The sequence below is a fragment of the Paramisgurnus dabryanus genome, chromosome 9 (genome assembly GCF_030506205.2).
Source record: "Paramisgurnus dabryanus chromosome 9, PD_genome_1.1, whole genome shotgun sequence".
Lineage (NCBI taxonomy): Eukaryota > Metazoa > Chordata > Actinopteri > Cypriniformes > Cobitidae > Paramisgurnus > Paramisgurnus dabryanus.
The window spans coordinates 18,414,651-18,475,598 of NC_133345.1; the positions used below are offsets into that span (position 1 = coordinate 18,414,651).

At 38.2% G+C, this 60,948-nt stretch overlaps 1 protein-coding gene across 3 annotated transcripts; it reads left to right on the top strand.

The window, feature by feature from the left end:
• The first annotated feature begins 18,683 nt into the window (after window positions 1-18,683).
• Window positions 18,684-58,164, top strand: LOC135746397 (sodium- and chloride-dependent GABA transporter 2-like). Of its 3 annotated transcripts, XM_073815725.1 has the most exons (16): window positions 18,684-19,064; window positions 29,957-30,009; window positions 31,578-31,845; window positions 31,941-32,075; window positions 34,384-34,524; window positions 34,607-34,694; window positions 34,809-34,941; window positions 35,360-35,494; window positions 47,157-47,260; window positions 47,429-47,553; window positions 51,438-51,550; window positions 51,866-52,003; window positions 55,180-55,282; window positions 55,444-55,544; window positions 55,651-55,821; window positions 55,920-58,164. In XM_073815725.1, the coding sequence occupies exons 3-16, from the start codon at window positions 31,707-31,709 to the stop codon at window positions 56,049-56,051; spliced, it is 1,758 nt and encodes a 585-aa protein (XP_073671826.1). In that variant the 5' UTR covers window positions 18,684-19,064; window positions 29,957-30,009; window positions 31,578-31,706; the 3' UTR covers window positions 56,052-58,164. The 3 variants fall into 3 exon arrangements, 2 of the variants coding, with proteins under 2 accessions (XP_073671826.1, XP_065121136.1); XM_065265064.2 differs by lacking the exon at window positions 29,957-30,009; XR_012337322.1 differs by lacking the exons at window positions 18,684-19,064; window positions 55,444-55,544; window positions 55,651-55,821; window positions 55,920-58,164 and adding an exon at window positions 52,222-52,421 and having other exon boundaries at window positions 29,867-30,009; window positions 55,180-55,280.
• The last annotated feature ends 2,784 nt before the right edge of the window (window positions 58,165-60,948 follow it).

Here is a 60,948-nt window from a genome sequence, read left to right on the forward strand (position 1 = left end):
TGTTCAACTTCTGCCGCGAGCAACGGCAGTGACGCGGCGCCAACGGATCCACAATTCAGTTCGCCAACACTTGACGTCACCCATTAAAAGTGAATGGGAAGCGTCAACGCTTACGCCCCGTGTGAATGCGACGTTAATGTTTTAGTGTGTGTGCTTTAAATTCAAACAGTTCTAGCATAAAGACAAAAATGAATCACAGTAAAGAACAGAATATGAACAAATAGGCAACCAATCAGCGCGATGCAGACAAATGAATTAAATCTGTTGAGCAAGCAAACACCCAGTCCAGATTTGAATTTCATGACGATCGGTTGATCTTCCGGAAGATGGGTGTGTGGTGCATTCTGGGAAATTGAGTCTTTTTCCATTGGTGTTGTTACTGCTGTAGATGTAAACTGACTACGATTTCCAAGATGCTCTACGTCATGAACACACGTTTGAATATTGTTTGTTGTCATCATTTTGGATTCTCTGCTCGCAATTTATATACTTTTCCCGCGTTTTATGCTATTCTTTGTTCTTTATACTTGATCATTAATAAAAATATAACTATTTTATAAAGTTTATAACTTTGACAAAACATGTTTAGTTGACAAACATGTTGGCAGTATTTGAATGATGCTCAGATTTTCTTAAAGGGGCTGTACGTAGTTTATAGCGGCCTCTAGCGGTGATGTTTCAGATTGAAACCTATTGCAACCTACCACACATCATGCTGGAAACTCAGGTAAACTCCCACTGCAACGTTAAATTGACTGCATTTAGCCTATGTTATGTGGTGTTACGTAGGTACATTTACGGTAAGATAACGAAAACGGTTAGTGAACTACACTGAACAATTTCAGTATAACAGTAAAGCCCGGTATACACTGTGCTATTTTAAATAGTCCTTTAGGATTGTTGCTTGCCACACTGTGCGATCAATATCGTAGTTAAGTCCATTTCACACTGTATAATCTCAGTTTCCATCAATGTCAACACCTTCCACAATTTACAACTATTTTTTTTTTTATATTTCGAAGAAACCTGACACATTTTCAAAATGACATGACAAACCTGAAAGAACATAATTTAGAGATTCTGCACATGCATTTAAAATCAAAGTATTATGCTTCTATTAATAAAATTAACATTTAATAAGCATCTGTTGCGGTAATGATACATAGGTTTCGGAAATGAGGTTAATTATTTCGGTAATGAGAATACGTATACTAGCCTGAGATTTTGTTAAAAACTAATTTTAAAGTAGAAAGTCTGATAATATTTACAGCATCATGCGTTCAAGTTCAAAACTGTTTTATTATGTAGTCTTTGAAAAAAATATTAAAGAAAAAACATTAGAACAGGAAGGCTTATATTAATATTCCTTTATGTCATATTTAAGTCCCCATTTATGCATTTAACATACTGAAATAAGATGGTCTTGATGACATATGCTGCCTACAAATGCGAGCTCTGAAGGCTGCAGCCATCGGATTGAGAAATGGCCAGCTAATGTCAGCTGGATATCACAAAACATTTGTGTAAATTAGATGAAAAATATTTCCTTGCTGGATATGATGACCTTTTACCATTCTGTATCTGTTTCGATTAGAGAGAGAGAGAGAGAGAGAGAGAGAGAGAGGCTGTATCCGAAACTTTAGACAGCTGACTTGTTCCCTAGCTGCCTTATGAGACAATGACTTTGGCTGCATAATGGCAGCTCCGAGAAATGCTTTAGGACAGACTTCATAGGCAGCAAAATTGAATTCAGGTTGAAATGTAAGCAGCCCTCTCTGTGTTCCGGGATGTCGCAAATCTGCTTGTGGTGCGGAGGTCTGATCGACCCACCCAATTCACACGAGCTCTGCCGGCAAAGAGCCGCTGGTGGTCGTCCTCCCCTCGCTCAACCGGTTCAGTTTGTCGCCGAGAGCCTGTGTCCTGAACCAGGAGCCACCAGGTCTGTTTCCTTTGGGTTTCCGGCGGAGGAAGATGAGATGTCTCTGACAGCGTTGGATGGAGACTGGGACCAGGCTCCACATGGTGCATCAGACACACAGCCATCCTTCTACAAGGAACTGGTGCGCATTCTCTTCAAAGCCGTGCAGGACTTGGAGATTGAGTGGAGCACCCCACAAGAACCCCAGAGAAGCAAGCTTGACTTTTGTTTTCTTCACTCAGGCCGCCCCGCTGATGCTTGGAGGAAAGTCACCAAAGCGTGGGCTACCCCTCCCCCCATTTTTTTTCTTAGGTAGGCTACCTGTGTATTCCCCCCATCAAGGACGCTGTGGCTGCTCACCTCTGCCCCTTGTCCACTTCCTTGGATGGTGTGGCACAGCTTTGAGGGTAGTGAAGCCTCATGACAGCACACCAGTCCGAAAAAGCATACCCGCGCCGAGAGAGGCTCTGTCTGCATTGCACACTATGGCGGTCCTACAGATCTTTTAGGCGCAGGTGCTTAAGGCTCTAGATGAGGGCAGCACGGATCTAAATACCTTCAGGGATCTGAGAATGGCTACGGATTTCACGCTAAGGGCCAAGAAGACCACTCATGGTGGTCATGCACAGTCACGCCTGTTTCTCCATCCGGCCTGTTTGGTGACACGGTGGGCACAATCACGGAGCATTTCTCGGAAGCGGTGAAGAGCTCTAAGGCTATGAACCACTTCCTACCTCACCACCCTGTGTCTCATGGACCAGAACCGGTGGTGCATCACAAGAGTCCATGGCACAAATCCTCCAGTATATGATGCAAGAAACTGGGTCCTGGGGGACTGCCGTCCGGAACGAAGCCGCTCAAAAACAGAGCATTTTTCTCCTCAGTTGGTTTTGTGTTGCTCGCCCCAGGGCCCGTCCTCACATAAGCGTCTACAACACGCCCCGCCACTCTCGAACACGACCCACATGCTGCGAAGACAGCAGAGGCGGAAAGGGTTAACGCACAGTCCTAATGAATTGCGCAGCAACCCGCTTTCTGTCACAGCGCCGGGCGCTTTTAGGCCATCCTCTCTGGTGTCTGTGACTCAAGCACTGCGCAGAAAGGAGGTGCCGCCTTTAGTCTCCCTTTGTCCCTCGCCCCCAGGCAGCAATCTGACGCTGCAGACAGCGCGCATTGTACGGTCGCAGGTAGCTGAGATGCTGGCACGCATGGGATCCAACTTTGTGGATCTTGTGATCCAACTGATGTTGCAGCGCCTAGATGCGTGGCGTGCCATCGCTAGGTTGTTTTTGATACCTGAAAGTGGAAAGAAAGCATAACATTAAATTAGCATGTCTCACAACATGGGAGAAAAAAATTACACATCAGATGTACACATCATCATATAGTATAGTCTTGTTGCGTTGTGTGTGTGTCATGTACATTTCCTAACACTGTAGTGTGTTTTTTGCTCACATCTCCAAACCTAACCTCTCTCTCTCCTTCCTTCTGTGCTCCTCGAGCCATTCTGGGTTGCTGTTAAGTTTCTCCCTGAACTTTGTCAACCTGGCCTTTGCTAAAGCTTTTTTCTCACTTGCTGACTGTCTACAATGAAGCATCATAAAGCAAAATATCAAGTTAATACATTTTAAATTTATATTAAATTCATTAGAGATATTTAAATGTAATAAACAATATGCTTAAATTCTCATTTCCGAAACAGAAGTTATCTTTACCGCAACTGCTATTAAATGGTTGCGGTATATGAGAATGGTGTTGCGGAGGATGAGGTACTCCAGTATGTTTTGCTAAAAATAGAGAAGCCACATAGGCTTTGCTCATTTTTTATTCAGTGCATATAATTAGACTTTAATAAAGAACATTTTCATGAAAAATTGTAAATCAAACAATTTTCGAAATGCAGAAAACTACCTGTTTCGGTAATGATAATCAAAATGTCGTGTAAGCATTCTGACCAGAGAATATTTCAAATTTAACTGGAAAGATATAAAGAGATGATCTTACCTGGTAGCCATCTTGAAGTAACTGGTCCATGTGCTTGGTCACTCAAAATCAAACTTTATTAAAATTCTGTATGTGTGCTTAAACTGTTCTCAAAAAGTGTTGCGGAGGATGAGAACATCAGGCATGGACACATCAATTTCCTAATTTTTCTTCATTATTATTATACATGAATATTCAGTAAATTATTTTTCTGTCATCTAAAGTAGTCTAGCAAAACATACATTTATTTTTTTCTAAATATTTTTGTTTTAATATGTTTAAATTACAGCATAACGCATGTTCAAACACAGCCGGACGCATTGCGGTAATAAGAATTTCAGCAGAAAATGAGATAAAATTGACAAATTATAAATTCTTATGTTGAAATCACACATTGTGCAAGGTAGAACACAGTATTGTGTTAATTCTGAGGCTTTTTATTATTACTATATTACACATTTTATATCTAAAATCATTAGTGCCGTGGTGTTTCAATGGTTTCGTGAGAATCACCCATCTAAAAAACTAAAGCACATAATCGAAATATATTTTACATGCTTTGTAGTAATGTTAGCGTACCTGTCCAATAGGATGAAAGCCAACTCCGGATCCGTTTTTATACCCAAAACAAAGCGGAGATTTCTCCATAATTCAAATGCCCTGCCATAGAGCCCTGCAAGCCCGTCGGGGCCCGACAGGCTAAGCCCATTTGGGCCGGGCTCGGGCCGTTTTTTTTTTTTTACAGACCGGGTTCGGGCTTATTTTAGCGTCTCTCCTCATTGTGTGTGTGTGTTTGCGTGTGTAGCAGAGACAGCGCGCATCTGAGGCTATGTTTACACTAATGCGGTTGTCCTTTAAAACGTTACTTTTGCTACGTTTATGCCTTTCATTTACACACCACCGCTTTCATCCCTCATAAACGGATTCGTTCGCAAAAGCTGCAGACCCTGTTTTAGTTTGAGAACTCAGACGTTGCGCTGCAGTGTAAATGAACGTAGATGGCGTCTTATGTAAATGAACAGCTCATGTTAATGTGACAGCGCATCATTTTCAAAGTAAAAATAATTTTTATTCAGGTAAATGGAGGTTTGCAACGGAGGTTTTGCCAAAAATAGTAAACATCTACCAACCAGCTATTTTAAACGCTACATCAGATTGTTTTATGTATCCTTATAGAGAATGTCTGTTTTATATTTATGTTTGAGTATTTGGGTTTGAATATTGTTGTAATGTTGTTTATGTTTTGTTTAAATTTAGTTAGCTTAATACGAAAGAGAGACCGTCATTTTAAACGCCATATAGAGCGTAAAGGTCAATTTGAAGGTAGAATTGTAATGGGTCAGACATTATTTCCGAGTTTAATTTAAGTTTTTCTTGCTACTTTAAAATAAATTTCGTTTCATATAATTTGTCTCTTAATTTTAATTGATGTTTTGTTGATAAGTTTTGTGACTATAAATTAATGAAACAAAAAATCAACGTCATATTAATATTTAATGCTCGTTTAGCCGATTGCGCTTTTTGCCATTTCTGTGTTAGCGGAGGACGTGCACGGACCTCGCACACTTTTAAAAATTAACGTCATACTAATTTTTATTTATTAATTGCACACTGAACAGCGACAGGTAAGGGAAGGGAAGTTATTTAGTGCTTTCTGAAGAATACAGTCAATTCGTACAAAAATTTTCAAATGGACTATAAGATCATAAATATGAACTGTGAACAATGAGCTATTATAACTCCCTACATTAAAGCAATAAGCATTTCTGTATGCTAAAGCTATATTTCACCTCTTATTATGTTTGAGAACGCGTCCGAGAGAGAGAGAGCGCGCATCAAAGAGCGCGCGCGTCAGAGAGAGAGAGCTTAAAAGTAATTGATATTGGTCTCGGGTCAGGTCGGGTTCGGGCTGAAAAAATTGCAGGCATTGTCGGGCTGGGGTCGGGTAGGGCTTGAACACGTCGGGTCAGGGCCGGGTTAGGGCTGATATTGCACTTCCTGCTTCGCTACTGTTCGGACGCTTTTACTTGCGCTCTGTGCTTTGCGCTTTTGCTTTTTCGCTTTTATCTTTTGATTCAACTACCAGCAGTTCAGCACAGTGCTCAAACTAAACAATTGGGCACTCACACTAAAACTACAAATTCCTGGAACTATATTGATATTTGGAACATTCAACAACTTGGGGATTTTGTCAAAGCGGTCTAGCAGTCTGCTATTGCCGGCAGCTGACAATCCTAAAACAGGACAACACAGCTGCCCACACTCAAACAGAAGAAAAGAAGAAAGAATGCCTTCTTCTGGATATAAATCCACCTGCTGCTCAAATTGCCACAGACTTTTACAAAAGATTGCAGTTCTCGAAACAAAGTTACTTGTGGCGCTGCCGACCCTGCCAGAACATACAGCGGAGCTTCATCGTGGTCCTTCTCAACATAAAGCTGGTGAGTCCTGTGAACCTAATGCTTTTAAACAGGTCATAGTGAGCTCAGAGAAACCTAAAGAAATTGAGGACACAAACCGATGGCATAAACAGGGTGCGAGACCCAAAAGTGCTCAAGACATTAGACTGTCACGAGTGTCACAAATTGCTGCATTAGCATCATCTACCCCAGATATGGGTACAACTCGAGTAGCCAATATTGGTATTCTACCACCCCCTGTACGGCTTGAAAATAGATTTGAAGCACTAATGAGTTTGGGTGAAGAATCCCCAAATGTTAATGGACACAGATCACGTCAGCCTGTAGCTTACAGAGCTAACAGACGCTCAACATCATATAGGCAGCGGCGCTCCACTCAGACAGCAGCCGAGCCAAACACGCTGATAGTGGGTGACAATATTATCAGAAACTTTGAAAGCAAGGCTACCCGTACATACTGTTTTCCTCGGGCAACGGTTTCTGATGTTAACAAGGAACTTTGCAACATTCTGATGAAACATAAGTCTGTCAGTCGGATTGTCATACATGTGGGAAAGAATGATATTCGAAAAGAGCAGTCTGAGCTCCTTAAGGGGGATTTCAATGAACTTTTTGAAACACTTACAAGACTGAAAGTTCAATTTTTCATCAGTGGACCTCTTCCAGCCCGAGGAACAAATATGTTTTCTCGTCTACTAAGCTTAAATTCATGGCTGCAAAAAACCTGCACCATGAGAGGACTGAATTACATTGACAATTTCAATATCTTCTGGAGTCAAAGGCAACTTTTTAACACAGATGGTATCCACCCAAACAAACTAGGTGCTAGGTTGCTTAAAGACAATATCTTTTTCTCCATGCATCATCCATCAGCTGAGTGTGCCAGTCCACTTCTGAACAGCGGAAATGACCACAGGATTTTACACCAGCATCTGGATGGACATTCAGATGACAAGGATAAAACTCAGCAGTCACAACTACTGTTCACAGACACAGCTCAGGCTGAGCCCTGCCCACAGACCTCGTTACAGCTGGATTGTGAATCAACACCCAAGGACGTTTCTGTTGATAATGACCAGAGGAATGATAACACTCCCTCCCAGCCTTCAGGAACACCAGAATCACAGCTGATGTCGTCACACTCTCTCTCCCTCTCTCCAACATCACCACTTCTGGGCTTTTCAGAGAAAATGGAAAAACTGGTATCTGCTGGAACAAAGCTCTCCCACTCTATTGCTGCGAGTCCCCAAATATCAACCAAGAAACGGCGGGCTCCTCAACCACCAAAGCCTTCGGGCCCAGCCCGCCCTCCCCCTCCATCTCAGAGAGCACTCCGACCTCTGCCTCAACGTCAGGGATCACACCAGCCCTCATCTGCGAACAGCACTGGTAACTGATGTGTGTTGGGTTCCCGCTACGTCAGCAGTAACAATCAAAAATATTTTAAGAACAAGCGGGCGCCCGATGTCCCTTTAGCTTTCCCTATCTCTGTCCTGACATGTGATAGAAAGACGAAGGCCCTCTCCAACCGCACAGCAATTCAATCTAATCTACTTCCTATTTTTCGTCATTCTGGGATTGATACAGTGCCAAAACCAGTTACTGTTAAGTTAGCACTTCTGAACATCCGTTCACTAAAGAACAAATCCTTTTTAGTTAATGATCTTATCACCACTAACAACCTGGACTTTATGTTTCTAAATGAAACTTGGTTAGATGACAGCTGCAGTGCTACAGTCCTCAATGAATCAGCCCCACCCAACTTTACTTTTATAAGTGTATGTAGAGCTGTTAGAAGAGGTGGAGGAATAGCTGCTTTATTCAAAGATGCCTTTCAATGCAAGCAAGTGTTACTTGGTGATTACCAGTCTTTTGAATATTTGTGTATTGCTCTAAAAGGTACACCACGCATTCTGTTTACAATTATTTATAGACCTCCCAAATACACCTCAGCATTTGTTGATGAATTCACAGAACTTTTATCAACAATTTCCTCTGAATTTGATTATTTTGTTATTGCTGGAGATTTCAATATTCATATAGACATTTCAGAAAACAATACTGCGATTGAACTGTTAAATGTTTTAAACACTTTTGATCTGACCCAGCACGTGCAAGGTCCTACACACAATCGGGGACACACTCTTGATCTGCTCATTAGCAAGGGTCTAAACATTTCATCCACTGTAATCAAGGATGAAGCGCTATCTGACCATTTCTGTGTTTACTTTGATTTATTGATCTGTCCTGCCACTGATGCTAGATCTGTCTATATCAAAAAAAGGTTCATAAATGAGAACACCAGTGAGGTATTTATGAATGCTATGTCAATGTTGCCAAACATATCGGCAGACTCTGTTGATGTTCTCCTTGAAAACTTTAACATAAAAGTTAAAGATGCTATTGATGATATAGCTCCAGTTAAGGTCAGGGTGATCACTGGCAGACGTAGAGCACCCTGGAGAAACACAACAGCAGTACTGCACATGAAAAGAACTTGCAGAAAAGCTGAACGTATGTGGCGGAAAACAAAACTTGAAGTACATTATAGCATCTATAAGGACAGTCTTCGTGCTTTCAATGTAGAACTAGGCACAGCTAGACAGACCTTCTTCTCCAATATTATAAATAACAACATAAACCACACTCGCACTCTTTTTGCTACTGTAGAGAGACTAACAAACCCCCCAAATCAAGTTCCTAGTGAAATGCTCTCTGACAACAAATGCAATGAGTTTGCTAAGTTTTTCTCTGAGAAGATCAGTAATATCAGAATGGCAATCAATACGACCTCAAATTGTACTGTGGTCAGTCAGATATCATTGCAACAACCTCAGAAATTAGCCATTCTCTCAGAATTTGACATAATTGATATAAAAACCTTGGAAGAAACAGTACAACATCTTAAAGCATCAACTTGCAGCCTTGACACTCTCCCCACATCTTTTCTCAAAAAGGTACTTAACTGTTTAGAAACTGACCTCTTAAAAATAGTAAATACCTCTCTGATCACAGGCACTTTTCCAGAGTCATTAAAAATAGCAGTTGTTAAGCCTCTCCTAAAAAAGAGTAACCTAGACAAAACCATACTTAGCAACTACAGACCTATCTCAAATCTTCCGTTTATAAGCAAGATCGTTGAAAAGGTTGTTTTCAATCAGCTGAACAAATTCTTAAACTCAAATGGCTATCTGGACAACTTTCAATCTGGTTTCCGTCAGCATCACAGCACAGAGACAGTGCTCATAAAGATAATAAATGATATTCGCTTAAACTCTGATTCAGGTAAAATATCAGTGCTGGTGTTACTAGATCTTAGTGCTGCCTTTGACACAATAGATCACATCATACTCTTACATAGACTGGAAAACTGGGTAGGGCTCTCTGGGATGGTTCTCAAATGGTTTAAAACATACCTACAAGGAAGAGGTTACTATGTGAACATAGGTAACCATAAATCTGAGTGGACATCCATGACATGTGGAGTCCCACAGGGTTCAATTCTTGCACCGCTTCTGTTTAATTTGTATATGCTCCCACTTGGTCAAATAATGAAAAAGAACCAAATTGCTTACCACAGCTATGCAGATGACACCCAGATATACTTAGCCCTGTCACCTAATGACTACAGCCCCATTGACTCTCTATGTAAATGCATTGATGAAATTAACTGTTGGATGCGTCAAAACTTCCTCCAGTTAAACAAAGACAAAACCGAAGTCATTGTATTTGGAAATAAAGATGAAACTCTCAAAGTTAACACATACCTTGACTCTAGGGGTCTAAAGACACAAAATAAAGTCAGAAATCTTGGTGTAATTTTAGAGTCTGACCTTAATTTCATTAGTCACGTGAAAGCGATAAGCAAATCAGCTTACTACCATCTCAGAAATATTGCCAGAATTAGATGTTTTGTCTCAAGACAGGACTTAGAGAAACTTGTTCATGCTTTCATCACCAGCAGGGTGGATTACTGCAATGGACTCCTTACTGGGATCCCCAAAAAGACCATTAGACAACTGCAGCTCATACAGAACGCTGCTGCCAGAATTCTGACCAGAACCAAAAAATCTGAGCACATCACTCCAGTCCTCAGGTCCTTACACTGGCTTCCTGTTACATTTAGAATAGACTTTAAAGTATTGTTACTCATTTATAAATCACTTCATGGCTTAGGACCCAAATACATGACAGATATGCTAACTGAATATAAACCTAACAGATTACTCAGATCATTAGGATCCGGTCAGTTAGAAATACCAAGGGTTCACTCAAAACAAGGTGCGTCAGCATTTAGCTTTTATGCCACCTCTAGCTGGAATCAACTTCCAGAAGAGATCAGATGTGCTTCAACAGTAAACACTTTTAAATCTAGATTAAAAACACATCTGTTTAACTCTGCATTTACTGAATGAGCACTGTGCTGCTTCACACTGACTGCACCTTTAACTCAAGTCACTTTTACTCCTGTTTTATTCTTTTTAACATTTTAAACTGTTTTATTAAAATCACATTTATTTTCTTTAATTGTTATTTTAAATTCTCATGTATCTTTGTCTTTATTGTGATCTTATCGTGTAAATCTTATTTTTACTTTTTCTTTTTCTTTTTTATATATTGTTTTCTCATTTCTGTGTAAAGCACTTTGAATGACCTCTGTGTATGAAATGTGCTATACAAATAAACTTGCCTTGCCTTGCCTTGCCTTATGAGCTTCAGCAGATAATATTTTTCCTTCACAATGGCCCTCATTTATCATTCTTGCGTAGAAACGGGCGTATATGTTGGCGTAAGATTATGCTTACACTCCTCTCACCGCCTGATTTATGAAACTGTGCGTACCATTGATATTCAGGTGTACGCAATATCTGCCCTTCATAAATGCCGCGGCCGAAAACGAGCGTCATTAGAATAACAAGCCCATATAAATTCAAGTCTCCGCCTCCCCCACGCCCTCATTTTACGCCATTGACACACGAAAGACGGCAAAGAAGAGAATCCGGGGAAGTGAAAAGAAACAAAATTGTTTTATTTGGCAGTTTAAAGAGTGGGATTAAAGACACATTAATAATTGGATGACAATTTGTAATATTCTTATTATTATTTTTATTATTAATTGATATTTAGAAGAATAATTATTTATTATTATTATTATTTACTGTTGCCTACATCTAAATTCTATGTCTGCTTAATGGTTCAGTTAATTTTTTTTTAATAATATTTTAAAATGATGTAGTAACTTTTGTAGTGTGTTGTTCTGTATTTACATACAGTTGTTTGTTAGCTGTATCTTAGATCCAGTTTGATACGGAGCTCCGGATATAATTCAAATTAACAATTTGTTTCCACGACATCCACATGTTTTAGCTAAGCTAATTCATAATTTGAAGTAATAATAATTGTAATAGTAATTACGAAATATTCTAAATATTATAATAATTAATTCCAAGGAACAAACTGTTGAATATTGGGAACAAATTCTAAATTTATGGCCATACTTTAGACTAAATAAGAAAAAGAAGTGTCCATAGCATAAAAAATTATTCGTGGCCATAATTTTGTCCGCATGTCATCATGATCGGATTTACGGCTCCATTCAACACAAGCATTTTACCTTACCTCATCTGTATTTATTTATCATCGAATGGAACCATGTTTTCGTAGCACATCCTTGTGCTTTCTTGCAATGTGCCGCTTCAGATTCCAGGAAGAATATTTGCTAACTCTTTACAGTCTCTCCGCAGTCCCTTTCAATTTTTTCTTCCTGCTCAATCTTAACTTTGATTTTTACTTTACATTTATGTATAAGGCTTGAATTCCATTACTTATTGCTAGACGTTTTTACAGATTCTCGAACTAGCAAATTATCAAAGGGCGTTCTGGGTTCAACGAGCGGTGCTGAGGGAGCGGAATTTTCGGAAAGGCGCTTTGATGGTAATATTACCGCACCGCTCAACGCTCCGCTCCCACTAAGCTCCGTTCACATGCTCGCTCTGAAACATCAGGTAAAGCGCACAGGCTCTCAACTGAAGGAATACATATGCATACAAATCAAATGCTTTGGTAAAGTCTCACAAATTAAACATTGAACATTGTTGCATAAAAATAAACACTGAAGTTTATAATTACTATGTTTTTTACAGTGGGTCATAATATATCATATATTTTAGTTTGTCAGTACGTTTTGTGGTGTTAGGAAGTTTTTGCGCATTTCTGCACTAACTCAAAATGTGCGTACACCACCTCCTGAGCTGGCGTAGGATTTGAGCGTGCCGTACGCCAACGTCCATATTGATAAATCTCAAAGTCACCGTGGTTTTGGGTGTACGCAAGGTGTACGCTGGAAATTTGGTGTACGCACTTTTGATAAATGAGGGCCAATATGTAGAGTTTGTGTTGAAGTCCGTGTTGTGCTGGGAGCAGGTCGTTTCTTAATGTTATCAGACATGTTGCAGTGTCGTTGCTGTTGAGTGCAAAGTCAGTAGACAAGGCAAGAGGCATCAGGAATTGTCTCTGGGTTTAGTGGATTTACTGCTTTTGAACTACTATATCTATTATCTCGGTAACACTTAATAAGGGTCCATGAATCATGATGAACATATACCTAAATTAATTCTAACTTAAATATAAACAAATGCTGAGTTAAGACATGTACTTGACATAAAGTAATGAAGAGTCATCATTAACTACAACATGAACTCATAAAATGGATAAATTAATGGATTAACTAACAATGAAAAACATGTAATGTTGTAGTTAATGATGACTCTTTATTAGTTTATGATTAGGATATGCCTTAACTCAGCATTAGTTCATGTTAAAGTAAAAATACATGTATGTCTTATTTCATTGTGATATATGGACCTTTATTATAAAGTCCCCATTATCTCTTTTGTATAAATGGATTGATTGAAACATCATAATATGTTATCTCCTCAGATAGACTAGAACAGTGGTGCCCAAACATCCTACCAAGGGCCGAAAATCAAACCTGACTGAGGGCCGTGGGCCGTGTTGCTTTATAATTTTCTAATATTTAAGAAAAATAAATAAGCAAACATTACTCTGTTTATGCATAACTAATGCAGTTTTATTTTCAAAGGCAGCTGTTGTAAAAAAAAAAGAAATAATTCTGCCAATTCATTTTAAATATCCTTTTGTCTGTGTGCCACTGCCGCGACTTCTTCATTATTGAGTTTCGTGATGCATGCTATAAACCTTCAAGTATGGGTGTACATTTAAAAAGAATCACTTTAATCCCTTGCATTTCATTTCAATTGACATTTTTTGTAATGTACAGATAATAGATATAGTAGTGCTGCAAATTAGCTTCAGCTACAAGCACTATGGTACATGCATTTGAGGACTGTATCTTCAGTTTGTCTATGTCTATTGTATCTGTCCCTATACAAATAAACTTAAATAAATAAAAACAAGCCTGTGGGCCGGGCCCTAGTTTGGGCACCTCCTGACTAAGTACATAGCTGACAGGTATCTGCAGTCTGTACGACCCAACATGTTTTGCATTCACATGTGAAAGACTGTCTTTTAGATTATGGACCTGTCTATTGATTTTTTTGTTTGTTTCTATTTTAAAAGATTTAATGAAATGTTAGGGTAGAATCATAATAACAATAGAAACCGTGAACTTCAAATCATGAGACATCGGCAAAAACAAGCCACATTTAACAAAACAAGCAGCTTAACATTTTACTGACTTATGAATATTGTATTGAATTTATTAACATCCTATAGCTAGCAAAAATGTGTTACATGATGTTTTTGAAACAAAATGTCTCATTTGAACTGCTTCTTTTAAACGATGTATGCAGCATTGAGAGATACTTGCACAACATACTGACCTAGGGCAGTCGGAGACATGTTTTCAAAGTGTTGGAAATCTATATTCTCAAATAACATTTGTCGAATTCCTCTTGACTACATTAAACATGAAAAGTCAGAGACATCATTTTCAAACATTAAAATGGTAATTGTGTCCATTTAATTTCATTTATTTTGAATGATGCTAAGTTTCTTAAATAGACTAATTAAATTATATTAATAATAAACATATTTAGCAAACACAGTTTTTATGGAGTCTACAACAATTATGTGCTGCCTTGAAGAGACAGTTAATTCAACCCCCCCCAGCTGAAAACAAAGCACCTCTACCTGTGGGTCATTAACATAAAAAAGCCCTCCACACCTCACACCCACCCCTCCTCACGACCAGCAGTAAGGATTCCTGGAAACTTCCACCAGTTCCTATATACATCCACATACGTAAGGTTTCTGGATGTTTCACAAGTTTACTTTGGTGTATTACCTTTTCAAGCACTCTGCCTCATTTATCTGGCAAACCTAAAGTTTAGCGGGGATTTCCCATCCCGTATTTGTCCGTATACAGCTCTTTTCATGCAGTGAAACATTTACAGTACTGCCATAGACCCTCTAGTGGTCAGTGAACAGTTGTTGGTGAACCCCAGTATATTTTGTTGTTACTGTGATAACTGCATTGTGTGTAATCCTTGAAAGGGCTCCGAAAACACTGTACGTGTCTTAATAAAAACATAATTAAATAGCAACATAACATTTAGCTACTTGTTTCCATTATGCTGCCTGCCGGTTTAAAGCCAGCAAAACTTGACGGCGGTATCTCCTCTGCCTTGCTGCTCTTTTACTTTTGAAGTATTTGCGTAGAGTAAGGACACCACAACATATTAATAAGGAAATCATGTTTTAAAACAACCAAAGTCAAACAGTTTTACACATGTTGCAGTCGACCAGGCATGGGCAACTTCGGTCCTGGAGTGCCAGTGTCCTGCAGAGTTTAGCTCCAACTTGCTAAACTCCTAGCAACACCTAAAAATTTCTAGTATGCCTAGTCAGACCTTAATTGGCTGCTTCAGGTGTGCTGAGGCAAGTTGGAGCTAAACTCTGCAGGACACTGGCCCTCCAGGATCGAAGTTGCCCATCCCTGCAGTAGACAGTTAAAAGGTAACTTGTGGTGACATAGGGACTAATGACATGTACACATAATTTGCCTAATGAACTTGACACAATGCAGACTTGAAAAAAAAAACTTTATTTAATCACAATTCAACGGTAACTATAAACACAATCTGGTTAAAGATGCAATTTTTATAATCTGCGCCGCTAGAGGGCGCCAGATCAAATCAATAACAATGACGTAGATTAATGATGCTCTGAAGCAGCGTAGACTGATGGGATTTGTTGTCTTTAACTCAACCGCTGATGGCCATCAATCAGACGGGAACGAGAATCATGTTACACATGAGGAAAAGTAATCAAGTTTGATAAATGTTGTGTTTGATTACATCATTTTTTTATTTATAAAAGGTATCATGTAATGTTCAAAACGCAATTGTTAGTCATAGATGTTACAGTATTAGTCCAATACGATGGTTTGTTAACACAGCACAGAATTAAGTGTTCAGATGAAACAAACTTACCATAAAAAAGCGAGTGACCCGACAGATGCTATTACTTCCGCATTTGTCCACGACACTGTTGTCATGTGGTTTTTACGTCAGTAAAGGCAGTAACAAAGGGTAACGTAGATATTAACGTCATTTACAGGCGTCAAACTTCCGTCAATATTACTGCGCCCAAGGTCGAAGTTAAAGATAATAATGCAACTATGGTTGCATTTTGTCTTTGACAAAATTCATCATACTTTCTCTTCAGCTGGCTTTTTAGTTGATAAGGTCCACTGTCTGTCTTGGTTTTCTCTGCAGGTGCCGAATGTCCAGTTCTTTCTATTCCATGTCACAAACGTATCCATTGTTAACTTTTATACCCACTACCGCCTATACCGCCTACACATTAAAGTTTCTGTTCCCCTTCAATTAACATTCCGACGTTAATTTATTGTTGTAGGCTATAGCTCAGTGTGACATTTTCTTCACAGTCTGATGTTGTTTTAAGTTAGGCTTATTTTTAAATGTGTCGTTTTGAGTGATTAGTCAATAAATAAATGAATTAATAGAGATCACAAAAATTACCAAATTTCCTCCAGTTTATCACGCCCCACTTGTAATGTTCCTATTCCCCACCAGTGGGGCCCGCCCCACACTTTGAGAAACGCTGGTTTAGGACAACATTTTTCTCATAATTTACAAGTAGTTGAAAACATTATAGATATTGTTAGTAATCAGCTGGACAAAATATATAACACCGGACTAGTGGTTTTTGTATATTTTACTGCAAATATCTTACAAATTGTACCTTTAATGTATTTATTTAATATTGGGCTTAAAAAATATATAAAAAAGTATTTTATATTGTACGTTATGCAGCATTATCTTATCAATCTGTCCTGTCTGTCACCAGACATCATTAGTGCCCCAATGTAAAGTGAGCTAGGATCCTTGCCAGTGCCCAAACCTGTCTCAGGATCCTGACAGATTCTTGTTTAGTAAGTATAATTGGTTCAGTATGGCAGTGTTCTGACATTACCATCTTTCATGTGGGAAATTCCTGGTTCTCAGTATTGGTTATATTGGACCCTGTATTTCCTGTGTCTTGTCACTTTTACCACGCTCCCTTGTCTGTCTTTATGGTTTATGTGCCCCTCATTAGTTTCTCCCTATTTAATGAACTTGTGTTTGTTGTTCTGTGCTTGTTCGTTTTGTATTTTGCCTATGAGTATCTAGTCCAGTGTTAAGGGTCAAGTCAAGTTTATTGTCTTGTTTATAGTCTAGTCCTGTTAGTTTCTTGTTTGCCTTGTATATGTTTTCCCCCTAGGTGGGCTCTTGTTTTTTCCTTTTTGTTTAATAAAGTTGTTCATCTGAATCAGACTTGGGTTCATCTGCCAAACCCGACAACCTTCGTACATTATATACTAATCCGCGCAGCCACCGCTGCAGCCCCTGCCGTCCGCGCAGCCACCGCTGCAACCCCTGCCGTCCGCGCAGCCACCGCTGCAGCCCCTGTTTCGGCTCCTGTCTCGTCTCCGCTGCTGGACGCAGCGCCCCCTGTCTCGGCTCCTGTCTCGTCTCCGCTGCCGGCCGCAGCGCCCCCTGTCTCACCGGCTCCTTCTGTTGCTTCCTCCCCTGCACTGTCATCCTGTTCATCTGCCTGGTCCCCTGCCACTGTCTCCATGTCCTCCCTGAACTCTCTCCCCTACCAAGTGAGTCCTGGCTCGCCCACGTCTGCTCCCTTGTCTACCCCTACCATGCCCTGGAACCCTGCCTTGCCTACTTTTGTTCCCCTTACCAAGTCTACATCCCCCACCAAGCCTGTTGCCTCCAAGCTCTCCACCAAGCCTGCCCGGACTCCTCGTCCCAAGCCCTCAACTACCCCTGAACCCAAGACTCCTCCCCCACCTAGTCCCACCCAGCCTGGACCACCTCCTTTTGTGAACTCTGTTTTGCCTCTGCCCCCCCTCCCTAGTTTGTTGTTTTTATTATGTCACTCCAACCCCTTTGTATTGTATTCTTGTCTACAAATTATGTTATTTGTCATGTTTTCTTGGTGTCTTTCTATCTGTCAGTCTGTCTTGTCCCGTGTCTGGTAGCTGCTCCTTAAGGGGGGGGGTTCTGTCATGGTTCTGCCTTGTCCTTTGTTTAATCTAGTCTTGTGGCAGAATCATGAAAGACCCATGTTTTGTGTGGGTTCATGTGGTCTCAGTATTGATTTACTAGACCACGTGTTCCCTGTGTCTTGTCTCTTTTACCCCGCTCCGTTGTCATCCTCCTCTTTATTGTTTAACCCATGTCACCTGTTGTCCTCATCAGTTCTCCCCTATTTAAGGTCCTTGTGTTTGTTGTCCTGTGCTTGTGCTTGTTCCAAAATCCTGTGAGTACGTTGTTTCAGAAGTCTTGTCTAGTAGAATTTAGTGTATTTTGTCAAGTTCATTGTTAGGTGTAACCCTGTTTAGTGTTTTAGTGTAGTTTAGGTCTTGTCCTGTTTAGTGTTCTCTCCCTCTGTATTAAGCATCCTGTTTATGTTGTTTTGCCCCCCAGTGGGTTTTATTTTCTGTTTTGTGTTATAATAAAAGTCTTGTTGAGATACATCTGTCTGCACTTGGGTTCCTCCTCATACACATAACATATATGGCTGCAGGGAAGGTTGGTGCCTTCACACACATGTCTTCACACACTTGCTGTTTTGCAGGCATACCAAGCCAACCTGCTGCGGGAAATCGATGAGAGCAGGAAGGTTGGGCCTGATCATTTAAAAAAAAAATTTAATGACCTTTTTGTTAGGAATAATAACCAGAGTCGTAGTCTCAATGCAAGTAATTTATTTGTATGAGTCACTCTTGAGTCATAGACGGGTTATCAAAGTCAATATTGTCTCAAGCCGCCGGTAAACCACACACAGCCACACAGTGTAATCCTCCTCGCAGACACAGGAACCTCAGGAAACAAACTGGCATACGCTTAAAGGCAAAGCATCCAGTAATCCAACTGTAGAAGACAGACACAAACGGGAACAACCTAACAGAAACCCGAACACAGGATTAGGACCCCGAAACAGAGACAGTAAGCCAAACGGGCAGGCTGAACCTACGGCGAGAGCAGAGAGGAGAGGTTAAACAATGTCGTGAGCAGAAACACTAGGACGGGCAGTGAGACAGTGATCTAACAACGAGCGTGTGACGGAAGACTAAACAGAAAGGTATAAATAGATAAGGAGGAAACTGGACACGGCTGGAAACTAATCAGAGAAACGAGAGGGAGGGGCAAGTGCACACGTGAAGATCCTTCACCACAGAGGTAAACACAAACGAACACATACACACACAAACAATCACCCATAGGGGTATTGCACAAAAGCAAGATAAGGGATTAAGCTGGGATTTTCCAGTTATCCTGCGGCCCGTTTCAGAAAGGTGGTTAACACTCTGGGGTCGGCTGCGGCGCGGGCGCCACAAACTCTTTATTTTTCGATCACTCCCCAAAGAGACTTAGATAACTCTGCTGATTTTTGACATACAGATATGATTTATACATCATTTAAAACGTTAAATTGTCTAGTTTTTTTCTGTCCACTCCCAATAAAAACAGCATGTTGTGCTTTTCGCAAAATTAAGAAAATAAACATGATGCGCGTTTTGTTCTCTCTCCCTCAGTGAAGTCCTTTCAGAAACACGTCAGAAAAATTAACTGTAACTTAACGAATATTTGTCTTATAAACAAAAGATAAATGTCTACATAATGCTTGGAATGTCTGCTTTTGGAAGATGTAAGTGAAATCGAAAACAAATATTGTAATTCGTTGTTAACTGTATTAGAAGAGAGAGATGTAGGCTACCGTCTTTCTTCTGTTGCTTCATTATCTATAATGAGCCACGCCCCGCTCCATTGAAGAGAAGAGCAGAGATCATCCATATTCATTAGTCAACCCCACAGTCAATGGACATTCCGTCTCTGCAGCCATTCACTGCTGTGTTGAGTTTTAATCCGAGTGCTGGAAACATGACATATACTTGTTTACTCGTGACTGTAACTAAAGTTATCTCCAGACGCGAGTGTGACTCGATCGACGTCCAAACGCACACACAATGCCTCATATTTGAAGCGCTTTGTGGTATCATTATAAAAGATGCGATTGCACACATCACTACTCGCGCCTAAATCTCCAGACAGACGCGAGTGTGTGTGCTTCGTCAGTGTGACGGGATCGATGTCCGACATATAAATCCTTATTTACTTGCGGATGTGTGTCAGTATCTCCAGACGCGAGTGTTTTCTTTGTCTTCCGTAAAACAGCTGAGGCAACGGGAACGCACATACACAAACACGCGAGTCAGGAAACTCGACGCGCTTTTTGGTATTCTTATAAAATACGCGATTGAACAGTACAATCCTTATTTAGTTGCGTCTAAGCGCATATCTCCGCACAGCAAGTTTATTAAACACAGGATCACTCGCATGTGCACACATTCACTGCTTTCATGATCAACACGTGAGGTAATGGCGGCGGCTGTAAACAAACATGGATAAGTTTATATATATATCATGTGTGTGTGTGTGTGTGTGTGTGTGTGTGTTTACATTATATTGAAAAGTAAACCTTATCATGGTTTTACTACAGAGAAAGTTACATTCCTGTTGAACATCCCCACAAGGCTCATTATGTGGCTCATTATTCAACTCTTTTGTCTCTCAGCTGTCAATCACTGATTATTCAGGAGCTTTCCCGCCTCCACGCATACAGCCTTTCCCAAGCAAAAGTGTCTTAGAAATTGTAAATCAATGTATTGCTTTATGTGATTGAGTAGGCCATATGATTTTCACATCATTTTGAAGAATAAACTCTAGACTACTAGATCCTATTTTGAAAAGTCTTTGGAAAACATGTTTAGAATGAGTTTTGTGGTGTTATATCAGTGACTTAAAAATTTTGCTTTTTCAAAAACCACGCATAAACATTTTTCTCTCAAAAATACAAACATGTACATACATGTTGATTATATGATATTGTAGCCCAGTTTTTGATGATCACAGTGTTATGAGACTTTTGCCATTAATATGTTTTCAAGCAACTGAAAAAAGCACAAATGTCAGTGCATGTCAAAACTTCCCCAGGGCCCTAAAAACCCCTTAGACCCCAGAGGGTTAAGTGCAAACTCTGAGTTTGTTAACTCTGAAATATGGGAAACTCTGAGTTTTCCGTTTCAAAATGAGAGGTAGGTTAAACCTAAGACAGCGGGGTAAGTCAAGCCTGTTTCAGAAGGAGAGGTAACTTATACTCAAGAGTCTGTTTCCAGAGTAACTTACTCTCGGAACCTAACCTGGTCGAGAGCAGTTTATGGCAGTCTCCTCCCCATTTTTAAAGGAGTAGCGGTGTTTAATCTTGTTAGTTGCTTTAGTACATTCATTCATTGCGCACAGTCTTTAAGTTATAATCAAATTGCCAGTGCAAATAATTTTACCTTAGTGCTTTATATATTTTATAAATTACACTTACATTTAAACAAAAAAAAAATTTAAACAGTATATTGAGATGACTCAAGCCAATTTGGTATACTGTACTTAGGTGCAGAGACGTCTAAGTGACTAAAATTTTAAGTGCTTTTATAGAGGATCCTGTAGTAGATGATGATACTGCATTCATTTGTAGGAATTTACATTTATGTTGCAAGAGTATTTTGAGACCCCGAGTGTTTTTTTGTCATTTCCACTTGCATTTATGTGAGCTGAATTATTATAATTTTTTTGCAGTCATTTTAGAAATATAATTATCCTTACGTCACTAATATCAGTCTTTGTGGCCGTGCTCTTACATCTAAACAGTTGCCTTGACATTTCTTATGAATTCACTCATCATTATCTCTGGTCTAGTGGGTAGTCTGTGTGCAGTGGTTAGCAGGGTTTAAATTGGGCCGGGGCCGTCCGGGGCTAAGCCCCGGCACATAGGCTGAAGGTCTCGCTCTGCTCTTGCCAGTGTACCAGCTGCGCTTGTGCGCGTGAACTCGCTGCGCTGGTGCGTGTGCACTGACGTGAAGGGAATAATGCGTTTCCATTCATTATAGGGCATTCTCACCAACCCAAGTTTAACGATTTGCGCGAGCAGATTACATAAAAAGTCAATGCAAAGACGCAACCAGGCGCGTCCTCGCACAGGGCGATGCAAATGACGCGAATTGGGCGACTTGACGAGAGAGAGAGCGTGCGCGAGAGAGAGAGAGATACAGTAGAGAGGTAAGAATGGTGCCCAGGTCGAGAAAACCTAATAGAAGACTAGAAATGTGTAAGGGATTAAAGTATTTGTCACTCATTTAATTACAGTATATTAACTGGATAACACTGGATATAACTCATTGTATAAGCATAGTTTAATAAAATAATGTATTTTGATTACACAAATCAAACCTAACTATATGATTGTTTTAGCTGCTGACCAGGGCTGGACTGGTAATCTGGCATTCCAAACCAAATAAATCTTAATAACTACCATTTATTTAGTAAATAAGGCATTTATAAGTAATACATTATTGTTAATGATGGCTGGCTGGAGAAAAAAAGCACCTTATATTCAGGTGTGCAGAATTATTAGCCACATTTTCTTTTGCATTTAAAATGGGCCAAAAAAACAAACTGGAAATTCATTATTTAATGTCCATAAGAAAGATGACATGTATGGAAATTGCTAAATTGAGGTGTGACCATTATACAAGAAATCCTGATTCGTGCAGCAAGGGCATAATATAGGATGAAAGGAAAAGTTATATACAAAATTAATGTTGGTTATTAAAATTACTGTGTTTTGGAATTGGTAAAAGGTTTAAAAAAAAAGTGATCAAAATATTCTGCACACACTGAAATGGGACTCGTGGCTCTGCCGCAGAGCTATGTTTCAACCGTTTCAATTGAAACGCGCCCCGCCCTAAAGGAGGGCCCCAGCCCGGCGCAAGAATGTTTGAACGTGGGGCTATGATTCCTGCACGGGGGAGCTCACATTGTCAGTGCCTGTGGATGTTAAGCAATCACATATCTTTCATTTTAAATCAATTAATTTCTGCTCTTTATTTTCTCTCGGACGTTCATTCGCGCTTTAGCCTGTAGAAATCGGATTATTAATATGAAATGAATGTATTTTATAAAAAAATATAGAACTGCATTAATATTTATTATATGTCATTTAAATTATTTTTAAAAGTAATTTCTTTCATTTTTATAAATCAATGTAGAATCGTTTACAGCAGCATCACAGTGCTTCATAAAAACTCTAAGAAAACGTGCACATGTGGATAATTCTAGAGGTTTAATTATTCTTTAGCATCGGGATCACTAGACGAGAGCTTAATAGCCTTATTTTTGTGAAAACCGACATTTCTTAAATGTGTTACCTGTCGTAGTTAGCCCGTGCGCATTCATTCCGACAAATTTTCCGTCACAAATGGAGAGAATATCAATTTGAAGTACTCATCGCTATATGCCCTATTTATTCCCTTCAAATATCAGAGCTGTGCAGAGAGTTGCGCAATTGTGTCTCATTGCGTGACTGTGACCGCTAAAATACACTTGGAGAATAGAGCAATGAAAGCAACGTCATTTTCATTTTATCTGGAGTGAAAGTTTAAGTGGCTCCCTTCCCGAAGTGCCCTTCAAGGGCGCAAAAACGCAGTTTTGAATTCGACCATGCTCTCACTCATCAGGCTTGTCTGTGCAAGTGCGATTCCAGGTTTTTAATAATACATTATTTTAGGGACTGATTTCAATGTTTTTTTTTTTTTAAATAATATTATTGGATTTTATACTAACCTTAATGCAGTATTTAATTGTATTTAAAATATGTGTATAACATCTGTGTGCATTTACTGACTGCCTTTAATATATTTTGTGCATGACGGCATTTTCCTCTAACGCAACATCCACACAATGTTCCATTAAATGAACATAATGACCAAGAACTTTAGATAAATGAGGGGTGATTTTTTTTACAGTGGCTTGGAAATCGTCTATTTTTGTTTTGCTCCCGCATAACAATGTAAACTGTTTTTATAATAGCCTATTGAACATAGATGCCATCAGCTCTCGTTCAGATTTTTATTGAGCACGAGGTGACAAAATCGCTGGACAAAGATAAACTTATCAGGGAATTCTCAGCACCCAAACACAGAAAGGTGGATTTCTAATAAGGTTTAGGTGTAATCTACGCTCGCCGCCAGGTGAGCTGTCTACGGTGCTGAAAAAACGCGGAGCCCATCCTTATTTATAAGTTCGGTTCAGTGTCAGTCAGACACTTGTCTTGTTTGCTTTTGTTAAATAATTCAAGTTGAGGGGATGTTTGAGATGTTTTTTTTTTTAAGTCAGCCCAGACAGCTGAAAATATCCTGCTCAAATCAATTAAGCAGAGAATTTAGCGTCCATGAAAGGGCGAGGCAACTATAATTGTATAGTTGTAATTAAATAAGGTTGGATCATTTCTTTTGAGCTGCCTGTTCGTGAAGCTAAAAGTGCACGTAATAAAATAATATACCATTGATGCAAACCAACAGGAATCCTTGCTTTTTGCTCTATTATGCTTATGTTTTATGTGGGTAGGGCCTCCTATTAGTTATTGAAACAGGCCACCAGATGCTTAAGGCCGGCTCTGCTCTGCCGCAAGACTGCGACTTCATTGTAACATTTATCAGGTCCCAGTGTTATCATAAGTTGTTCAGAATGGTTAGTTTAAACATTGTGCACTCACTGGCTTATACTATTATTTTTAAAACCTGCAAAGTCTTTTACAGCGCTTACATTTTTGTAATGTCACGTGTCAGCTCTTATACTTTTCTACTTTATCATTATATGGAGTTGGTAGTCAAGGTTTCACAAAGATTTGTGATCCTATGTAGTGGGCCGGTCGGGGCCAAAATGCCAGGGCCAATTTTTTGTCCCAGTCCGGCCCTGCTGCTGACCAGCATAGGGAATCTCTATGGCTATAATTTATAAGACATGTAAGAGTCTTTTTGGGTATCTTATGCCTAGAATTATTCAAGGAGGTTGATTCTTTTAACTTCCTTTAAAATGTGATCAATTGTGCATAATGACATGTGGAACAAATGGATAAAGGGTGTCAAACTCATAGATTTGCATCATTTAAAATTCAGATGCTCTTTTTAAAATATTTGAGGTCAACCTCTGACACAGCTTTACAGCTGAAACTTATCAAATCCTATCAGAGGTCCAGAATGTCATTGAAACACACCAGTGGCTTTTGCTGTCATCAGTATTAAACATGTTTCCCCTCGAAGTACCCCTCCCCGCAGAGCCCCCCCACATAACAAATCCCAATTTAACCCCTGGTGGTTAGGGCAGACGTACTGTCGGCGATCTGAGTTCGAATTCTGGCTCGGCGAATTTCTGTTTTATTCATGACAAACATTTGTAAGGTTCGTAGCCTTATATGCCAAAGTATTATGCTTAATTTCATTTTTAGCTGAGCTGCTGTCATATTTTTGTCCATGGGATTGCATCTGCATGAAAATGAATATAATAACGTTCAGTCCTCCGTTTATTTACTTTAAATATATTTTAACTGTGATGAAAAGTTAAATGTACGCATTTACTAGAGTAGCAATTTTCAAAAACAACTCTTTTCTTTAAAATATATGCTCGTAGTTGCTGTACACTTGCAGTAACACTTTCAGTTTTAGTAGTATAAAAGATTAAGACCTCTTTGTCACGTGCTGTTGCCATGGTAAATCGTAATATCTGAGCTCCATTGATGATGGCTTTTCATTGTGGCTGTGCACACGCTTAACTCAGAGTCATATGAAGGTATATTTGGTGCAAAACAACTGCACACCTGTGACAGTGGAATTTGTATTTGTAGAGATTATCCACACATGTGTATCAGTAAATTTGAATTCACAGAGGAAGAGTTGCAAACCTGTAGATTTTTTTTCTTTCCCTCAAATACAACACAACAGTTACACCTTCACAAATCCTTCAGTGCAGCTGCACAAATCCCATTTTACAAATCACAGATTAAGAAACTCACAAGCTCACATTTTTTGCTACAATTGCTGCAGTAAATATGGTGCATAACCTACTTGAACGCCTGCATCAAATAATGTGAAGTCACACACAAATTTTGTACATTCGCAAAATCAGTTTGTGCATCTGTGCGATGAGACTTGCATGTGTGTACAATTTTTTTTCACAAATATTTTTTTATTTTTTTAATATTTTCTAGCCCAAACACAAGTACATAAATACAACTGCTTGAATCTGCTGCTACGAGTTTCAAACACTCTTTTTCATGTGCTCTCTCTTCTGCACCAAATATCTCGAGATAAATGGTGCGAAAGTGATTTGTATACCTGTAGGCTTTGGCGAGCACTATTCAGCACTGCCCACCAGGTGGCGCATGACACTCACTGAAGCAGAGTTTATTAATTACCACCAATGTTTCAGCAAAGTAAATCGCCTTTATTAAGGTATTATTTTCACCAAGTGGAGAACAATATAAATGGGAGTGCTATTTATACACACATGAATGTAATTACATACAATACTCCAATGATTCATTAGTAAACAAAATATAAGTTCCATACATTTCAAACCATCAATATAAGTAGATTAAAAAATGCAAGCAGCAAATAGCGAATATTTCTGTCTTTTTGAATCGGGTAACTGAACAACTAAATTGTTTTTATTATTATCTAAACAGTTGTTCTGATTTCTTAACATTTACTTTGGATGCTAACCCAAATCAAATCAGCTTTATAGACTTGTGGATAGCTCGTAATTGTTTATATAGGGATCCGATTAAAAAACCTACAGCTCGTAATACACTATTGAGAGTGGATTCTTATTGTCATGAGCAGGGCCATACGCAGGATTTTATAAATACTGAGGTCCATATGTATTTTTTTAGGGCATGCACGCCAGGAAAAAAATTCTTATTTCTCTGCTCTACATATATGAATTATAACACATCAGAAAACCAAAGATTTGAATAACTCTAGATTTCAAACCATGTCAGTATGCGCAAGACTTGTGTTGTTTATTAGTAAGACATTGAAATAATTATGTTACCATCCTGGGCACACTGCTGTGTCAGTAAAGTAAACATAGGCTAACTGAATATAGGATCAGTTTAGTGAATTAACTAAAGGCTATCAATTGGATATTAAGATATTAAAAATGAATGGGACTTACATCATTTGGTATCTTATTTAAAGTTAAAATGTGTGTATTTGCTGCTTGCATTTTTTAATCTACTTATATTGATGGTTTGAAATGTATGGAACTTATATTTTGTTTACTAATGAATCATTGGAGTATTGTATGTAATTACATTCATGTGTGTATAATTAGCACTCCCATTTATATTGTTCTCCACTTGGTGAAAATAATACCTTAATAAAGGCGATTTACTTTGCTGAAACATTGGTGGTAATTAATAAACTCTGCTTCAGTGAGTGTCGGGGGCGCCACCTGGTTGGCTGTGCTGAACAGTGCTCGCCATAGCCTACAGGTATACAAATCACTTTCGCACCATTTATCTCGAGATATTTGGTGCAGAAGAGAGAGCACATGAAAAAGAGTGTTTGAAACTCGTAGCAGCAGATTCAAGCAGTTGTATTTATGTACTTGTGTTTGGGCTAGAAAATATAAAAAAAATAAAAAAATATTTGTGAAAAAAAATTGTACACACATGCAAGTCTCATCACACAGATGCACAAACTGATTTTGCGAATGTACAAAATTTGTGTGTGACTTCACATACTTTGATGCAGGTGTTCAAGTAGGTTATGCACCATATTTACTGCATCAATTGTAGCAAAAAATGTGAGCTTGTGAGTTTCTTAATCTGTGATTTGTAAAATGGGATTTGTGCAGCTGCACTGAAGGATTTGTGAAGGTGTAACTGTTGTGTTGTATTTGAGGGAAAGAAAAAAAATCTACAAGTTTGCAACTCTTCATCTGTGAATTCAAATTTACTGATACACATGTGTGGATAATCTCTACAATTACAAATTCCACTGTCACAGGTGTGCAGTTGTTTTGCACCAAATATACCTTCATAGAGTCAACCTACTCAGAGTCGATTGAACTGATGAGCTGTTCTGTAACCGAAAACTCAGAGTTTCCTATCTCAGAGTAAGTCAACTCAGAGTTCGAGTTTTAACTCAGAGTTGGTTGAACCTCCTTATTGAAACGGGCCCCTGGCTGAATTTAGCCCTGACTCGACTGCATGAAGGAAGGCTAAATTAATCTAGATGGAGTTACTATGGAGATTTACTCTTTGCAGCTAGCCTGCTCCAGAGCAGGCTAACAACCAGGCTAAGATTAATCATAGTGATTAATTCAATTCAAAGAACTTTATTAATCCCAGGGGGAGATTGCTTTCATGTTACAATTATAGAAAATAAAGAAATGAAAAAAAAAAGAAATAAAAAGACAAATATATGCCCATCAATAATTAAAAAATTAATAGATAAGAAATAATAATAATAATAAACTATACCGATATAAAAATGGGTAATTTTCTTCAATAGTGAATTGTCCCAGCACTTACAAAGAGGAGTTACACAGCCTTATGGCCACAGGTATAAAGGATCTTCTAAAACGCTCAGTAGAACACTAAGCAGTGATCAGTCTCTGACTAAATGTACTTCTCTGGTTGTGAAATTGTGGACTATTACCAGAATTCTGACTGCTACCACCTTTAATTCAATAAAAGCAATTGTTTAATTACTAGGCAACAGAAAACTAAAAAAAGGTTTTGTTATTAGAAAGCTGAACAACTTAAAAGATAGAAGAGCCATAGTCAGGGGTTAGTCAGGTTGTGTTTTTATTTGTTTCTTGAAGGTTGTGGAGGACTCAGCAGCTTGGGTTGGGGCTGTCAGTTCATTCCACAAGAGAGGAGCAAAAGGGGTTAAGTGTTTTTTGTGAATGAGAACTTATAGGCTATCCAATTAGAAGTTAAAACAATTCAGCTAATAAAACCACACATACACATTTCTAACATGCATAATATTCAAAATAGTACAGAAAGTATTAAAATTCTATGATGCAAAAATATCCCACAAGCCATCCATCATCATTTGCATTTTAACAGAACATTTTGTTTTGCATGTAGTTATTCTTTATGAACTAAATAATTTGAGCCTGAGAATGAAAAGGAAGTTGAAATTAAACCAGATAGAAAAATGTAGTTACAGTTAATGTTCTTGTAAAAATAACATGCAAAATGACATTGTTTCAAATATTTTGTTATTAAAAATGTCATAATTGAACGAATGAGATTTAATGACAGTTGTCGTAAATGTGCATAAAATATTTTTCATGTTCATAGCACGTGTCATGTCATGATTATGAATGTGTCATGTCAGTCTTATGAACACCCCTGCATGTAAAGTGTTACCATATATTAAATACTATAACATTTAATAAGAATTTAGAAATTTAAAAATGAAAAGGAAGCAGCTGGTTCTCGATGGGCAGACATTGGCTGGGTAACACGATGATGGGAGGCAAGTAGATCAGTGGTGTGATGAACATCATGGCAACTGGAACTGGGTCTGTTAGTCTCAGTGTCCTCATATAATTCATATAACTACCAGACCCTTGCTCAACAAGTAAACAACGCACCAGAGTGGCTGTTAAACTATCCCAAACTGCATTTTTTTTTTAACCCAGATGCATAACCAGACCTCTGGTGATTATAGCAACCCATGACAGAGCATCAATATAAAAGTGTTTTACAATTCACTCACTCTTTATACACTTTGCAACAGAATTCTTTTGTATAATGGTATTTATTAGCAGGTCCCATTCAAATATTCCTAATCTTCTCATGTATTATGTTCTTGTTGTTTTATCGATATATTGACACAAAATAGTTTAGATGAATGTTTTAGAATTACTCAATTAATATCACATGTAGACCATGTTTGGTATCTATGAGTTGCATTTTTGATATCCTAGATGCATGGTGTTTTGGGAACTCATATTAATGTAATAAAACTTTTTAAAGTTTCCACCTCAACATCCAATCAAATTTCATATGCAAAACAGCATGTTGAAAGACAAAGAGCGTTCCCTCTGAAAGTACAACCTGTGATTAGGATATCTCTTTAGGTTGTGACATACTTACAGTTTAAAGACCACTGCCTTTTTCTTTAAAAAGCATTACTTCAACTTGAGTTTCTTTCTTGGAGGAATTTCATCAAGATGAGGATGCTGAACTAGAAGGATCATCTGCATCAAACTGGTTTGTTTTAGGCTGAATTACAAACACTGCCATAACTTTATGCTTTATTCTGATTTCTACTTAAACTTTAAATTTCTTCCAATGCTGAACTGTATTTGTGTGTGATTGTAGATTTATGTGTTTAGTTAGTAAAGTCTGGTTTGTATCACACATGATACCTTAAAGCTGTTGAATCAATATGCATTTTACAGATGCCAATAATATTATTTCATGCAGATTCATATTGCAGTTGTTGCTGTTGCCAGCCAGCGGCAGCATTTTTTTTTATGATTTTCACAAAGTTGAATGCCTTCCAGAAAATGTTCTTCCTTAAATATATAAACATACACAATATCAAATGAAAGAACAGACCATCTGCTTTAAAAAAAAAAAAAGGTTTCATCCTACCTTCTTTAGTTCTTTTTTATCACCTCTCAAATATGGGTAGGTTTTTTTCAAAAACACCCAATTTTGAGCAAAAAGCTGAGATAATATTTTTTTTTAGAAGGACTTGTCAAAAGTAATGCATTTTGCATTACCTGTTGATGACACCAAATCAATAACAGAACAAATATTGCATTACAAATGATGATTTTGCACTTTCTGCTTCCCCACCTGATAATTTCTGTCCAATGAATAGATGATCATAACACACATGTGGTTTTGTTTAAAAATGTAGGGGTAACCACACACACAAAAACAAATCATTTTATTTGGCCTGGACCAAAGCAAGTGAAGCGTATGTTCCTGGTATTAATACACAAGTAAGTGTTGCAATACACATGTCAAAGCAGTGGTGCCTTCAAAGCAGTGGCGGCTGGTGACTTCCTTTTTTTGAAGCGGACGATGCGAAGTTCGTCACAACATGTATGTAGCTTGTCATGTGTGTGGTTCGTCATTTGTAAATATCTGTTATGCGCTTTGAGAGATCATGTGTGCCAAACTTTAGTGAATTCACGTGTCATGCCAAATTAAGTGCCTGCTGCCTTGAACTTGAAAGGAGACGATTGCGTGTGCCAGATACTGGCATAATCTCATGCATAATCACAGTTTACTGTTAAGGGAGTGTGTTGTGTGTATTTAGGGAACGTGGCCTCTTTTATCATAAACGGTTTTGACGTGTCTCCAGCAGGCACTTATTTTGACAAAACACATGATGCACACAGGATCTCTTCACACGCATGACACATATTTTGGAAAAGGTACCCACACATGTGACAATCTGAACACTTATTTTGAATTATCGCATCCTCGGAAGTGCAGTCACGAGCCGCCACTGCTTCAAAGTGCCTTAAACACACCGGTCCAGCAGCACACAATTAAAATTTTAATTGTACAATAATTGTTTTACCTCAGTTGTCTTGTTTTTGTAATTGTTTGAATCAAAAAATGAAATTGAACATAAAAATGGTTAATTGCACAGCCTACTGTATAAACAAACCCACATTTTGATATAGAAGCACTAGTTGGAGAATAAAGACTATAGAATAACTTTTTTACTATTGATGGAAACTTATTAAAGCATATTACTTTTAATCATATTTTAACATGACATTGTAAACTTATCTTACAATTTCTCTGTTTTTCAGATCATATACAGGTATTTGGTTTCCAAATCAACTGGAAAGGACCAGTCAATTAATAGCTTAAAAGACTTTTAGGTCACCCTCTATTGCTGAAAACTTACAAAGGTCTGGACATCATTTGAAACTGAAGGTATGAGTAGAGCAGAAAGACAGATAGAGGAGAGAGGATACTGGGGGAGTAAAGCAGAGTTTCTTCTGGCTGTAGCAGGAAATGTAGTTGGTCTTGGTAACGTCTGGAGGTTTCCATACCTCTGCTACAAATATGGAGGAGGTACGAGACCACCACAAGTTCAAATAAACAAATGTTCATTAGATTTTTGTCAGTGGTATTTAAATAATGTATTTTTTGATCTGGTGTGTTCTTAGGTGCGTTTCTGATACCCTACCTTGTGTTTGTGGTTACCTGTGGGGTTCCTCTGTTCCTACTAGAGACGGCAATGGGACAGTACACAAGGGAAGGTGCCATTACATGTTGGCATCGCCTCTGTCCTCTGGCTGTAGGTGAGTTATAAGAAAAAACAATCTCTTTCTAAAAGATTTGAATAAATTAATAAAATAAATAATGACTTTAATGCCATTCTTTTGGTACTACAGTATATGGATGTTGCATGTGGTACTATAAGGTGGATTCACTTGTAAGAAAAAATGATGAAGACATTGAAAATCTTACTGTAGTAGCAGTGGTACATAAATAGGCCTGCCGTGATGTTTACTTTGTATAGCTCTCTATATTGCCTTTGTTTTTGTACAAATAAAAAGTAATCTGAAACATAACCATAACATATTGGGCGGTTTCCTGGACAGGTTTATGATTAATCCAGGACTAGGCCTTAGTACTATTATGATATTATGAATTATGAATATTTGCAACATTACAGAACTTTTATATTTATAGACATATTTAACCACTCAAAAGACAAAGGAAAACATGAAATCATATGACTCCTTTAAACAAAGTTTTTTCAGTACGTTGGAAGCTGTTGCTCCCGTTGCAGCATGGTATGACTATCACAGCCTTTATGACACCACAGCCCTTAAAAAGCAACTATGGTCTGATTCATGATTTTACATTTCCTTTGGGGTTTGTACCTTTTGCATATCGTTAACATGCACTAATACACCCTTACACACCAAAGTAAACGATGACTCGAGTTATCGTCTCCAGCGTAAATCTCTTTTTTTGGACTACAACAAACACACAGACTGTAGGCAACAGTTTATTTCCTGGGCCTGTTGACGTGGACACGATGGTCATTATCATAATTCATCCCACTTGACTCACAGCCTGTAAGTTAACTCCTGTTAGCATTGTATTGTGAGCGAATATTTCAAACATGGTAGGGAGCGTCACATTTTCAACTGACGTCAGAGGTATTCAGGCCAATCACAACGTACAGATTAGTTGGCCAATCAGGGACACCTCGCTTTTCAGATGGGTGAGTTTTGTACAAAATCAAAGCGTTTGAGGAAGGCATGTATATCTGGAGCTACAAAAATGTACGGTATGTGGAAAATAATGTGTTTTTAACCATAAACCATGCAAACACATTGTATTATACCAAATACACCACATAAAATGTTATTGTAGCAATGAAATAGATGCACTTTAGGTGAGAAAAGTATTAACACATGACTCAGTAGAAAAAGAAACCATCTGGTTTAAGAAATAATTAGTAGACAAAGATAAAACTTAAAGTGCTTGGACCTGTTATGTAACCCAGTGGTTCTCAAACTGGGGGCCGCAAGATGGTGCTAGTGGGGCCCCAGTTTTATGACATTTTATGACAAATAAATTAATTTATCATGAATTCTGTGGAATTAAACCTAAAAAAATATAAGGCTACTCACCAACAGCACTACTTTGTATCATTCAATATGTTTGTTTAATTAAAAGTTCAGTTTTAGAACAGTTTTGTCATAAATTTTCTTTGGGGGGGCCAAGAAGAAATGCTCCGTACACAAGGGGGCCGCACGCTGAAAAAGTTTGAGAACCACTGATGTAACCCACTCAAATGTATAAAATAAATGGAAGACCTGTATTTGTAGCACCCTACCAGTTGTTATTTTGTTCAATGTAATTTTTTTAAAAATGCCAAAAAAAAAACTTAAAGTGCAAGTATATTCAAGTCATACAAGTATTTTCTAGTCAATAGGGCTGTTCACATTGCGCGTAACCCTGGGTTATCTTCGTTCTAAACCCTGGTTTTAATCTTGGGTTAAGGATTGTTTCATACTGTACTTGTAATTTAGAAACAGGATTATCCCTGAAATTAACCTAGGGTCATAAAAACCTGCTCACCCTGCTGAAAAAGACAGCAAACCAGCATGACCAGCATATGTTGTGTTTTGGTGCTGGTATGCTGGTGACCCAGCTAAACCAGCATAGACCAGCATAATTCCCATGGTGGTCCATGCTGGTTTGATGCTGTTTTTTTCAGCAGGGCAGAAGCAGGGTTAACCTCGCATTGCAGTGCCAAATGCATGCAGCGTGAAATGAAGCAGGGTTAGAATGTTATGATGACCCATATTTAACACAGCTGAAGCAGCTCATCAAGATGTTTAGGGTTGCTTGATAACTACTGACAGCTGTAGGAGCAGGGTTGAAGACACCTGACCCAGGGTTTAGGATTGCACAGTGTGAAATGTCAGATTATGAATACCCAGGGTTAACTCTTACAGCCTGGTTAGATATGAACAGTGTGAAACATGTAACAGAAAACCCAGGATTCTGTTAACCCGGGGTTTAGAATAACCCAAGATTAACTTTTTCCAATGTGAAAAAGCCCTTAAGTGTGTTTTCTCTTGTCAGGTATTGGTTATGCAGGTCAGCTGATTCTGCTGTACAGCTGCATCTGTTACATCATCATTCTGGCCTGGGCACTTTTCTACCTTCTCTTCTCTTTCAGTTCTCAACTGCCATGGGCCAGCTGTGACAACACCTGGAATACAGGTGATAACTATTAACAACTAATAACATCAGTATTCAAGCGCACCATAACAAAAAGCTAACTCTGTTTTTATCTCTGTGTTAGATGACTGTGTAAATCTTGGTGCAAAGAATTTGACTCTCAACCACACAGCACAAATGAATTCCACGTCTGCAGCTACTGAATTCTGGGAGTAAATCAATAAAATCAAATTGTCATGACGAATCTTGCATGAACAATCTGAATTTTATAGTAATACATGAAAAAAAAACATAATAAAAAGCTTTTCTTCTGTCCCATTGTACAGACGCAGAGTGCTGTCTCTCTCTGGTGGTATTGAACAGATGGGTAAAATCAACTGGGAGATTCTTTTGTGTCTCATTGCAATGTTGATCATATGTTATTTCTGTATCTGGAAAGGAGTCAAATCAACAGGCAAGGTGTGAACAATATTTAAGAAAACGTTGAGGCATTTGATAAAAATTATTTATTTTATGATTCATGTCTTTGATTGTTCAACATTATTATATGGAACATTAACATGAAGCATGATAAAAACCTTGGGCACTTAAGAATATTTTAGTATTTTACATATATAGTGTTTAACTCTTTCCCTGCCAGCGTTTTTAGGTTGCCAGCCAGCGCCAGCATTTTTCATGATTTTCACAATGCCTGCCAGAAATATACAATATATCAAATGAAAGAACAGACCATCAGCTTAAAAAAAGTTTCATCTTACCTTCATTAGTTCCCTTTTTATGACATCTCAAATATTGGTAGTTTTTTTTTCAAAAACAATGTGTAATATAGATAAAATGATAAAATATGAGCATTTCTTGTATTGTGTTTTTATTATAGGTGGTGTATTTTACTGCCACATTTCCTTATGTGATGTTACTTGTGTTGCTGATTCGTGGGTTGACTCTTCCTGGAGCCCTACAGGGGATTAAGTTTTACCTGTATCCTGACCTGTCCCGTCTCTATGACCCACAGGTAGGCCTACCCTCTAAATCTGCACTCTGCATACAGTTGTGGACAAAAATAGTGGCATCCTTGGTACTGTAAATATGAGCTAATAAAGCTTTGAAAATAAATCTAAAATGTTTCTCCTTTTGAGCTTTAATTAAAAAAACAAAAAAATCACAAAAATACAATGTTTTATTAAAGTTAAACAATTGAACGTGTGGGGGATTACATTATGAAATAAATGTTTTTCTCTAATACACAGGGGAATACATTTTAAGTAAGACAAAGCCCAAAACCTCTTAATCAATTATCACAGTGGATAAAACCAAAAACTATAGTTTTGATGTTCAGCAAAAGATTGTCATGCACACAAAATAGAACGTGGCTTTAAGGAAATATTTAAACCATAAAAACATCTATTTCCACAATCATGGAAATAATATGTTTTAATTGACTGGATATGTTGCAAATCTGTCTGAAAGAGGATGTGTGTCTATATCGTCTTAATACTCAGCAAGGAGAATAATTTGAATGGACAAAGACTCTCCAAGGATCACGGGCAGTGGGCAGTGCTCTGACATACTGTATGGTGCAGAAACACTTCCGGCAGCCCGAGTTTGAATGCCGGCTCGAGGCCCTTTGCTGATCCCATACCCCTCTTTCCACCCAACCTTCCTGTCATCTCCTTAAATAGTTACTGTCAAATAAAGGCAAAAATGCCCCCCCCCAAAAATGGGACACCACTACTATGTCGTCCTACATCAAAGCAGAAGCAATGTTTATTACAAATTTCAAAGATGCCACCGTCACCTGTAGTCATATAAGCACTGGTAAAATTGGGCCGGAGCTCACCGGGGCGTAGCTCCGCCTCCTCGGGTCCACAACACACCCTGCAGGAGCTCAGCTCTGTCTCCTTCAGCAACAGGGTTTAAATTGAGCAGGGGCCAAATATTTTTGATAAAATTTATTTTGACATTCGTGACATTCGTGTCGCGGTTGGTTGGTTCGTTTGAAATAAAGATGCCATTTAAATGTTTGTTATTTTGGACGGGATTAGTTTTACTGGGGGACCTCTGAGGAAATCATGCTTCTCAGAGGTTCACTGTGTTTTTAATCCCGTCCGAATCTTCCATGTCTGTGTTTTTCCTCTGCAACCTCTGAAAAAATTCCATAGCAATTACCTAAGGTTTTTCGCCAAAGGTCTTCTGATAAATGTAATCCCATCCGGATGCAAATGTCTGTGTTTGCTCGCAATATCTTTTGAAAACGCGGTTCTTTTCGTGTTATGGCCCACATGATCTGCCGTAAGGTCTTGAGTCCCATTCTTTCAGATATGGATGTTTTTTTCCATTCGGCGGGATAAAATAATTAAATCAAGACGAGCTGAATATCTGTTAAGACTAAACACTGTAATATCAGTAACGTTATAAGATAAGAAACTCAACCTTATTTTGTTTCACTCTGGAATGGTAATGTTAATTAAAGGTAGGGTAACAGATTTGATCCTGAAACATTTTTTGTTATGCTGGTTAAAAGTCTCCTCACATCCTGATAGCAATCACTGTGTTCAGTTGTTTAAATGTATTTGTAGAAATTTATGTCATCTGTGAAAGGCGTAGGACCAAAAAATGTTCAACAAATCATAGATTTCGGTCCGAACGGACGTTTCCATTTTTGTCCCTCATACGTAAGCGTAATTTGAATGCCCACCGCGCAGCAAGTCCACGCAGACACCATACGTCATCGGCGCGTTCACGTGCGCTCACCTCCTGTCTGTAAACATTGAGAACAGCAAACTTTTCTGCTGAATTGAAAACCTTCCACAGGAGGCACACAATGAAAGACATCTTTTATAACAACAACAGCAAAAACCGCCTGGATCAGCCAGAGCAAAAACGCAAATTAACATCGGTAACTTTACTGCTTTACCACGAGATGCAAACAGCTACAGGAGGCAAAGGGTCTGAAAGGGTCGTTGCACTGTTTATTTTGGTAAGGTAGGTACGCGATATGTTTGTACTGAGATGGATTCAGATATTGTACTTTGATGAAACATTGTGTTGCTTATGAAATTTGTGTTTGTTTACAGATTAGCGTAACGATATAACGTTAGTTACTACGTCTACACAACCGAACGTGTGCTTAAACTAATTCTGATGTAAACCAGTTGTTTGATTAGTTTGGAATTGTTAATCGACTTTGTACTGCAAAGTTTTCTTACTGCTGAATGAGACATGAGATGTGAACGTCTGATCTGTGCGTGTTCATGTGTTTTGTAAGAGGCGTGACTTTGGATGGCGATTTGACTTGAGGGTGGGATCGGGATTTCATTGCTAGGCGGCTACCGTTAGCATTTTTCAAAATGTGTTACCCTACCTTTAATAAAGATAATAAATTGTTATTAATCATTATTTCTTAATTTCTTTGGGTTATTATAAGCAGCCAGGTATATAAAACACGTAGGCTATTTTATATGATTTGTGTAAGTTATTTTGATTTGTTAAAATTAAATTAATAAATTACATGTTCTGTAATAATTTTACATTATAAGCAAAATATCAAACATTAGGCTACAAACACGCATATCCTGAGCACGTGATTTTCTGCAACGCCAAAACAATTTTAATCCCGTCCGAATTGGCCACAATCACAGACGTCTTTTTTTGCGGTCCAAGTTGCGGGCAGGTTAGTTGAAAACGTCGGTCGGGTGCCGGTTGTTTATACATTGACCCGCGCATCAATGGTACGCAGCCCTGCGTCTCACTCAGATCCTCAAGAATGCGCATTCGCACAGGATCATAACATTAGACATTGTAGAGATGAGAGACAAAGAGGTAAGAATGGTGCACACCTCGAGAAAACTTAATAGAAGTCTAGAAACAAATGATTAAAGTATGTATAGCTATGTCATTCATCTCATTGCAATATGTTAAATAGATAACACTAAACTTATAGACCCCTTCAAGGTTTGTAAACATTGAATGACTATCGGGTGCGCGCGCAGCATGGGGTCAAACTGTTCATACAATCGAGGCTTTAAAATTTAATCTAACAGGGCTGAAAAATGATGACTTACCTCAAATGAAGTGAGCACTACAATCACAAGCCTCTTTGATATTTGTATTGTTCCAGTCTGCACGTTAATAGCTTGCAGCCGCAGATGTTGTATTTTTTTGTTTTTGAGATTCTGCATGAATCGCGAAAACTTAACGGAAGACCTGGCGCGATTTTCAGAGCCCACGACGTAAGTAGGTATTTTTATGATACCGAATAACACGCAACTCAATCTGCTGTAATTACTTTTCTGACCCCGACATGCGCAGTGGGAACCGCCTGTGACGTGAACCGTGAAGGGGTCTATAGTTTAAAGCAGACATATCATGCTTTTAAATCTGTCCTTTTTATATATAAATCATCTATTTGTGGTCTATGTAAAGCGAAACTGCAATGCTTGGGTCTGAATTCCTCATTATTATAGCCCCACAGGCCCCCTTTCTACCCCTTTTCTGATGTGCATCTGAGAGCAACTCGTTTTGGTACTGTCTTTTTAAATGCACGTCATACCCTGCCCCCTCTCCAGGTTGCAGAGGTGACACTCGGGTAAACTCCACCCCGTTCAGCCATTTTTGTAGTTTTATAGCAGAGATACGATTATCTAGCTGCACAGAAACTTTTTATTTACTCGTTATTCACAAAATGTCAACAACGGAAGACTTGTCCATCCAGCCTTATATGTTCGCGCCAGAGTCGGAAACGGACTGAGAGGAAAATGAAGACGACGAACCTGCAGAACAACGTCTTCATATGGAGGTATCGCAATGGTGTGAGGCTGCAGCCTCCGGAGGTCGCATATCTAGGCTGCATACGTCATCAAGACGGTCTTATTTCAGAATATTAACAATTATAAAGTTTACTATTATTCTTAGTTAATCGTAAGTTGTTGTAATATGCTCATGACTTGCAAATGTAATGCTCAGTTAACTTAAACCAGGCTTGATGCCCAAAAGCGATCTCTGCAGGCTGCAGCCTTCGGAGTGAGAAACAGCACTGCTAAACCATGACCACCGTGTACTTTACTTTTTTACTTTAAGTTATAAACTGCTTACCGAAGTGCTCTGCTCATCGTCTCCAAAGAAAGAAGTAATTGACCCCTCAACCAGACGAAGTCTATCGGCAATTCCTTCTTTATACTGGCGGAGATTGGTGAAGTAGTTATCCTTAAAGTGCCTCGGGCACACAAAAATGACTTTACCCACAGATGTGAGTACATTTCTTACGCTCTCGTAACTTCTGCATCCTTGAGCTTGGACTACAATATCGCAGCGAGAAAATAAAATGGCGGATTGCTCGTAGTGTTGGGCTGGAAGTCGATGTCCTTATTTAGCAGTTCCGCTGCAAATACTGTGACGTAATTGTTCAAAAAACGTAATAGATAATAGAAAAATCAGAACCGGTTGGAAAATATGACCAAAACAGAATATAAAGATATCAACAAAGCACCTGAAGAGACTCATTTCAACTTTTATGTACTTCTAAACACTACAAATATACAACAAAATGCATTTAAGAGCCAAGAAAGTGGATTTAGCATTATATGTCTCCTTTAATACAATTATGTATTTTGATTATACAAATCAATTACAACCTATCTATAGTGATTGTTTTACTAACTGCTGACCAGCTTAGGAATCTCTATGGCTAATTCATAAGACATATTGATGCTGATTCAGTATGTTGGTTTTCTTAATTGAATCTTTTGAGATATCTTATGCTTAGAATTAGTCAAGGAGGTTGAGTCTTATAACTTCCTTCAAAGTTTGATCAATTGTGCATAATGACATGTGCAACAAATGCATATATGGTGTCAGACTCATAGATTAGCATAATTTAAAGTTTAGGTTTTAAAGTTTGGGTCAACCTCTGGCACAGCTTTAAAACTGAACCTTGTAAGTGAATTCTAAAGTATTTATCTTTGTTTGAATAACTACTCAACCTTACTTTACACATTAATACCGAAAAAGGAGCCCCTTTGGTGTAAAACACATTAAGTAATTTTGAATGATGACCATTTACCGTAAATAAGGGCTCCCCCTCCCTACAAAAGCCAATTTAACCACTGCATATAATGTTAGTGGGATACAGCCAAAAAGTGGCCCTGGACTTTTTCGCCAAAAGCAATACACTACACACCCCTCTGTTGTCGTTTCCCGGTGGTCTCCGGTCATCTGTCTATTCACATTCCGGTTTGCCCAGTCTGTTCACAATCGCTGTAGTGGACTGGTTATCCATAGCATGCAGTGTGCCAACTCCGTGACGCCATCAGCCCGGGAAAAAAGCTGATTATTGCGAATTATTAACACAAATTAAATACACAAAACTACCCAAAAAACTACCAAAGACTGAGAAAATAACCCAATTAAATGACCCAAAAGGCTGAACATGACATGTGGCTAGAATTTTTTTTTATTACATAAAGCATGAATATGAAACATTACTCATATTAAAGCAACACTATGTAGTTTCCATGTAAAAATGACTTACAGCTCCCCCATGTGGTTGAAAAGAGCAACAGTGCTTGGTATCAGACACTCTTCTGCAGGCAGGGGGAGGGGCGGGGCTGTGTTTCCTACCCTCCACCGCCACTTTCAGAGTGTGCTTGTAGCAGCTAGGAGGCTGCTCAGGTTGCAGCAACAGTACAATTTGTCCAGTTAAAAATTGTTCTATCACTGAAATAATTTTAGAGACATTATTTAAAGGTAAAAAAACTACATAGTGTTGCTTTAAGTTATGTGAAAAAGATTCTAGACACTAATTTCGGGTAGCCTTTTTGTGTTGAGTTTGCCTGTTCCCCGTGTCTGCGTGAGTTTACTTCGGCTACTCCGGTTTCCCCGCAAAGTCCAAGACATGTCAGGTTGGCTGAATTAGATATGCAAAATTGTCTTCCACTGTGTGTAGATTAACTTGTGTATAGACCAATTTCGTGTTTGCAAACAGAGATGACGTTTTTTGTGGGCGGAGCCAAACTGGTTGCAGAAAGTGACTGCTCCGCAGTAGGGTTGTGAAGTGTTTTAGCATTAAACCGTGATTTTTATGGTGCATCGTAATATGATGAGCTACGAGGTCGCCTGCAGGACAACTTTTAAATAGCAACTGAAATTTTTTCAAGTGCAATGAAATTATAATACAGGATTGTACTTGCCTTTATTACTTTTCTTTTATTTACATGCATTTATAAATCCTTAAATCAATGATAAAAGAAAAATAAAGGAAAGAAGAAAAAAACTCAATGACTGAACATAAAATGAATAAAATATAGAGCTCAAAAAATCTGTCAATGACTTGTTGACATGCACCAAAACCAGCCATGTATTGGACATTTCTTGGTTGGCCATCATGTAGTTCCATGCCATCTTCATACTCTTCCTCTGGCACTTCTTCATCTTCCTTCCTGTTGTGTAAGGGCACTCTCATCCACACCGCAATGTTGTGCAGCATAGCTGTTACTATTATTACTTCATAGCACTTTTGTGGAGCAAATTAAAGACCACCGCTGGTGAATAGCCCGAAAACGTAGCTTCCCCCTCCCTATTGTGCGTTCCACAATACTACATGCAATACAGTGTGCTTCGTTGAAATCTGTGTCCCTGTTATTCATAGGATTAGCCACAGGGTTGAATAGATATGAGGCGTTTCTCAATGTCAAGGAAGGATCCTCGAAGGAAGCCAGAATTTTGAGGATGCTACGTCATCGACGTCCGTTGAAGGACTGTTTCAATGTCGAGGATCTTCGAAATTTCAGCCAAGGACTGAGTCCTACGTTCGAGAAATATCCCATGTACAGGAAAGGATGCATATGTGTATCCTTCGCGCTCTTCAGGTGCTGAAATCACCCACAATCCTATGCGTGCAGCACCGAAAGCACACCTTTCATTGACGCAATGATGTGCACTTGCTAGCCTGTTCCATTTAACGTGTTCTTCGAATGCTTTAGAGGAGCCTCGCCTAGCCTCTAAAGGAAGTGACTTGTAAGGACTAGTCCTGCCAAGGAAGTATCCTTGACATTGAGAAACGGCCAACGTCTCAGTGTGTAACCATTATCCCTAAGCAGCCTCCACTGTCCCTGTGAGTTTTGTGCCTCTTGACCCACAGATGAATTAGTGAATATGAAGGAGTCGTGTGTGTGCTTCCGGGCCACCTTGCCACAATGTCTGTGATCAAACCTGTGTGATCTCAGATCACCTGGCAGTTGACAGCTGCATAACCTTTGCGACATACATATAAACAGTATACATGGCCATCCACAGATGGTGTAAGGAGGGTACCATCAATCACTCCAATGACCTGTGGGATGTGATGATGCATTTTAAAATACTGGTGTATTTCTGTGATATCCTATCTTGATGCTGGAAGTGTAATATGATCCACAGCAAGTGGAAGTAATGCATTGGTGACTGCTTGAACTGCTCCTGACACTGATGCTTTACTTAGTCCAAGCCCTTCACCAAGTATCTGTAGAAAACTGCCTGTTGCATAAAATCTCAAGGCTGCAAAGAGATGGACTTCAGGGGACCAGGCAAAATTCCTCTGGTGGCACGCAACAACTGAGGTCCAATGCTATTCAGCAGTTGGGCTATTTGACCTCTTGGACAGTACCTCCCAATTATAGTCATGTCATCAAGGATATCCAAGGGGTTTTGATGCTTTCTGGTAAAGGCATTTAATGCCACCAATCTACTTCATTGTCCTGTCTTTGTCTTTCTCTGACCCTCAACTGAAGAACACGCTGTAGTGCGTGTATGGTGTGAACTCTATACATTATGCTAACTTATTTGAAAGAACCATGTAAAGGTTATATGGCTGTGATAATGTTAATATATCCCACTGCCTATCATCAATTTCAGTAATCAAATTAGGTCCTACTGTACCCTGAAGAAAGTGAAGGCGTGGCATGCTTAGAAATTATTTAGATTACATATTCCTTAATCCTCTTGTTTGAGATGACCAAATGTTCTGCTTCTTATGTATACATAAAAAAACCATGGTAAAACATGTCTGCAATAAACTTTATGTCTCTCCCGGTAGAATGTATTGGCTAGATGTAGTAAATGTATTGGTGTTACTGTCACCTCTAATATACTGACTTTAATAATATTGAAACTTACTTGCTTATTTTTGAAAATAATCATCAATCATTAACCATTCACTTCAGAAACACTTTAAGGAACTTATAAGATTTCCTATGGTATTTCATAGGGCTTTAGGCCTTGTGTGGTTCAACAAACACGTAGACATCAAAAACGTTGCAACAACATAGTTTTATTACAGTTTTCTCGATTGCTAAAACACTATAACCAGGCTTTTGAACTAAAATGTCAAAACATAAGCCATTTTTCAAAAAGCCCACCCTTTTTGCTGAACTATCAACACTCTTCCCTTGCTTTACATGAGTCAGATTTGGTGAACTGTTACTTCAAAACTCTACACACAACTTCCTACATTTCTTAGTGCTTACACCATCTGGTCATATGGCATTCAATATTGTTCACTCAAGTCAGCACAGCTTAGCTTAATTAGCAAACAATTACCAAGTTGGAAACACTAAGAGTCAAAATTGAACACACAAATAAAAGGCCCAGAATCAGGGTGCCAATATATTTGTCCATGACTGTACATGAGATCTTATTATATGATACTAGATAATACTGTATTACTTCCAAATATAAGGGCATATTCTAGAGCAGCAGTGCAAAGGTTTATCATTAATATAAATTCATAATATTTACAGTATTTCACAATTGCTAAAACACATTTCTTGAAACCTTCACCCATAGTCTCAAAACTTTAAACACAAAACCCAGTCTTTAAACTACATTCACAAAACCCCTGACTCATCTGGCAAAATCAAACACTTGCCTCAAAACCATTTGATCTGCGCTCAAAATCAAACAATGCTTTCAAAATATAAACACTCATCAGCATTCATTAAACACTAGATTAAAAAATTGAGAACACAGCGACCAGGGCATGTAGTTACAGAGAAAAATGTTTATTGCATATAGAAAATAATTTTGGCATAAATAAAGTAAATAATTCACAACTGAGTATAGCAAATATATTGCATACTGTAAGTACTGTGAGTATTGAATTGAGGTATTTTCAGCATAAAAATAAAGACAACTCTAAATGAAAAAGCATATTACACAAAATATTGTGCAATTGCAAAATCAAATACATTTACAGATTCATTCTGCCTCAGCATCTCGACTTCATGCTGGGTCCGGCCAGAGGACTTTGTCCACATCACATGCAATGTTGTCCCTTCCTAGGCAACAGGGGAAGAACCCTCTTGTGTGCCGGATTCAGCCTTGACAACACTCCACACCTATGTCATCACAGGTAAATTCCATTGCCTGTAAAAGACTTACCCTTGTATATGGGTTACGGTCATAGACCTTCCATCGCCACGCAGAGAAAAACCTTTCTATTGGGTTAAGGAAAGGGCTGTATGGTGGAAGGCAAACATTCACGAATCGTTGGTTGATGTTGAACCACTCACGTATTCGGACACTACGGTGAAAGCTGACATTGTCCCAAACCACGACATAGACAGGATTCACTGCCTGCTGATGATCCTGCTGCTCACGTTCAAACAAAACATCCCGAAGACCAGCCAGAAATGTAAGAAGATGATCAGTGTTATATGGCCCCAGGGTTGCATGATGGTGGAGAACCCCCCCATTGCTTATGGCTGCACATAGGGTGACATTGCCACCACGCTGGCCAGGGACTTCCACAATGGCACGTTGGCCAATTACGTTCCAGCCTCTCCTTCTTCTCTTCGCCAGATTGAACCCTGCTTCATCTACAAAATTATATTCATGGGGCCTTTCCATGGAATCCATTTCAAACACCCTCTATATATAAAAGAGATAAATAAAAAGTTTTGTAAATGTTACAGAAAGACATACTTCTGCAAAAGTGTATGTACATGCACTCCTGATTTACATACACTACAACAAAGTGCAGTTACAGTAACAGTGTAGGACAATAACTGTAGGCTACAAACTTGTACTGTAAACATCAGTGCTGAAAGTGTACACTTACTTGCACGTACTGATATCAGAGATCTTTGACCCTTTCTGAATTGCGCTCAAAGGGTACTCTGTACACTTGCTTCATTTTTACCCTCATGCGATAGAGGACACGGGAGATGGTAGAAAGGCTGACACTGTTGATACCTTCAAAGTTTTAATTGTCTTCTACAACTCTTTGCTGTATTTCACGCAGTCTGATGACATTGTTTTGACGCACCATATCAACAATGAGAGCCTCTTGCTGTTGTGAGAACAAAGGAGTCCTTCCACCCTCATTTGGTAGTCTTGCAATTCTACAAAAGGGAAAATGCTATTATAAATGTATACATAAAGGAACAATAGTAATGGACATCAGATTCACATGTAAAATGTATTATAAATCTTTTTCTCTTTTTCCCTACTCCCCTTTCTATTGACAAATTGATGTACCTTATCAAACGTATACAGTAAACTTTCAGTTGCAAAATAGAAAAACAATACATTTACCTGTTCTCTTCTCTGAATGTCCTGATTATGGTGGCCACAGAGAATCTAGACAAATTGGGTTGTACTCTTTGTCCTGCTTCCCTCATCGTCATTCCATGAACAAGAACATGGTCTATCACAGTTGCCCGAATTTGATCTGTCCACAAACGTATTACATATGAGAAATATTGATATTTCTCTGTTGTTTCCATCGGATTTTGTATCAAATAATCTTCATATGGTTTTTCAACAATTGCACACGCAGCGATTCTACTATGGAAAAGGCATACGCGGTCAGGTCAGTAAGAGTCTCATGTGTAAAATGAGCCCACACACATTATGATCACAAACAGCTAAAAAGTTTAGTGTTATGCAGCATTGTGTAGATGTTTTTGTGTCGTATTCTCGTGCACCTGTTGTCTTCAGTAAGACGGCTTGTCTTTCTGATCCACATTCGCTATTTACCAACATTGTTGATGTACCTTATATTATTCAAGTATTCTGAATGTACAGTATATTGTGAGGACAAAAGCTTATTATTAGTAACTGATCGCTGTCTGGGTGCTTTCCTATCGCCCATCACTGAATGAATGGTGACGCAATTTACACGCGATAGAGATACGTCACCGCCATTAACAAAGTTGCATTCAACAAAAATCATTCAAAAAGTGTATTTTGTCAGGTGATTATGATATTTAACCAATATTTGAGATGTGTGTAACACTATTTGACTGAAATGGTTATCAGAAATAATCTCAGAAATAATTTATTTAAAAAAAGAAACAAATGTTTTCACTAAAACTTGACTAAGATATATTAAGTCTTCTTTTGACTAAAATTAGACTAAAATGACAAGACGTTTAGTTGACTAAAACTAGACTAAAATGACGGGACTTTTAGTCGACAAAAACTTGACTAAGATACCTTGAGTTGACTTTTGACTAAAACTAGACTAAAATGATGAGAATTTTAGTCGACTAAAACTTGACTAACAAAAAAAGATATGCAGAAGACTAAGACTAAATTAAAAATAGGTGACCAAATTAACACTACACAAGCATTAAGATTTAAGATTTACCAATCACACTAATATTAAGGTATTAAAATATGCTGTGTGTGTGTGTATGTAGGTTTGGATGGAGGCTGGAGCTCAGATCTTTTTCTCCTACAGTTTGTCTCTTGGTACTCTCACTGTATTAGGCAGTTACAATAAATACAACAATAACTGCTACAGGTTAGTATTGATAAAGTACAGTTTATGAAATCAAAAAATGATAAGTGAATAAAATAAAAATGTCTGTAAATGTCCTATAAAACTGAGATTTTCTTGAAATACATGTATTATGTCTGACAATAAATCAGTTTGTGTATGATTGTATAATTTATTGTTTTCTCTTCTTAGGGACAGTTTTTGGCTTTGTCTACTGAACAGTCTCACCAGTTTTGTGGCAGGTTTTGCTGTGTTCTCAGTCCTGGGCTTCATGGCCCATCAGCAAAGCGTACCCATTGATAAGGTGGCAGAATCAGGTACTGCATCATTTCACAAGTTCACACTTACAAGTTGGATAGGTAAACGTATTTGGCGTGCTCTCCGGGGAGAGGGCTCTGAGCTTGGTAATTGGCCCCGAACAAAAAAAATTTAGGTATACTGGACCTAAAATTATCAGTGCATGTAGTAAGGAATACCCATAATCCTTTACGCCTGGATATTTTGAGTATTTATGCTTTTTCACAGAATAAGAACTGATAAGAACTACTTAAATATTTGTTAATAAAATGTCATAGAGGTTTCTCTTAGAAATTAGACCATTTTATCAATCGCACAGCGACCTTTAAAATGTCACCAAACATGAAGATGAAATTTTAGTAGCATAATAGCATACAATGGATATGGTATTACATATTCAGTAATATTCAGTGATTCAGTAGACCTTCAGTAATCTGGAAATTAACCCTCTGGGGGCCGACCATTTTGGGACACTGGCAGAGGTTCTGACATGCTTTTACATTTGGTCTTTTTTCAGTTGCTTTAAACATATTAATGGCAAGTGTCTCATAAGACTCCGTTCAGCACAAACTGGGCTACAAAATTATATGAGCTACAATTATGTACATGTTTTTTTTTTTGAGAGAATAATGTTTATGTGTGGTTTTTAAAAAAGCAACATTTTTAAGTCACTGATATAAGTCCACAAAACCCATACTAAACATGTTTTAACAAGACTTTTCTAAACAGAATCTAGTAGTCTAGAGCATTTTCTTTAAAATGATGTGAGAATCATAATGCTTACTCATTCACATGAAACAATAGTTTGATTTCGAAATTGTAAGACAGTTTTTGTTTAGAGAATGCGAGAAGCATTGATTGACAGCTGAGCAACAAAAGACTGGCATAATGAGCTGCATAATGAGCCTTTAGGCAGGAATGTGAGAGGGAACTACAGTCAAGAATGTGAGAACAAATGAAATGTATACATGTTTGTTTGTGGTTTATTAAGAAGTTAACAATATAATCAAAATAGAAATGACAGTCAGTAGGACATTTTAAGTTTATTTGGAAACAAACCCTATTCAAAAACTTAACTTGTATAAACTAAAAACTGATACACAACAGATCTGTAAACATGTGGCTCATGTTACCATTTAACTTTATGTCCAAAAAGTGTGAATACTTTTTGATGAGTGGGATGCAGACCTGTAAAAGAGTTATAAACAGCTGTTAGCATAAATTGTCCACAGAAATACCCTTACATACATAACTGATGGGTAAATATCACTGATAACACTACATTCAGATAAACGATCATGTACATAAACTAAATTCAGAACATCTCAGATAAACATCTGCAGTGATAAGTTTTATAAAAAGCTGTTTCCAGATGACACTTTTTTTCAGATGCCCATCGCATGAACGTCTAGCTTCGGTTTATAACGCGTTTCTGTAAGCGCATATGAACTTTAAAAACACATTGCATATGGCAACCATGTGCATGAGTACGGTCGCTTTCTATCTTTGTTTCCTTCTTTTGATTTGTTGTCTTCCTAGCTCTAGTTGTAAACCGAGGAATCGAAAGTTTGTTAGTGAATGATCTCTCCGCCATCACGCTGCGTTCAAACCAAAACACCCGTGAACTTCAGGCGGATGCACATGATATTGTAACGAGGGGGAGGGGGGATCTGTGGCGCGTGCAGGTACTGTGATTGACAGGCAGATTTTACACAGCCCTGCGCTGATTGGACCAAATGAACTGGCCTGCGCTGATTGGACCAAGTGAACTGGGAGCGGTGGATTTTTGCAAAACAAATAACAGGCTTTAGGTGGAGCTAGAAGCGCGGGGTTTTGTCTTAAACAGTATAATTTATGTTGTTCTATCAGAGCATAGTGTTGGTTTCAGTGAATATGATCAAAAAATATGATCAAAAAAGTTGCCGACCGCATCTTTAAGTTTTACTACTGGGCAGCTAACATACGAAACATACTGTATTGGTGGCATTATCACCTATTACCCAATAGACCATCCTGGGTGGACATGGAAATAAATGCTCACAAGCAAATTTCCCTTGCAACTAAATTACAATCCATCTCGTATTCTCCAGTTGATTGCCCAGTGGTAAAACACTCGTTGAGGATCTGGACACAATTCAGGAAATCATTTGGTTTTTGGGATCCTTCCCTTCTTAGCTCCATTGCCCGTAATCACATTTTTCCACCTTCAATGCAAGATGGATCATTCAAGAATTGGTCTGACAATGGGATAAAATGTTTTAAGGATTTATTTATTGATAATTTACATTACGTTTTGGTCTTACTAAGTCAGATTTCTTTAGAGTCTTGCAAATAAGGCATTATGTTAAGTCATTTGAATTAGACTTCTGAAAATCCTTTGGATAAATTTCTCTCATGTAACATATTAGCCAAGGGCTTAATTTCCATTATTTATAATTTAATGACCAGATGTCTTCTTCCTCATTAAATATCATTAAGAGAGCTTGGTAGGAAGACCTTGATAGACCGCTTTCTGAAGACATATGGAACTGTATTCTCAAACAGGTCCACTCATCATCAATGTGTGCTCGCCATTTACTTATCCAAAGTTAAACTAGCTAAAATGTTTCCTGGTTTAAGCCCTGTATGCAATAGATGTAAATGTGATGAGGGATCATTACTTCGCATGTTCTGGTCATGTCCCAATTTAGAGTGTTTCTGGCGATCAATATTTCGTCCCTTTTCAGAGGTTCTTGAACATAGTGTTGAGCCAGAACCTCTGGAGGCATTATTTGGAGTAGCACCAGAGGAGTCATGGCTGTCAGCATCCATGTGCAAAGTCCTTGCTTTTTCTTCTTTGTTAGCACGTAGAGCGATACTATTGAAGTGGAAAGATCCTCTCCCACCCACACATACCCAATGGATTAGGGATATGATGTCTTGTCTCTCCCTGGAAAAAAATTGGTATTCATTAAGAGGGTCGGAAAAACAATTTGTCAAGTTGTGGCACCCTTTTATTGACTATGTTAACAAGTCTGTTTGAATAATGCCCTATTATTGATTTTTTCTTCCCCTTTTTTTCTATAATTATTATTTTATTATTATTATTATTTATTTTTTCTTCCAAGTGTAAGTGCATGTATATTCTTTTATAGTTGGATGCTGTTTCTTGATGTATATGTTTGCTCAGTTTTTCTTTCTGAATTAATGGACAGTATGAACGCTGCGCTGGTTGCTTGATGGTGAGGGTTGAGGGATTGCTGCATGTGATTTATAATACACATATCAATAAAAAAACTTTGAAACAAAAACGATGTGTGTTATGTCAGCTTTAATTTTTCATATTTAAAAACGTTTGTGTGTGCTCTTTAAATAAGTTTTTTTTTTATATTGCGCCTCAAAATAAAAATGCATCAACAATGCGCCTGATCACACCGCGTTTTCCAAAAGCACGCCCATATGCCCACAAATGGGTGCATTTTGTCTTTAAATAATGTGGCGCAGGACGTGAAAGTGAAAACTGCATCTGGCTGAAACTAGCAAAAACATTTGCATGTTATTTTGAGCTCACATCTAAAAAAAAACAGCAAACACACTTGGGCCAGTTGGATACTGTTAGATTCTCACCTACTGTACCTTGGCTGATTCAGTTTGATTCTGGGCCAAGTGCAACATGTTATCTCGGAGGGCGGAGCAAAGCATTATGTAAATGTATACCATAGCTACTTAGCTAGGTCAAATAAGTAATTCAGGACTACTAAAAGGTCTACATCTGTTGTAGTCCACAATCCAATTTATGTGGTAGACAGTAACCTGATTTAATGTGGACTGTGTGATTTGTATATGAAGAAACAGCTACATTACACACTAAAGGAAAGGTACAATTAAAGAAAGCATAATTATTATTTTTTTCTTTTTTATTCAGGTCCAGGTCTAGCGTTTATAGCTTACCCACAGGCAGTTGCTATGATGCCTCTTCCCCAGTTGTGGGCTGTATGTTTCTTTATCATGATTATATTACTTGGTCTAGATACACAGGTAACCTTAAACACACAACACAAATTTGCCCAAGCTTGAGATTATTGCATTTGTCAAATGTGCTTATGTTAAATATAAAACTAACTCATGATTTTTTGTTTTTTAATACTTTATTTTACATGTGACACATAAACCGGATTACTGTAAACCAAATATCTATGCTACATGTGTGTGAATGCTTATTTTATTGTCTTTCATTTTAAATATCTGTGAGCAGTTTGCATAAATTAACTCAATACAACATTATAAACATGAATGTATATTAGTGTATAATAAAGAGTTTTAATACCATTGTGTAACGCTGAACCCTAAAAGTTTGTAGGAATGGAGGTTGTCATGACGTCAATGATGGACCTGTTCCCTAAGATGCTGCGCAAAACTGGATGCAGAGAATTTTTTCTCCTCATCTTCTGTCTCATATGCTTCTTGGGCCAACTCATCATGGTTACAGAGGTCAGAATATGTTTGTGACTAAAAGAAATAATGCAATAAGCATGTGTTATAACTATGAAATAAAACGTTATAAAAAGCAAAGCATAATTTTGGAATGACTTAACTTTTAAGAATACAATTTCCGATTAAAGCACCAAAAATGACTGAATAACAAGCTTTTTACATTGTCATAGTCCATCAATCCATCGTTATTTTTGTCACCCATATCCAAATTGCAGACACGACATGCCAAAAAGGGCAGCCCACTCAACCTTCTCCTTCTGGGGGATTCCAAGATGCTCCTATGAACGTGGATATGCGATGATTACAGAAATACTATAACAATGCCTCTGCAACGGTTGTACATGTGGCTGCTACCCTGCCGTTAGACTGGGTTGCTATCATCCCATTGTGTTATTCTTGCTGTCCCTGGGGGAAAGTAAGCAGCAGAAATTACTGTCAGTGAGTTGTGTTGACAGTTTAGGGAAAACTTACTAATATTATAAATCAAACAAACCTGCACTTAAGGTGTGTGACACAAGCGCTTCCTCACTTCAGTTAGTGAACAAAAGATGCAGTTAAGGGTTAATTGTGTAATTTTTACAAGGATCTCAACAGAAATGCAATCTACATAACTATATTATCAATGGTGTGTAAAGACCTTACATAATGATCTGTATTGTTTTCGTACCTTAGAATGAGCCATTGTTTCTACATACACCACGGGTCCCCTTGCATGCAAGTCACAGTCATGTTTCTACAGTAGCCCTAAACGGACAAACTGTTCTACACCTTTCTGTGTGTTTTTATTTAGTTTAATTATTATTTTAAAGGTATTTGCAGTTTAATACACTTTCATTTTACTGTGAGATGGACAATTACACATTTACCTGAACCTGAGCTTTCAGTTTATAAAGTTGACTAATCATGGTGAATGGCACAAAGATTGTCTATTCTGGTGGGGACAGAGGTTGTGCTACTTTATACTTCAGAGGTCCGTTGTCTTTATCGTGGATCATCATTGTCACGAGTTTGAGTTACATGAGTTTATTTTCTGCGGTGCATCATATCAGACTCAGGACAACATCATGTAAAAAGTCTGCAGCATCGCTTTGGGGAGACTGTACTCCAAAAAATAACGACCTCATAGGTTGTTTGTGCAAGCACCTTATTACAACGTAAAGTGTCCTCTAGTGGCAGTAGCTTATACAACCTGTTGTTACGTTTTAAGGTTTTTGCCTTATACATCAGATTAGACACATTTAATTTTAGGAATTTGTAAATGTAGAAATGGTTCATAAACTTTTAAGGTTTTAAAGATATTTTGGAGCATCAAACCCCATCCTTACTCTTACCCTAAACCCAACCACTTCTCAACCATATAAAACACATATGGTTTCACACATTCTTAGCTGACGTAATGATGCAATCGGTCACGAGACACACGAGAGCCAATGCCTTTTCACAATCATAGATGACGGATCATTGCTGCTTCTGGCGGCAGTTTTTGAATCAGTCTACACTGGATCTAATATTTACAGCGGATTGTCATCACTTTTAAATTTAATTTCAAAAAAGTTGTGAGTGTTTTGTATGCCGTGTTTTATATCATATAATAAATAAATGGGTACGTTATTTGCCCTAAATGCCTGAATAGTGTAATGTGTAATAAAATACAACTAATCCTGGCGAATTAAATTGAAAATGTTATCCCTGTTCATGTTTTCATAGCAAAATTATACCCCAAAATATAATTTTATACCCTGATATGTGACCAGTCACGGAAAGTAGGGACACAAGTCGGATCTGGGGCTTTTGAGTTGTTCACAGATTCTGAAAGTGCAGTTTCTAAGCTTTCCAACAATGTGTAACACATGGAAATCTGATAAGATTTGGAGAAGTTGTGGCCACTTGAATATTACACATTCGAGAAAGAGAATGCCGAGAAAATTGAGAAAGAAGAGTTAACACTTTTCCCTGCCTGGAGAGACAATAGGGCTCATTTAGCTAAGCCATACCCCCTGTAAAGTCGTTTTGAGATACAGATGTTCTAGCATCATTTGTAGTATTTTGTGACAGAAGTCCGGATAACAAAATGTGACGTCGCTTGCTCATTCCTCCATCAGCCAATGACTTCATGAAAAATATTGATAGACAAAACATATAGCCAATTATATAACGAATTTAACGATCTTCATGCTGCGCTGCAAGAACTGACAGAGAGATGACGTCAAAGTACCGCGAGAGCGAGTCGAAATTAAACTACTCTGTTAGATTTCTTGAAGAGCTCTCGCTGTACTTTGACGTCATCCGACTGCAGCGCCGCATAAAGTTAAGCAAGTCAGTGACACGGCTGACATACGACATGGCTGACTGACTGTTATCTGTTCCGCCCCAGCTTCTTTTTTTCTCTCTTTTGTTTTGTGCGCCCAGGCTTCGTTTACAGTCTGGGGAGACTCGAGCTGTAAGTTTGAAAAAAAAAACTTAGCAAACATGTCTGAGGAACAGGTCAGCCACGTCACTACACTGACCCACTGATGTCACATGGACTACTTTGATGAGGTTTTTATGACATTTCTGGACATGGACACCGTACATAGATTTACAATGGAGAGACAGAAAGCTCTCGGACTAAATCTAACGTTAATACATCTTAAACTGTGTTCCGAAGATGAATAGAGGTCTTCCAAATTCAGAACGACATAAGGTTAAGTTATTAATGACATTATATTCATTTTTTGTGACCACGCTGTTCCCTTTGGGGGCGGGGCCAAAAACACCCGCTTATCCAGTATGTAAATAATGACGAATCTCCAGAAAAACAAGCCGTTTTCAACCGCAAAATGTAAGCTTTTAAATATACAAAAACTGCCATCTCAACATGGAGAGGCTTCTTCGTGATCTCAACTAACATATTCTGCAATAATACGAAAATCACAAATTAAAAAAAAATTCTCTTTCTCATTATCTAACAAGTTGTGCTGCCGACTTGTGTCACTGGTTTCCGTGACCGGTCACAATTCATTTTCCTCTGATTTTAGGGTTCGGTTATGGTGAGTTTAGATTTTATTTACAAAAATGTTGTCCTTGAGTCACAATATTTTGTCTTGAGGACCTTTCTCATTTGGCAATATCAGGTTGAGGATAGTGGTATACTATTATACTCTTTATATTTATTGTTGTATTGTGATCTGCAGGGGGGGATGTATGTATTCCAGTTGTTTGACTACTATGCCTGCAATGGAGCCTGTGTTCTTTTCCTGTCTGTATTTAAGTCTGCAGTCATGGGTTGGATATTCGGTGAGTAGTTACTCATACATGTCATCCCAAACCTGTCTGACTTCCTGTAACTGCTGCCATTACAGTATATTGCTTATTATATAATAATTTGATTACACTTTCAATGAATCCAGGACAGTATCTGATGACAGTGATGCTCAATTCTTCCCTACATATCTCAGGTGCTGAGAAAATGTTTGATATCATTGAAGACATGACAAAGACACGACCCAACTACATTTTCATGCTGTGCTGGAAATATCTGACTCCTCTTGTATCCTTGGCATGTGCAACTGCATTTCATTTACTTGTTTACATATGGTTTATATTTGTATAAAAGCCTCACATTTGTAATTCTCAGTTTCTCATATTAATTTGTACCACCTCAGGTGTCTCTTGTCTGTTCTCTGGTGCAGTTCCAGCCTCTGACATATAACCGATGGTACGTGTACCCGGACTGGACACATGCACTTGGCTGGTTACTGGCCCTGTCATCCATTCTGCTAATTCCTGTATGGGCACTGGGTCAACTGTTTGCTGGAAAAGGAAGCCTGAAACAGGTGATGCTAATACAAAGTAAACTACCAAGTAAATTATCAAAAACGTTCCAGGCTTCACTACAACTTAAAGTTTGTTTTCTTGTGTCTGTGTATCTTAGCATTGGAATTATCTGTGTAGTCCTGACAAGAACCTCCCACTCACCTGTAAGCAACAAGCTGAAATGCAGAAAATTAGGTGCACTGCAGATCCTGAAGATTTATTCACAGAAGAACATGTCAATACACTTTGAAATAAAAATACATTTTCCAACTTTTTCCAGTGGAGGTGAATTTTGCATCTGCCGTATGCATTTTTTTCTATCATCTGATGAAGTGTTGGATCCCTTTATGTTCAGTGTTTCTTAACAAATTCACTATCATGACTGTTTTCTGTTCAGCTCATTCTTCAGTATAAACAGCAAACTTCCCCTGATAAAAGAACAATTGAAGGGTCATTCTACATAACATACATTTTTGGTATGGCAAGATGTCTTAAAATGTACTACTTTTTCTAACATTTAAATTTAAAACCACATTATTAGATTTCCCTTTGACTTTATAAATACACATTAATGACAGCTTGATGTTTTCTTTATGTGCATTTATCTTATATGTATGCATGTAGATAGATTCTGATGTATTAAATTAAAATACTGTAACTGTAATATTTACAAACAAAAACATAAGTATGTAAAAATTATCCATAAATATACATAGTAGAAAAATAAAACAGAAATAGTGGTCCTGTAAATTTCCACAAGTAAATTGCAGTGGGCCTATTTGGCAACAATATTAAAAACCTATTTATGCCCCAGACGCAACACGGGGCTGGGACAACATCCTTGTTTTTGAATGTCAATTAAAACCATTCTGTATCACAAGGTTCCAGCCTATAAATGACAAAAAAAAGACACTTGAATAAGCATTTTAGGATTGTGTTTTTCAGAAAAAAAATAACAATACCCAAAGGTTGATTTACTCCAAACAAGTATTTGACTGTAATGCCATAAGTCTTGTGTACCATCTTGAGGGTTTTTTGTAAATATAAAAGACACTTTTAAATAGTATGTAAAGTGCATTTATAATTATAGTCTTATATATTGAACAGTATAAAGTGTCTGTTTACCTCAGGTGTCATAACTTCCTTGATTTGTGTCACAGCCACACAGCTGAATGGCGTTTCATCTGTGACCATTTCTAGGCTAATGCCAGCACAGTCTACATGTAGCCAATTTTGGCATTGGTCACATTGAAACCAGTTGAGTGTTTGGATATATGGATGCATTTTTCTAAGGACACAAATTGATTAAACAAACTAAGTGTAACAGAATTGCACAACATATAAAAAATGAAAAGTTTATACTTACTTGGAAAGAAATGTTTGACAAAGGCACACTCTAGCTTCCTGAGCCATACAGTTGTTCTGTGCCACACTCTTTGTTGCTTCAACAGCCTTGGACGGAGAGTTTTTACAATTATTTCATACATCCTTTAATCTGTGCATCATGTTGTGTTACTTTGTGCATCAAACACACTTTAAAAGAACTTGTGTCCCCATTTATTAGATTGTACATTTTTACCATGCATGACGCATGATAAAGCCGAAGATGTCCCAGTTGTTCAGGGTGCAGCATTTCATGATTCATTTGAATATTTTTGGATTCCATCTCCACTACCTATTTAAATAAGAATTTAAGAAAATTATTTATTTATAAAACATTTTACGAAATATGACTAAATTTATGCAACAAGGAAGATACAACACTGCTTACTCACTGTGTGAACAAAAACACCACAATGGCTTCCATAATCTCTATGCCATTGCTGTGGATAGGATGTAGTCCAGCCATTCAAGAAGCCAAGATTTCTAAATGCATTTCTGAAAACACAAACATACAATTAAAATATAATTATTTATTAAACAATTTATTGACTGTAATTTATACATTAATGAGCAATACTGAGAAATGCATATGACATACCAGTATCACCTTAGAATTTGCATGTCTGGCTCTGAAATGGTAACGTTATGACTACTGTTGTCATACACCCTAATTTCTTTCTTATCCTGTTAAGCTCTGAGCTATTTTTTGAATTTCCGCCTGAATGTTGCATGCCCAAATTCAAAAGCCCATTATAACCACATACAGTGGAGTAAATGTAAAATTTTGATGTCATTTTACAGGAAACCCCTCCAATTTTATAATACACTGCTGAAAGTGATAAGCATGGTTGTATGTGTTGTCAGTCCTCTGATAAACACAAAAAAACAGGCGCTTTTCGATTTTTTTTTCTAAAGTCTGTATTTGAAAGTGTATAACTCTGGCCCTGTGTGGTCACGAAACCTACAGACAGTTTTGTTTGATTCCTGAGGTTGTCAGAAAATAAAGAAAAAAAGAATTTTTTTGCTGGCTTATTTTATTCAAGAGATATTCTATTTCATCTCAAAGGAGGCAAGGTGTCCTTTTTTGTAATTTCCGCCTGAATTTGGCATACCCAAATCTGAAAGCTCCCCATACCCACATACAGTGGTGTAAATGCATTATTTTGGTCTCATTTTACAGGGAACACCTCAAAATTTCATAAAACGCTGCTAAAACTAATAAACATGACATTATGTGTTGTTCATCTCATGGTAAATACAAAAAACATATGGCGCTTTTTGATTTTTTGTTCTAAATTAGGTCTTTGAAAGTGTATAACTCAGGTCCTGTGTGTACCAGCTACCTGCAGATAGTTCTGTTTGATTCTAGAAGGTGTCAGAAAATACTGCAAACAAGAATTTTTACTCTATCATGTTGCATTCAAGAGTTATTCTAATGCACATCAAGGGACCCATTTTGTCATCCAAATCTCCAAGGTGCCCACCTATCAAAAGTGCAAACACAAGCTATTATAAAGGCACATCACCACCAAAATAATACTTTTACTTTATGATAAACATAGTAACAGACCAGAAAAGACCCAATCATATGTTTTGTCATTTATTTATATAATAAATTGCAAATTTACTAAATATACAAAAAATATTATAATGTAAGAATACTAGGTAACAAATAAGTAGTAAAAACAAGCAGTGCAAATGTTATTGCTTTTTTCACACAAAATGTAAAAAAGTTATAATAAAATGTAAACAAATACTGTAAAAAAAAAAAAAAGAGTGCAACATTTGGCAACAGTCCAAATTAGCTATTTGAATGTCCCTCAAGGTGCCACTCCGTGAAGCAGTTGCGAGTGGACACCATGCAAAGTGGCACACTGCACTTCATGCAATAAACAGGAGTCTTTGCTTTTATGTCTTTTTGTTTGCACAATGCACAGACTCTTCTTGCACTTGTGGCATCATCTTCAAAGTATGCCGACAGGCATTTCAAATCTTGGTTCGGTGTGGTTGACGAAGTGGCAGATGTTGAAGGCTGTGAAGGATCTGATGGCTCTGTGGCTACATTTACCATTTCAGACATAAGTTGTTCTCTGAATTTTTTCTGGGTGAGAGGGGTTATGTTTTGAGAAGCGGCAAGTTTCTTGTGAAGAATGAAGCTGTTTACCACAGCAATGTCAATGAAATGAATAAACAATGTTTTGTACCATTTTCTGGTCTTGTCCAAAACATTGTAATATCCAATTAGCGCATCAGAAAGATCAACACCGCCCATGTGCTTGTTATAGTCCTTTACTGATGCAGGAATGGGGACCTGTTCCCTTCTCCAAACACCCTCAGCATTCTTGATACGCCTGCTGACTGTGTCACCACTATACGCTTTGTGTATTGTGGAACAAACTGTTACCTCTCAAGAGTCCATCCATTTTACAAAGAGCACTTTCCCTTTTCGCAACCAACGAATGCTTCCACGCTTGGATTTCTTGCTGAGATCATTCATTTTGGTCTTTGGAAAGCCCTGTTGGTTCGGGCGAATGGTGCCACACGCATGGGTTGAATTATCCAGCAAATCTGAAAAGAGGGTGGGGCTGGTATAAAAATTGTCCATGAAGACATGGTATCCGGTTCCAAGCAAAGAAAAATCCAAAAGTCTCATTACCGAATCGTAACTAAGGCCTTTACCCACGTCCACAACACGTTTCCCTTCATAAACAAAGAAGTTCCAAGTGTATCCGGAAAGAGAGTCTGCAAGGACAAACAACTTATAACCCCATTTAGTCGGTTTGTCTTTCATATACTGTTTCAATCCAATTTGTGCTTTTAAAGCCACCATTCTTTAATCAATCGCTACCTTTCTATGGGTTTGGAAGTAAGCCATGCATGCAGAAACGATCTCTGTGTAGAGGGGATTTATTTTGAAAAGTCTGTCATAACCAGGGGTTCCCTTTTTTCTGTAATTATCTTCATCCCCTTTTAGGTCACAGAAATGAATGTTCCATGAAATGGCATAAAACCTAGACCTAGACATAACAGCTTGTGGAAATGGAAAATTGTATATGTCCTTTCTTGCCCAGTAATCAACAATTGTTTTTGCAGTCACCAGTCCCATGAAAATTATGAGTGCAATGTACGAAAATCCTTCACAGTTAGCGGTACCCAGGTGAATTTCTTCCCACCCTCAGCCCTTTTTGTAGCATAAGAATTTGTATTTCTTATAATTGTCTCCATTACAGAACTTGTAAAAAACAGCTGAAATAGCTGTAGTGGTGTGTAGGCAGTGTTTAGCAAGAGCTGATGTCCTGGTGGTCTTTTTGGCAAAAACCTCATCAAAACAGGTTCCTTATCTTCATCTCCCAAATCATGCCATCTATCATCCTCAATGAAAGATGGCTGAGTAGTTCCTCGTGTTGAAGCCCTTGCTGTTCTTCCTTTTCTGCGAGGAGTGGTGGTGCTGGTTGAAGGTGAGGGGGGGCTGCAGGTGTGAGGTGTGGGGGTGCTGGAGGTGTGAGATGAAGAACATGGCCTCTTTCCACTGGGAACCCATTCATCTTCAGATGAGTTGAGACTAAAACACAAAAGCAGTTTCTATGAATTCATTCATTTATCCAAACAAAACTGTCATTGCGCACTGTTTAGTGCGCACTGAACAGTGCATTGCACTTACGAGAAAGTAACGCCACCATGAAAACACTAAAACAGTGCGCACGGACATTGCGCTTCTGAAAACAGATTACAGCAGTCTAAGTCTAGCAAGTAATGCCACCATC

Bases quoted from the DNA above. Each gene is read 5' to 3' on its own strand.
- LOC135746397 (XM_073815725.1), top strand. From the start codon at position 31,707: ATGAGTAGAGCAGAAAGACAGATAGAGGAGAGAGGATACTGGGGGAGT. The intron at 31,846-31,940 runs GTACGAGACCAC...GTGTGTTCTTAG, and splicing joins CTGCTACAAATATGGAGGAG to GTGCGTTTCTGATACCCTAC. The intron at 34,525-34,606 runs GTGATAACTATT...TCTCTGTGTTAG, and splicing joins TGACAACACCTGGAATACAG to ATGACTGTGTAAATCTTGGT.